Source organism: Haliotis asinina, chromosome 6 (assembly GCF_037392515.1).
Source record: "Haliotis asinina isolate JCU_RB_2024 chromosome 6, JCU_Hal_asi_v2, whole genome shotgun sequence".
Lineage (NCBI taxonomy): Eukaryota > Metazoa > Mollusca > Gastropoda > Lepetellida > Haliotidae > Haliotis > Haliotis asinina.
Genome location: NC_090285.1, coordinates 38,253,547 through 38,315,807, shown reverse-complemented (window position 1 = coordinate 38,315,807; position 62,261 = coordinate 38,253,547). Strand labels below are relative to the sequence as shown.

At 39.4% G+C, this 62,261-nt stretch overlaps 4 protein-coding genes across 7 annotated transcripts; all 4 read right to left on the bottom strand.

Moving 5' to 3' along the window:
• Positions 1 to 4,553: 4,553 nt before the first annotated feature.
• On the bottom strand, positions 4,554 to 17,453 carry LOC137287601 (putative per-hexamer repeat protein 5). Of its 3 annotated transcripts, XM_067819975.1 has the most exons (11): positions 16,625 to 17,453; positions 14,994 to 15,035; positions 14,183 to 14,536; positions 12,921 to 13,400; positions 11,963 to 12,025; positions 10,959 to 10,997; positions 9,521 to 10,420; positions 8,936 to 8,956; positions 8,396 to 8,788; positions 7,324 to 7,395; positions 4,554 to 5,544 (listed from the first exon to the last, which is right to left on the bottom strand). In XM_067819975.1, the coding sequence occupies exons 1-11, from the start codon at positions 16,683 to 16,685 to the stop codon at positions 5,354 to 5,356; spliced, it is 2,616 nt and encodes an 871-aa protein (XP_067676076.1). In that variant the 5' UTR covers positions 16,686 to 17,453; the 3' UTR covers positions 4,554 to 5,353. The 3 variants fall into 3 exon arrangements, with proteins under 3 accessions (XP_067676076.1, XP_067676074.1, XP_067676075.1); XM_067819973.1 differs by lacking the exons at positions 8,936 to 8,956; positions 9,521 to 10,420; positions 11,963 to 12,025 and having other exon boundaries at positions 8,396 to 8,896; positions 10,959 to 11,015; XM_067819974.1 differs by lacking the exons at positions 8,936 to 8,956; positions 9,521 to 10,420; positions 11,963 to 12,025 and having other exon boundaries at positions 8,396 to 8,812; positions 10,959 to 11,015.
• Positions 17,454 to 18,478: 1,025 nt separating this feature from the next.
• LOC137287618 (uncharacterized) lies at positions 18,479 to 22,147 on the bottom strand. The gene is made up of 4 exons (XM_067819998.1): positions 22,006 to 22,147; positions 20,805 to 21,266; positions 19,754 to 19,828; positions 18,479 to 18,928 (listed from the first exon to the last, which is right to left on the bottom strand). The coding sequence occupies exons 1-4, from the start codon at positions 22,055 to 22,057 to the stop codon at positions 18,825 to 18,827; spliced, it is 693 nt and encodes a 230-aa protein (XP_067676099.1). The 5' UTR covers positions 22,058 to 22,147; the 3' UTR covers positions 18,479 to 18,824.
• A 3,712-nt stretch (positions 22,148 to 25,859) lies between these two features.
• LOC137287605 (uncharacterized) lies at positions 25,860 to 31,455 on the bottom strand. Its single transcript, XM_067819982.1, has 7 exons — positions 31,318 to 31,455; positions 30,914 to 30,952; positions 29,810 to 30,187; positions 28,372 to 28,863; positions 27,658 to 27,780; positions 27,197 to 27,271; positions 25,860 to 26,590 (listed from the first exon to the last, which is right to left on the bottom strand). The coding sequence occupies exons 1-7, from the start codon at positions 31,361 to 31,363 to the stop codon at positions 26,403 to 26,405; spliced, it is 1,341 nt and encodes a 446-aa protein (XP_067676083.1). The 5' UTR covers positions 31,364 to 31,455; the 3' UTR covers positions 25,860 to 26,402.
• A 5,711-nt stretch (positions 31,456 to 37,166) lies between these two features.
• Positions 37,167 to 60,250, bottom strand: LOC137287610 (location of vulva defective 1-like). Of its 2 annotated transcripts, none has more exons than XM_067819988.1 (7): positions 60,161 to 60,250; positions 59,227 to 59,608; positions 51,430 to 51,459; positions 47,967 to 48,296; positions 47,100 to 47,372; positions 40,634 to 40,712; positions 37,167 to 39,954 (listed from the first exon to the last, which is right to left on the bottom strand). In XM_067819988.1, exons 2-7 carry the CDS (start codon positions 59,297 to 59,299, stop codon positions 39,921 to 39,923), a joined length of 819 nt encoding a protein of 272 aa, XP_067676089.1. In that variant the 5' UTR covers positions 59,300 to 59,608; positions 60,161 to 60,250; the 3' UTR covers positions 37,167 to 39,920. The 2 variants fall into 2 exon arrangements, with proteins under 2 accessions (XP_067676089.1, XP_067676088.1); XM_067819987.1 differs by having other exon boundaries at positions 37,167 to 39,871.
• Positions 60,251 to 62,261: the final 2,011 nt, after the last annotated feature.

Genomic DNA, 62,261 nt, shown 5'->3' with positions numbered 1-62,261 from the left:
TTCTTACTAACACTGTGCAGTGCCTCCCGTAACACTGAAAGTTTCGTGGATGTCAACATCTTTACTGTAGGGAACGCAACATTTCAAAATATATTCTTACTCCTTCATCAGTTTTGCTTTGTATGTTAATAAAATAAATATGTACTGTAATATCTCACTTAACCGAAACACAAAGTTTTCACTTTATGTCACATATATATATATCGTTATGTCATATGTTACGATTGTGTCGAGCGTGAGAAAGTCTTAATCTGTAGGATTCGTGAAGATCCGGTTAGGCTGTATTTCCAGGAGCCAATGCTTCTCATAGGAGGCGACTAAGGGGATCGGGTGGTCAGGTTTGGTTGATGCTGGTGATCATGTCCCAGTAACTGTTGTGTGGATTCATGCTCATGCTTGTCATAGGAGGCGACTAAGGGGATCGGGTGGTCAGGTTTGGTTGATGCTGGTGATCATGTCCCAGTAACTGTTGTGTGGATTCATGCTCATGCTTGTCATAGGAGGCGACTAAGGGGATCGGGTGGTCAGGTTTGGTTGATGCTGGTGATCATGTCCCAGTAACTGTTGTGTGGATCCATGCTCATGCTTGTCAAGGCGACTAAGGGGATCGGGTGGTCAGGTTTGGTTGATGCTGGTGATCATGTCCCAGTAACTGTTGTGTGGATTCATGCTCATGCTTGTCAAGGCGACTAAGGGGATCGGGTGGTCAGGTTTGGTTGACGCTGGTGATCATGCCCCAGTAACTGTTGTGTGGATCCATGCTCATGCTTGTCATAGGAGGCGACTAAGGGGATCGGGTGGTCAGGTTTGGTTGACGCTGGTGATCATGCCCCAGTAACTGTTGTGTGGATTCATGCTCATGCTTGTCATAGGAGGCGACTAAGGGGATCGGGTGGTCAGGTTTGGTTGATGCTGGTGATCATGTCCCAGTAACTGTTGTGTGGATTCATGCTCATGCTTGTCAAGGCGACTAAGGGGATCGGGTGGTCAGGTTTGGTTGACGCTGGTGATCATGCCCCAGTAACTGTTGTGTGGATTCATGCTCATGCTTGTCATAGGAGGCGACTAAGGGGATCGGGTGGTCAGGTTTGGTTGATGCTGGTGATCATGCCCCAGTAACTGTTGTGTGGATCCATGCTCATGCTTGTCATAGGAGGCGACTAAGGGGATCGGGTGGTCAGGTTTGGTTGACGCTGGTGATCATGCCCCAGTAACTGTTGTGTGGATCCATGCTCATGCTTGTCATAGGAGGCGACTAAGGGGATCGGGTGGTCAGGTTTGGTTGACGCTGGTGATCATGCCCCAGTAACTGTTGTGTGGATTCATGCTCATGCTTGTCATAGGAGGCGACTAAGGGGATCGGGTGGTCAGGTTTGGTTGATGCTGGTGATCATGTCCCAGTAACTGTTGTGTGGATTCATGCTCATGCTTGTCAAGGCGACTAAGGGGATCGGGTGGTCAGGTTTGGTTGACGCTGGTGATCATGCCCCAGTAACTGTTGTGTGGATTCATGCTCATGCTTGTCATAGGAGGCGACTAAGGGGATCGGGTGGTCAGGTTTGGTTGATGCTGGTGATCATGCCCCAGTAACTGTTGTGTGGATCCATGCTCATGCTTGTCAAGGCGACTAAGGGGATCGGGTGGTCAGGTTTGGTTGACGCTGGTGATCATGCCCCAGTAACTGTTGTGTGGATTCATGCTCATGCTTGTCATAGGAGGCGACTAAGGGGATCGGTTGGTCAGGTTTGGTTGACGCTGGTGATCATGCCCCAGTAACTGTTGTGTGGATCCATGCTCATGCTTGTCATAGGAGGCGACTAAGGGGATCGGGTGGTCAGGTTTGGTTGACGCTGGTGATCATGCCCCAGTAACTGTTGTGTGGATCCATGCTCATGCTTGTCAAGGCGACTAAGGGGATCGGGTGGTCAGGTTTGGTTGACGCTGGTGATCATGTCCCAGTAACTGTTGTGTGGATTCATGCTCATGCTTGTCATAGGAGGCGACTAAGGGGATCGGGTGGTCAGGTCTGGTTGACGCTGGTGATCATGCCCCAGTAACTGTTGTGTGGATTCATGCTCATGCTTGTCATAGGAGGCGACTAAGGGGATCGGGTGGTCAGGTTTGGTTGACGCTGGTGATCATGTCCCAGTAACTGTTGTGTGGATTCATGCTCATGCTTGTCAAGGCGACTAAGGGGATCGGGTGGTCAGGTTTGGTTGACGCTGGTGATCATGCCCCAGTAACTGTTGTGTGGATTCATGCTCATGCTTGTCATAGGAGGCGACTAAGGGGATCGGGTGGTCAGGTTTGGTTGACGCTGGTGATCATGCCCCAGTAACTGTTGTGTGGATCCATGCTCATGCTTGTCATAGGAGGCGACTAAGGGGATCGGGTGGTCAGGTTTGGTTGACGCTGGTGATCATGCCCCAGTAACTGTTGTGTGGATTCATGCTCATGCTTGTCATAGGAGGCGACTAAGGGGATCGGGTGGTCAGGTTTGGTTGACGCTGGTGATCATGCCCCAGTAACTGTTGTGTGGATCCATGCTCATGCTTGTCATAGGAGGCGACTAAGGGGATCGGGTGGTCAGGTTTGGTTGACGCTGGTGATCATGCCCCAGTAACTGTTGTGTGGATCCATGCTCATGCTTGTCAAGGCGACTAAGGGGATCGGGTGGTCAGGTTTGGTTGACGCTGGTGATCATGTCCCAGTAACTGTTGTGTGGATTCATGCTCATGCTTGTCATAGGAGGCGACTAAGGGGATCGGGTGGTCAGGTTTGGTTGACGCTGGTGATCATGTCCCAGTAACTGTTGTGTGGATCCATGCTCATGCTTGTCATAGGAGGCGACTAAGGGGATCGGGTGGTCAGGTTTGGTTGATGCTGGTGATCATGCCCCAGTAACTGTTGTGTGGATCCATGCTCATGCTGCTGCTATGTGGATTTTCTGGTCCAGACTCGCTTTTTGACAAACTGCTGCCATATATCTGGAATATTGCTGAGTGTGGCGTAAACCTCGCCCACTGATTCTGAAACTCTGGATGCCGGAAAGTTCCTGATTGGAGCTAATTCCTGAATCTTGAAAACATCTGATTTATTTCAACAAGTGCGTATCCTCCTTCCCCGACCTCTGATCCGTGGATGTGTTGATTTCACTACCTAACCTTAGTGAACTAATTTCTTCAGGTACTTACGACCGGTCACTAGTCTGTTATACCGTGGTAAAATATAACTCCTCTGTGATATGAGTAAGGTCGATATTGCTTTAAGAACTGGTAATCCTTTTGTTTGAACGGCCGCAATTTGTTGTGTTGAGTGGCGTCCCTGAGGTATAACAGCAACCTCTAATGAGCATTGTTTCTGGCAAAACAGGTCCGATACCTTTGCCAACACAATTACGCTATGTCTACATGTTAATCGACTCATCGATGTTCTAATCGTTAACATGTGTGTACATCCACCTCGTTTAATAGCTGCATTTTTGTACGTGTAAATTCTGTACGAGTCGTAATGATTATAATCTCTAATTAATCCCTGTTTTCAGATTACACTGACAGATTGTCACGAATGTTAATCCTCGTCTCTATAACATCCAGTCATTACAACCTTTACAAGGAACACGCATGCATACATGAGTAGATAAAGCGTTTCAGATAGTGGTCAAATGTACCAAACGTCACATACAGGATTGCAAATTCAGTCCGTTTTTAAAAAGATTTTGTTCTCAGAGAAATTCACGAAATCGTGATCTAACCAACTCTACTATCGAGTCTTACTAAAAAATGACAGTGCGTCAACTGATAATCTATATCCAGAACACCTAATTTGTGTGTCGGGGTGCCTCTCACAAGAGTAAAGTGCCATGAATGCCCGAAGCATTAGTAGACAATTCCCATTTGTGTGATCACATGACACTCTGAAATGTACTAAGCCTGTCCATATGAAACAAGAGTAATCCCACATATAATATTTTTTTCAAGCGTGCACTCCAGTCCTTGTCACGATGGGAAACTGAAATACAATGGAGATATATGTCATGGAATCATGACCATAGCGAAGCGTACTCACACAGTAAGTTCAGGCTGAGCTTGTACTAACCTACATATCCACGTTCGACAATCATCACCTCACGATGTGTGAGGTTTCCACTTGGTTTGTTGTTTGCTTGCTGCGTAATGCCACACTCAGCAATATCCCATTAATATGATGGCGATCTGTAAAAAATCGTGTCTGGACCAGACAATCGGGTGACATTGCATTGATGTACGCAACTGGGATGCCATGGCATGTTTTAACCAAGTCAGCGACCCTGACTACCCGATTTCGTTAAACGCCTCTTTTTAATGAATGCTTTCTGAAGTCATGAGCATCGATTTACGCGTTTAGGATAAGATGACGTGTGTCAACCAACTCAGCGACCCTGACCACCCGATCCCGTTAGTGGCTGCTGCTGTTTTGTAAAAGAAAAGGTGGACGATGTCAGTCACTGTACATGGTTTATATTACATTAATACATATATATGGATACATATTTAACCCATTCATTTAATAATGTACAAAACAAGCTCATAACAAAAATGTAGAATTGCAAATTTGAAAGTACTTCACAAAAAGTGTTATTTGTTTACCTGAGTATGAGGGTTCACACTAAAATATTAATAATCGGGATGGTCCGTGACTTTTTGTTGAGTATATATCGGCACAGTATTTTATTTATCAATGGCACATTGTACACATCATATCCTACTGGGGATTTGATATTTAATCAACCGCCCCGTGGCATATTATATCATAAACCGATCACAATAAGCTACGAGTTATTGAGTGTCTGATACACTTGATACATGCACTTAAACATAGATATCAGCATGGCATTACAAAGAAGGAAATAGTTGAATGTTCAGCTACGGTCCCTGATGTCTCGATAAATACATAGAATTTTAGAGAGTCTGACCAATCAATTCCGTTAGCTGCCTCTTGCTCAGAGCATGAGGTACTGAAAACCAATGCTAAGATCTTCAAGTGTCCTCCTGAACAAGTGAACTGATTTAAAAACTCTATGGTACACCTTATTTTCGTCTTTCCTCTAATGTACGTGAAAACCAAACAAAATAATTAATCTTCTTGGGACACCCGGAATCCAGGACACCCAGATACCAGGAACCTAGGACACCCAGACTTCATGGCAATGGAAACGACCTTTCATATGCATCATCATATATTCAGATGTCCCCAATTAATTTTTGGCACTAAGGGTTCTGGCACAGCATCAGCACATCAGTATCTTCAAGACAGTATATTCCAGAAGACCTTCCCCTCGAATATGGTCCAGTTGATAGGGTCAACATTTCATTCAGTAGACTTTATACGTAGGCAGGTAGTTGACGGGAGGGTACATGATCTCATGACTGGGTTTGTACATCAAGGTTGAAGCGTTACTTTTGAGTAGGAGAGTACTTCTGCTGAACAACGTTCTGTCCCAGCTCCCGTCAGATGTAGACAGAGTTGACGCGTCAGATTCTGGATCTCTAGTCTTATCACTTGCTATAATGGGAAAAATGAGAGGATGATCAAACTCTTATCAGCATAGCCTGGCAGTGTAGAAATTTACAAAAGATGAAGAACTGTCAGACACGAAGGGTGTTCTGCAGCCGTCAAGTCTTGAATGTCAAAGATGCCAATACAATATCAGAGTCAAAGAGCTACTTTCAAAGAGCTACATTGTGTAATTCATGAATCCCAGTAGCGTCTAGAACAGAGCAGGATATGCCTGCTTCTTTTAGGCACATGTAGTCCCTACTTCAGACTTCTTGGATCTGTTTTGTTTGTTCGCTTGTTGTTTAAGGCCGCACTCGGCAGTATTACAGCATTATGGTGACGGTCTGTAACGATCGAGGCTGAACCAAACACACCAGTGATCAACAACATGAGCATCTATCCAATTCCGATACAGTGGAATGCATAAACGACAAATGTGTGTTGCTGAGGCAAGTTCTAACCCGGATCGTCACGGATATAATCGTCTTGGAGGAGGTGAAGCAGATGACGCGATGGTAACGTGTATATTTGGATATGAAAATACTGGCCTTAAAATTGATCAAAACGCCAAGACAATTATGCAAATAATTGTAAACAAACGCACTCTGTTAATAACTTCAAACAAACAGGAAGTGTTATTTACTTTGCCAATTTCATTTGGCATCATCGACGGAAGACATATAATGTGCACAGACCAGTGACGTTAAAATGATATTCAAGCCATACTGACATTGGTACGTAATGTCAACGGTTACATCCCATTCTGCCTACAGTCCCAAGTTGCCTACATCTCACTGCAGGTTATGTTGTTGGGAATCACTGCAGATTATGTTGTTTTGAGTCACTGCAGGATGTGTTGTTTTGAGTCACTGCAGGTTATGTTGCTGGGAGTCACTGCAGATTATGTTGTTTTGAGTCACTGCAGGTTATGTTGCTGGGAGTCACTGCAGGTTATGTTGCTGGGAGTCACTGTAGGGTATGTCGTTAGGGCTTACTGCAGGGTAAGTTGTGAGTCACTGCAGATTATGTTGTTTGGAGTCAGTGCAGGGAATGTTGTTTGGAGTCACTGTAGATTATGTTGTTGGGAGTCACTGCAGTTTCCGTTTTTGGGTCTGGAGAAATGGGCCTCGAGTTTCGAAGCTCTTTTAGCGCTAAGATAGTCCTAAGTCAATGTTAAAGTATGGCACTTACAGCTATCTTAGCGCTAAGATAGCTTCGAAAATCTAAGCCCTGGTAATTAATGCAATTTCACTTAAATCTCTAAGATAACAGTGAAGAAGTTCTGAGATGCATTATCACGTCTCCGATGTTCAGCTTATGAAGACGTTCTGAGTTGCATTATCACGTCTCCGATGTTCAGCTTATGAAGACGTTCTGAGTTGCATTATCACGTCTCCGATGTTCAGATTATGATGTATTCATTGTAACTGGACGCTGTATTAGTATTAAAAGAGCGAATGGGGATAAACATATTGTGTCAGAAAACAGACATACAATGAAATTATTATAGCTCTTAAGTTAATATTTTAAATAAGAAAATAGAGATATTATAAGTTCGTTATACATTTCTTTCTCGATTGCCTAAAACTGACTTTTGGTCAAGTTCATTTTAACAAAGGTAGAATAGGTCAGCACATGAACCTTATTTCCAGGTCGCTTACGTATAGGTTGTTTTAACATGTAGGCAGAATGGGACTGTTGGCAGAATAGGAAGACACCATGTCAACAATTTACCATGCATGTTCATATGATATGGATGCGCCTCAGTGCGTATGAAACACTCACAGTGATAGTATCGACACACACCAACGACGGCTACAAGAAGGATAGCTCCAAGGATACACCCGACCACCAATCCTGAAACAAATAGTAGTAAATCAATACTACACACGCATTTACGGTTACCAGATCAAACAGTTAAGAGACAATTAATATACTTCATTTAATAGTAGTTTGTAGACGCCAAACAAAAAGTGTTAGTTTGTTCTTTACAATGTTGGTGTTTAAACATACTAGATGTAGTTCAGTTTGTAGCGATGACGAACCGTTTGCAGGGAAAGACGTAAAGGATAAGATACGACTCCACTGCGATATTGGTCAATGAGTTCTGCATCCAGTGCTAGAGAAAGCTTTAATCCCAAAAAAGAATAATTGCACGCATGTGATACGAAATTTTTTAATGATTTTCAGGTGTAAAAGTCTGGTTCAAGTTCAATATGCGTCGGTACATCACACGAACTTAGAGCGTGCTCTTAATGTCAACCATTAGGTGAAATTTAGCCTCAAATTTAGTCTGTTGCGTGTTGGCCATCAGGCTTACAATATTGCCATGAAATTGAAGTTAACATCGCGATACCAAGGCTAGTTGTAAAGGGCAACTTAGTTGAGGGTATGTCCTGGTTCAGGGACTTTTGATGCTCAAAATATCAAACACCTCCATGCCTGAGGTCGAGATATCTTTCTTTGTCTATGTGATCACACCTGGCTGAAACAAAATTTGAACGCTGATTTTGTTTTTAGTTTTGGGAGGTTTTTTTCTGTCTTTTTTTTTTTGTTTTTGTTTTTTTGTTTTGTTATTTGTTTGTTTGTTTTTGGGGGGTTTTTTTTGTTTGTTTGTTTTTTGGGGTTTTTTTATATTTTGTTTTTGTTTTAGATTGGGTTGGGGTGTTCTTGATGTTATTGACGCTGGTTGGTTGGTAAGTTAAATATTTAACCAAATGATATTCCAGCTACATCGGGGCTCTGTACATAACCTGAACCAAACAACCCATGGTATGGAAGCTGGGATATTACTGAGTGGACAATAACCATTATCACATTAAATATGATCAAGCAAATTGTTGATCACAGCACTTACCCACAAGCTCCCTGGTACCGGTGACGGAGGCTCGAGGTGATTTATCTGTGGTTCCTGTAACAGCACTTGTTGACTTAAAGGTTGAGGTGCTAGATGTATCGTTTCCAGTGCTCAAGGTGTTAGTTGTGTGTATAGTGGGCGACACTGTAGACACCCCAGGTACGAGGGAAGTTAGTGTACTTGAGGATATATTATTACTAGTGGATACATGTTGTGAGGTGAGTGTGGAAGATAGGGTATTGGTTATAGCAGAGGTGGAAGAATATGTGCTGTCTCCAGAACTGGAACTGGATGGTACGTTCGATGTTCCAGGTGTTGTAAATCCGGCTTTTGTCGTGGATCCAGGCAGGTTCATCGAACTGCTAGATGTGTCCCTCCCACTGTTACTTGTACCTGTTGCCATGCTGGACACGCCACCTGTGAGATCAGTTGCACCTGTAGCCATGCTGGATACGCTACCTGTGCTATCTGTTGCACCGGTCACTATGCTGGACACGCCACCTGTGAAATCAGTTGCACCTGTCACCATACTGGATCCACTACCTGTGTTACCTGTTGCACCTGTCACCAAGCTGGTAACACCACTTGTGCTATCTGTTGCACCTGTCCCCAAGCTGGTAACACCACCTGTGCTATCTGATGCAGCGGTCACTAAGGTGTACACGTCACCCGTCTTGCCTATTGCACCTGTCGCCAAGCTGGACATGCTACCTGTGCTATCTATTGCACCTGTCACTAAGCTAGTCACACCACCAGTGGTTGCTGTTGCACCTATCATTAAGGTGGACACACCACCTCTGCTAACTGTTGTGCCTTTCACTAATCTGGAAAAGTCCCCTGTGTGTCGTATTGCAGCTGTCACCAAGCTAGTAAAACTATATCTGTTAGCTGTTGCACCTGTCACAAAGCTGCTCACATCACCTGTGTTAGTTGTTGCAGCTGTCACCAAGCTGATCACATCACCTGTGTTAGTTGTAGCACCTGTCGCCATGCTGGATAGACTACCTGCCTTACCTGTTGTATCTGCCATCGTGGTAGGCGAGCCCCAAGTGTTATCCGTTGAACCTGTTACAATGGCTACATCCGTATTTGTGGCGTTAACACCACCTGTGTGATCTGTTACACCTGTAACGATGTCAGTAACTCCACCTGTGTTGTCCGTTGACCCTGAAACAGTGTTAGTAACACCACCTGTGTTGTCCGTTGACACTGTAGCAGTGCCAGTAACACCACCGGTATTGTCCGTTGACCCTGTATCTGTGTCAGTGATACCACCGGTGTGGTCCGTTGACCCTGTAGCAGTGTCAGTAACACCACCTGCATTATCCGTTGAACCTGTAGCACTGTCAGTGACACCACCTGTGGTGTCCGTTGACCCTGTAACAGTGTCAGTCTCACCACCTGTGTTATCCGTTGAACCTGTAGCAATGTCAGTAACACCATCTGTGTTATCCGTTGACCCTGTAATAATGTCAGTAACACCACCAGTATTGTCCGTCGGCCCTGTAGCAGTGTCAGTGATACCACCTGTGTTGTCTGTTGGCCCTGTAGCAGTGTCAGTAATGCCACCGGTATTGTCCGTTGACCCTGTAGCAGTGTCAGTGACACCACCTGTATTGTCCGTTGACCCTATTGCAGTGTCAGTGACACCACCTGTGTTTCCCGTTGACCCTGTAGCAGTGTCAGTGACACCTCCTGTGTTGTCTGTTGACCCTGTTGCAGTGTCAGTGACACCACCTGTGTTGTCCGTTGACCCACCTGTGTTGTCTGTTGACCCTGTAGCAGTGTCAGTGACACCACCTGCATTATTCGTTGACCCTGTAGCAGTGTCAGTGACACTACCTGTGTTATCCGTTGACACTGTAGCAGTGTTAGTGACACCACCTGTGTTATCCGTTGACTCTGTAGCAGTGTCAGTAACACCACCTGTGGTATCCGTTGACCCTGTACCAATGTCGGTAACACCACTTATGTTATCCGTTGCACCCGCAGAAGTGTCTGTAAGACCCATGTTATCTGTTGCACCTGTGAATATACCATCTGTACTATCAAATGCTGTTAAAGCCATCAGTGCTGACCAACGATCTCTGTACCGCTGTGGTTGATGTGTTCGTTTCTGGAGATGTTAGTGACAAAGAGTATAATGCACGTACTACATATATGCATATTTATAATGATAATTATTACTATCATATACGCATATCAATATCATGCAGTTAGAATATTACAAACCACAAATGCATAATGCTTGTGCAACCCTTCACCATTAGATCACATATAGTAATATTACACAGGTTAATTTATGCATACCATATACATTAGTGACTGTTAAGTGCTCAATAGATACAGTGAAAAATGATCTTCCTTGGAAATCCATACTTCTTAACTATCTCTTAATATTTCGAAATGGAACATTCCATCAACTTAAGAAAATAACTCTCTCAGAAACTCGTTAGCTTAGTATTTCAGTTTGACACAGTGAAAAAGTAACAATGTTGGCATAGGGTATAAATATGTGATAATTTGTGATTTTCGAAAGAAATCCCTCAGCTGACACCTTTACCTGAAGATGCTGGAGTTGATGTTGGGGCTGACGATGGAGCTGATGTTGCCCTGGTTCCTGGGGAAATGATACCATAGTGTCATCAGCTACCAGGTTCTACGAAATTTGAGTTCAAAGACACTAATACATACGTTGTTTCCTGTGTATTTGATATTGCAGGAGAATGTTCGAGTAAAACCCAACATTACGCATTCCTGTGGCAAAAACATTACTGGGATAGAGTAGGGAGAGTAGGAGCTATGTATTTGTGACATAAAAATGAAAAGAAATGAACAGAATAAATATACATTATATTGGTGAGAATCAGTGGGTTTCCAGGAGAACATCTTGGGATGTGCTCTGTGGAGACTATCTAATATTCAGGACCTTGTAGGTGGACCAGCTTGAGGTACTTCCTCGGACCAGACAAAACAGAGGTAACCATGCGCGGGATATTCTAACAAGCGTTCTTACACATCTCGTCCAACATGGTGTACTTACCAGATATTGAGCATGAGGCCTGAATTATTTGAAGGAAATTTATCGTCCTCCGCATGTACACATACACTTTTAATCAATTTCTCAGATCAGGGGAAACAGCAGTACAAAGATGTATCTATCGCCCATCATGGTGGACAGACCAGATCTACGAATCATTTACCATCACCTCACTTTCGTTTTCATTTAATCAGTTAGATTTGTTTGTGTTGTTGAGAACAACCCGTTTTAGCCCTCATTCCAAGGTCCCAAGCACCTCGTGAAATCAATCCAAAATTGTACAATCAAAGAATGTCTAAACCACTCCCATTCTACAGAAACCGGACAGAATCGCATGCAACTCATCTACATTTATTTTCGCAATTCATTGTATTCAATTAGACATCATGAAATAGCTGTACATTTTCAGAATAAACACTAACGTCACAACCGGTGTTGTATTTACACAAAGTTGCGCTCATCTGACCACTAGACTACAAGCATAAGCTCCAACAGAAACCCCTACACCAACACCATCCCTCCTGTACCTGTTGACACTTGTGGAGAGACAGGCAGTAATCTCCCCTCTATTTTCCTTGTGGTAGTGCCCGCTGTATTGGAATATGTGTATAACAAGGGATATGTAACAACAATCGGACGTGTCAAGCAAACAACAAACGGTCCAGTGTGATGCCCCATATCGCCGGTATTACATGTACACACTGATTTAGTTCCATCTCTGTGAGACTTGTGAAGGTCCGGGATAGAATAGGCCTTCACCAATCAATGCTTGCCATAAAAAGCGATTATGCTTGTCGTAAGAGGCGACTAACGGGATCGGGTGGTCAGACTCCCTGACTTGGTTAACACATGTCATCGGTTCCCAAGTGCGCAGATCGATGCTCATGTTGTTGATCACCGGATTGTCTAGTGCAGACTCGATTACTTACAGACTGCCGCTGGAATATTGCTGGGTGCGGCGTAAAACTAAACTCACTCACTCACTCCATCTCTATGATACTGCTAAACTCTGGGAGTACACTGAGGACACTTTGTCACTCTCCGGGAGAGCAATGGCTATGGTGACATTCAAAGCAATGTTGTTGCATTGGCACCAATCATAGCAAGTCAGATGAAATAAAACGCTTCGCAAGTCATATGCCCGTCTTTAGAGATACAATACAATTAAGAACATCTGCATATAAAGGCTCCATGCTTAAGTGTTTCTTTTTGGAATTTCCATACTCACTTGTTTATACTGGGTTATCTACTTGCGTTTTGTTATCAACAACCTAACGTGAACTACAACAATAATAACGGCATAAATTTGAAATAGTGTGAAATCAAACATTCGGAAAATATTATCGGTAACTTTTGCAGCATTTTAGGTAGTTAGTCTGATATGTTGTTGTCAAAAAATGTCACTCCTTCCTGTCATCATTGCTCTAAAATGCACATAGAAGACGCGTGTGTGTATACATAACAAACACGTAGAGCAATGTTTACCTGTAAAGGGAGGGAAGGGCAGGATGGCAATGGTGGCATTGTCCCGCCGGAACGTATTCCTCGGGGTGACGGACACAGGTGATATTGTATCTCTACTGGATGAGGCTGAGGATGCTGCTTGTGTTGCTGCATCTGTCGTGGATGAAGATGAGGAAGAGGATTCCGTTGGTGTAGTTGCTGTGGAACTACTTGATGACACGGAGTCAGATGTTGACGTTGTAACGTCAGACGTTGTTGTATCTTTTGGGGATGTTGATGGGGAAGCACTTTGTTCTGTGGATGTTGGAGTAATGAGCGATGTCGAATCTACAGCTGATGTTGATGTTGCTACTGTTGTTGTCACCGTTGTTGTCTCTGAGGTTGTGAACGGAGGTGTAACTGTAGTCCGACGTTTTAATGGAAACGTATCAATCGTTGTCATTGGCCTTCTAGTGATTGGTGGCGCTGTTTGTAGTAGTTCTCCGCATATGACATCAACCACTAAAATGTAAGAATTTATTCTCCAGATTGCACCGGTAAAATGAAAGACCATTGATAATGCAAACTGTCCTTCATTTGTTTCTCACGATACGTCCGTTTGAAGCAAGTGACAACCTCGGTATAATCTTGCTCTACCAAAAGGACGTAAAAATGGTGTTGACAAACACAAACATCGACATTTGGATTAAAACCCTAGATCATTTGTGTGAGGCGCGTTAGTTGCCACTGACGTGACATTACTGAACAGAATACCATCATCAGGGAAAATCTTGGATTCGAACAAACCATCGTGCCATGGCCAAGTCCAATGTTGGAAGTAAGAATTACTATTTGTATGACATTCGGTATAGATGTACATTGCATGCAAATGAAAGCGTATTTAAATACAACTCGTCTCGCGACAGTACATAGTCAGTCTGGATTGTCTGCTTAAACACGTGATGAAAACTACATAAAAGTGTGACTGAAAACAACGGCATAACAGCTGGTGTTGGCGCACGCACACACGCACACACGCACACACGCACGCACGCACATCAAATATATGATTTTGGTACATGAAGCTACTTGAAAAATAATACATACTTGACCGTAAGTCTATCATTTAGTGAGTGAGTTGGGTTTCAAGCTGCTTTTAGCAATAGTCCAGCACAATATCACAACGAAGGACAACAGCAATAGGCTTCTCACATGTACCCATATGGGGAATCGAACCCGGTTCTTCGTCGAGGCAGGCAAACACTTTAACCACTAGGCCACCCCACCGTTATATAAAGACTTACTGGTCTGTGCCGTAAGAAGTATGCAGTATCCAGGATCGGGGCTGTTCGACGTATCTGTCCTTTTGATGGTAAAACTGAGAGAGCCCTTGTTGTTCACGCGCTCATTTACCGTTGGAAATCCATTGGGGTTATCACAATTCCAGGTATAATTCACATTACTCAATCCAGCATTAAAAAACACATCTGTGAACTTGCAGGTTGTGGGGTTCAGAGTGCTGCTCGGTGTCACAGTAACATCGACGGGTGAAGAGGACACTACTCTGCAAGAACACTCCAGGTAGGCACTCGCCATGCCTCTTGAATCTAGGTATACTCCAGACACCGTTTGTGATTCTGCTGAACACATCTGTAGCACTGATGAAATGTTGGGGTGAAAAAAGACACATTTAGACTGTAAACATTTACAGAGGAGGTATACATGTACATTTATTTCAAAATCATGTTGAAATATCAGCTGAACATCAATATGATGGGTTTAATGAAAAGAATATAAGTATATAACTATGGTATGAAGTGTGTTGATGAAATGACTTAAAGTTTACTTTACCATGTAAATAATTCATTTCTCAAAACAAAACGCAGAGTATTCAAGACTTCTATTCGGAGACTTTAACAAGTATTCGACACATTTATGTTTGGGCGTTACAAAGTAAAACAATCATTAAAACATGAACAACAATATGTGTAAATTTGATAAGAGCATTTATAAATAGATAACCGAAATATATGAAAAATCATTAAATAACCTTCTATTAAATGATTAATGATAAATATATTTTCAATCCGATGTAGACTTCGTGTGGCGTCTTACCCGGTGTCCCGTTATCTGGGCAAGCAGCGTGGACAAAGCGGCCTGAGAAGAGTAGGGATGATCAAGACATCAAGGAACAAGAATCAAGGAATGCTCTCTGACTAAAACTTCCACTTCAATTAAGGAACAGCTATTCGAACTTGGACAAGTGAAGACTAAATACGTTTATTCAATCAGCTTTATCATATAAAAAACACAATAAAGTTAATACCGGAAACATCACAGGAACATTTAGTATAAGAAGTCGGTTTAAGTGCAGTCTAGCATTAACAATCGAAAGTAACCTTTGATCTAAGATTAATGAACAATAAAGCATTCGCCTGTCCCTTCTTTTTTCCCACTGTTATCGATATGTATTGGATGTTTTAGTGAGCAGAGAAGTCGGGATAACAGCAAGAGACGCGAGTACAAAGAACAGTAAGAACATCTCAGGGGTGGCATTTTAAATTAAAACAAGAAAACTATAGATGACCGATACAGGTAAACAACACAGTAAACTGTCAATATGTGTCGGTAAAATATCGCCAGCAAGATCTGTTGAACGAACCTTCAGAATATTAACGATGAACGTAGCTTCACAATATCAAAGTTGAAGTTACTCAGAGTGATAGATATATTAAGACATAAGGTAAACTGTTGCAAATGTTTAAATTATTTGTCATTCACATCGCATCATTTAAGACTACACTCACCAGCATGTTGTACAGTGCACCATCCGTCCCTCCCACACCCATGTACACACATTATTTGTCCCACACTGAGTAGATCAAACTGGCATGCGTCCCTCACACATCCATGTACACACAATATATGTCCCACACTTTGCCTCTCAAACATTGAACTTGTAATCATAGAGACTTTGATTCCCACGCCCCAACCACTGTATCTCTGACACTCTAAACACGTAGCCCTTCCCATGTTGTCTTTTATACACACCGCACAAATAGTCCGTTAAACAGTGTTTCTCTTACATACTAAACATGCACTCATTTACTGATGTACCACAGACACGCTGAACAAGTATTCATTACCACAACGTACCACTGACATGCTAAACAGGTATTTATTTCCACAATGTATCTATCGCAAACTGATCGTCAATATCACAATGCACCTCTGACACAACAAACGTGATGAAGTTGTGACCATGCTCCCCGAACTCTAACCACCATAACCACTAGTCATGTAATCTTTCCCATACCGTATTGTGATCATATAGTCCATTCCTCTCGTAAGATCGCAGTCATTTTCCAGATGTGTCTGTGACACACTAAATATACACATTGAGGAATAAGGTGGACATCCACATCTATAATCTACACTTTGAGAACTACGGTAAATATCCATACTCTGCACTTTACACACTAAGAGTTATTGTGGAAATCCAAATCATGTATAATATGAAGAATCAGTTCCACACTCCATACTTCAAAATTAAGAACTATTATGTAAATTGTATACAAAGCACACGACAATACACACTCTATTATTTACATATTGTGGATTGGAGTAAAAATTGACACTTTACACACTGGAGACCAAGGGTTGACACACACAGGGTACACAGTTCAGAAGAGCGAGAGAGCATACACCAGGTAGGTCAACGAATATCGTGGACAGCCAATACTCACCAACCAGGAAAAATGTATTCCCCAGCAGCACAACCAAGGCCAATCCATCACATGTACTCATCTTGAATGACCTCTTACAATACCACAATCAGACAAGTCAATACATTTCGATGAACTTCAGGAAACTTCCGAAAAGCATCAGGAAAAACCGTGACATCCATGGCAGATGACTTCACCCAGGATGTGAAATCCGCAGCTGGCTTCGAGTAGTTCAGACATGTAGTCAACAGGTTCCTCAGATATATGGCGTAACAAAACTTAACGCAATCTCCATTCAAATGCGTGAAAGTAACATTTCAAAGCCATTCAGACTGCAGAAGTCTACGACATCATTTCACCTTTCATCCATCTCAATTCATGCTCTCATGTTTTCATAGACCAACGGTGTTAAACCGTATAAAAGATGTTCTGGCTAACGCAAATACACCGGCGAAGATGAGTATTGCTACACAGTTTCAACGTCAATATAACGTTATATGTACAGCACCCAACGGAGGCCGCATATATTTAAGCAAACTGACAGTGAATTGACTACCGTGGTATGTTGTCAGAAAGGGTGGAGCATTATAGGACAAAGGCTGGAAGCAGTAGAGATAAGATGATCGGCATCCAGCTTAAAGGACGGCAGGATTGAGATATATGTTCCTCAATGTTTGATGTTAACTGGAACACGCCCTGTGTACAATACCCTTGTGGCGGATATTGGGTTGGTAATAACGGTGGTGATTAAAGGGGAATCATGCTCCAGACAATAAATATATTTGTGACTACCCCTTCACCAGTAAATGTTACGACATTAGGAGCTATATATTTACATCGCTTTGTATTGATGATTTGAAGTGGTGAAGATATATGAGTAAGCAAAAGCAAATGCTTGTTTTGTTTGACCATCATGACCAGTTACAGAATCATGTGATCATCATGAACAGTTACAGAATCATGTGATCATCATGAATGCAAACTCACTATATGTAAGCAAGCATATATCAAGATATTAAGTCTTTCCCGTTAAACTGTGTCTATTCGTCTTGTATTCCAAATTCCAAATTCAGCCATTCAAAGCACGTTTTACACCGAATACTAACATATAGTCCGGTTTAAAGAAACACATGGTTATATACCCTTAAGACTCTTAAATCCGCTAAATGTGGGCTCGAATCCAAAAACTCGTTGTTGATTTTTTCGACTAGCCGCCTCGTGCGTAACATAATGTTCGCCAAGAACTCATTCTAATGTTCATTTTTGATAAGAATACACTTGACCGACTAAATGCCATGCATCAGTTGTTGGTAAAATAGAGCCCATTTCATTGTTTATTGTCTTCTGTAATCAAAATATTTTAGATTTACATACTAATCTTATATTCATATATGTGATGTTCTTGCTGTTTTTACTGTCCTTTGCCGACAAGTTTCTACAATTTTACCTTTATTTGTTGTGAAATTAAAACTTGTGTTTAGTGATGATATGGCTAACATATTGCCAATATAACTTAAATTAATTACTCTCACACTTTGGTACGTCACTCTGCCTCCTCGTATTAGCTGAAAGACAACTAACGGTCAGTAAAGGGTGGTCATATTCAGGTTTATAAGTTAGCGTGGTTTGAACAGCATTGAACGGTTTGTCATCTTAAACCCTGTGTGATACAATTCCTGGTCGAAGTCTAAGTAAACATAGACTCTGTACTTTTACGCTGATTATTTTCGAGAAACTCACGGTCCCAGGCATGGATCTGACATACCCCAAAACATGACGAAGAACGTGGATTCGAACCCACGAGCATCATAGAGGACTGGAGCAATCCGGGCCCCTAAACGTTGTGTAGGGAGATACAGACAACTGCGTCAGAAGTGAGTGTTTATAGTTTTATGCCTTGTATAAAAAATACTCTAGCAATATGAAGACCGGGAGACTTGAAATTGGCTTCACAAATTGTACCCACGTGGTGAATCGAACTCGGGTATTCGGCCTGACCAGTGGACGCTTTATCCATTGGGCTACCCTCGTGCCAAAAGGTTTAGTTGTAAGCATTAAGAGTCTAAGCGGCTATTGATCATCCGTAAATTTTTTTTTTGAAATTGAGCTGAAAATGTGCCATCTGGTTTGCGTATTCCATCACTGCACTCGGAATCCCTGTCTACACACCCAGACGGATCAGTGTTCCCGTGAACATAAACAGTTGGCTTCCCTTGTGATATTAGAGCCTGTACACAATCGGTGGAGTTATTACATAATGGTTGACGTACAAACTGACATGGTCGTCGTCCAATCTCGCGTCATGTGCTGCATTTCCACGATGCCCTGAAATAATAATTTAACCGTCACCACTCACATGCTATCAGTTCATAATAATAAATATTATTTCACAACTAAAATGCTGAATAGAATGAACTGATGGCCATGTGTTAACTCTTCGCGGAGTACCTTTCTTTAGAGAACACATAGCCTCACCGCTGTCTGACAGTGATTTAAGAACACAATTGTTTCGTTGTTTAATACCGCATTCTGCAGCATTACAACTATATGGCGGCGATATGTAAATAATCAAGTCTGGGCCAAACCATCCAATAATCAACAGCGTGAGCATTGATCTACGAACTTGGGATATGTCAGTCAAATCAGTGGGTCTAACCACTCCATCCCATTAGTTGCCTCTTAGTATAGTTAAAGACCAATATCAGCCCGCGTTAAAAAGCAAGCAAACTCCCCAAAACTTTGTCTTCTCAAGGGACCGTCATGGATGTTGCTGTGTGTTCGGTTTAAAAACAAACAAGCCAGAAGCATGGATTTTTATGATTAACCTTTAAAGTTTGTATTTGAGTATTTGACAGGTACCAAAGGAAAAGTCGATTTACTATCTATATAGATTTATGTCTATTGATCTTGGGAGTGTTTTATTAGCATAACGGATTAACTGACCAAGAGCAATTATTTCTATTTAAAGAACATAAATTGTACTGATTTTAATACTAATACATTACCAGCGTATTTCATTAGAATTTTTTTTATGTAAATGAGGAATTTTATTAGTTTTGTTTATTGACAGGGGAACCATACATACTTCATGCTAATTCCAAAGAGGTATATATAGCGAGAATTGGTACCATCAATGTCACTCTTACTCACCAACAAATACATACACAGCTAAGCAGGCCAGCAGAAGAATGGATACTCCCACGACACATCCGGCTATAAGGCCACCTGCACATACATTTCAGGTCAGTCATACATTCTAGCAGTGATGTACATCTTGAGAAAATCGCGGCTACGGCATTGCATGCTTAAACTTTCCTGATAAGTTAAGCAACGTTAAAAAGGAATCGTTCGGATGAACTGGCATAGAAACATATCATGCTTGATAGTGTTTTATAAGTAGTGGAAACCTGATTTTCAAGAAAGTTTCAAGACACTCGCTACAATTGTTCATTTATGACCCATTTTACGTATCAAAACCTGTAAATGACAACCATATGAACATACAGCAGAGTAACAGACAACTATGACAAGAAACACGATCCTATTTGTAAGAAAAAACTGAGTTCAAGCACCATTCATTGAACATTTCTTTCTCCACAAAATACTGAATAACAAGACCAAGCACATTTACTCAAGGGGCAGAAAGTAGCCCAGAACTTTTTGTAAACAATATAGGAATGAATATATAAAGAAGTTGTGAATCCACTCCATCTATTGTTATCAGCCCAGACGTTTCGATTTGAGTCTTTCTGGAATGCAATAATGACTTCAAGACATTGACATAATATGAAAACTTGGCGTCCATTGAAACATTCTATTTCTACTATATTCCTGAGCTATTTCAATGTGGTATATTCATTCTCAAAGTCGGACTGCTGAAGGTCCCGGAGTAGAATAGGCTTCAGCAACCCATGCTTGCCATAAAAAGCCACTTTGCTTGTCATAAAAGGTGACTAACGGGATCGGGTGGTCATGCTCGCTGACTTGGTTGACACATGTCATCGGTTCCCAATCGCGCAGATCGATGCTCATGTTGTTGATCACTGGATTGTATGGTCGAGACTCGATTATTTACAGACCGCTGCCATATAGCTGGAATATTGCTGAGTGAGGCGTAAAACTCAACTAACTCACTCAAAGTCGATTATGGTGGGAAATGGCGTAACAAGGATAGTTAGATTAATACACATGTTTGCCTCACCCAGTGTATCAAGATTGTCTTCGTTGTAGTACTGTTGGTTCGATTTGGACGCGTTTTCCACAACTGTTGCTGATGAAGATGACCAACCGCTAGTCAAATTGCATGTGATGTTTCTTTCAAGTTTCAAAGATGTGTGAATCTGTTGGTCGAACTCAGTAGGGTTTGCACTTTGTGCTAAATGTTCCGTACTTGTTAGAGTCGACGTCGATGGGTTTGAGTAAGTCATCGGAGTTGTTGTAGATGTTGCGTTTGCTGTATTCGTTTTAGGAGTTGACGTCGTGGCATATATTGTCGATAATACAGGGTCGTCGCTGGTTATTTGTGTTCCGAATATCGGTGTTGGATACTCAGCTGCTGATGAGGATGCCGGCGCAGGTGTTGTTACCGTAGACGATGACGTCAAGTCAGGTGATCTTGACGGGCCATAGAACGCACTGAACAGAGTTCCGTGTGCAGAGATTCCTGAAATTCATAAATTCACACCTAGCACTAACTTAAACAGCATATACACATGAGATACGATCATACGGGCATTATTTATGTTGGTGGACAGAGGTTCTCTGACATATCTGACTAAAGGCAAACATTTAAGGGACATTTGTCAGTTAGTCCATATTAACAGTTCTTGTTGAACAGCGAAAATAAGAAATATCTAGACAAAACGAGATATCGTTATTACGGCGACCAGCTAAACGCGTACATCAAACCGATGTGAACATGAAAATAACATGAAAGTACAATTGTGGATAATACATTAAAATAGAAGTTCTGCTGCGACCATGTTCTTCTTGTAGATCTGCCTAAGAGGTATTAACCCTTCTGCCGTTAACTGTATGCATGGGACATGTAAAATACTAAATTTGCCCAGTTGGGGATGAACACGCAATTATTGGTTGAATGTTGTCTTTGTCTTTCGTGACATTTTCATAAAAGGTATTATCGATCAGAAGTGACCTGTGGACTCAAAAGTGTCTATTCATTGAACGCGACACTTCGTGGCTATAGATCACGACATCAAACTGGCCTTGGAACGAGTAACGAAAATTGGGGTACATGCACTCACTCTTCGTCTGTCACATGTCACGTGTGTTTTTAAACGAAGCTGAAGACGCGCGTATTAATCTGGCATTAACATGGAATCCTTGACATTCTTGAAGGTCACAACTCATACGAACAATAACGTAATCTTGGTGATACTCACCAGACACAAAGCACCAACAGATGAGAAGAACCCAATCCACCAGACCCTCCATTAGGATATGTGGCTGTTCTGCTCACATTCCACAAAATGCCAACGATGTGTTTTTCTAGAAACACTGGCTTGACAAAGCAGTTGAAAACATTTAATTCATATCACAAACAGTCATGTTTCTGTGTTGTTGATGTGTGATAAAACACCTTTCCTGTTGGGTCACTTTGTTCATGGTTGTACACATGCTGAATATCACGGATGTCATGTTGACGATTACTTTCTGGGGAGCATATGTACATTTGCATATGTACATAGTACGACATGTATTAAGGCATGACAGGTCTATGTATCGCAGATGTCCATTGCACCTGCCCAAGGTGTGGCAAACATTATTGCAACTGTATGCGTTTGGGTTTTTTTAAGGAGGAGCATTTCTCAACATTTCGTCTACACGTGTTCGCTTTGTATAAGGACAACTATCCGTCGTGTGTCCTTTTTTTCTGGCACGACGGTCAATTTCTGAATTTGTTTCGTTAATCCAAGCCTTGTGTCCATCTGCTGGTTTTCATTTTTATCATTAATAAGAAAACAGGTAAAGGATTAATCATCATTCCTAAATCTTATATATCACATGCCTTCCTTTGTTGTCCTGTAACATCTTATCTGACAGTGCAGTGATGAAGCCGTTGTCCCGTCAGGCCAGGGGGCGAGGGTAATGAGGAGTAGGTTAGTGTTTAACCCGTTCGTTTGTCACGCCGAAGACCCGGGTTCGATTGACCATGTGGGTACTATATGAGAAGCGAATTCCTGGTATGCCGACTTTGAGTGCTGGCGATTAGATGCCTGACACTGAGGGAATGGGTTCGAATCCCGGATGAGACTCAACTCAAAAAGTACTAGAATTTGCACTTTACTAAGAAAGTGTAATCCCAAATATAACATGTGTTACAACCAAGAGAAAGTGAAATGCGCAAAGAGAAAAGCAAAAGAATCACGATTGCTACCATTCTAATACCAGTAATATTCAGTTCGTTGTACGTGTTTCGAGGTGGGTATACAATGAGAAACAGGTCGTTATGTTCTTCGCTCATTATAAGCGTGTTCATCATGAAGGTAGTTAACTTTACAAAGGACTTCCCAGTGTGCACAATATGATTGTGCGAATAGCATTCCTTGGGTCTCACGGATCACTTGTCATATACATGTACACAAAGGGGTGAATTCCTGCACCTCGTTTTAAACAGTCCAGCTGTTTCGACTGTGGGGAAGGGCTTCGCAGGTGTCTGAAACATGACCAGGTACTAGACTTCATGCTTGTTCCCCGTCAAGCTGCGAAGTTAAACGTTTGTTTTTTCTACGTGTTATGCATTATGGTGGGTGTTGTTTGCATATTAGACAGGATTTGTCATAATATCTTTTCCTAAGCTGTGGAGATGAAATGTTTTCACGGTGCTCTGCGGTTTGATATCGTAGGACCAGTGCAAGTATTCATTACAAATTTATTCAACCATAACGCATTGAAAAGGATTAAGTTCAATGGGCGTTCTTTCTTTGGGTCACAGGTGCATTGTACATAGTACATCGTCAATAATATCTGAATACTATACTCCATCCTATACATCTCGTACGGAAATGTCACATGTGTTAGCGTACCCTTTCTGAAATGATGCAGTAGACTTCCAGTGTTACAATGGGGAAAACTCTGGTACAGGGGAGAAGAAGTGACCCAGTAGTTTTATCTTTTGCCGTCTCGCTAAGGCCCCGGGATTCCAAAAAAGGTACAATGAGTACCTGTTTGTGATCACTACCGTGATATTACGTTTTGTCCGCAGAATAAAACCATACTTGTTTATGCTCCATATCATTTGTAACATAATGGACTATAATATCGCATATGAGTACTCGCGTGTTTTTTGGCCAAATAAACAAATAGTTTAAAACGTCTTTCAAAGACCCTTAACTTCCTCGAGTCTTTCATTTATATTCGCTGTATATAAACGCAGTTCCATGTATGCCCCACCTGAGGTGGCTCGTACTTCGATAAAAGCGGCCTAAACTTCACCTCCTCTCTCACTAACTCAGTTAACAAAGGAACAGAGTTCTTTGGTCCTGAAGGGTCTGTAATATTTTGTAAAACATATCAGCATGCACATATAAATTTTAACTTCAACGTCTACGCTGAGAAGGCTGCCATTATTGCTGGGGTAGTGGTGTAGCCCAGCGGTTGTCACGTTCGCTTGTGATGTCGAAACCCTGAGTTCGATTCCCAACATAAGTAGAATGTGTGAAGTCCACTTGCGTGTCCATTGCTGTATTAATTCTGGAGCATTGCTGAAAACTAAAAGAAAGTTGCTCATTTACTCACTCACAAAGCTCGAAAGTCGTAAGAAAATATTACTCTGTGGAGTGGCTCAGCAATATTTCAGCCATATGGCGACGGTCTGTAAATAATCGAGTCTCGACCAGACAATCCAGTGACCAACAACATGAGCATCGATCTGCGCAACTGGGAAACAATGACATGTGTCAACCAAGTCAGCGAGCCTGACCACCCGATCGCGTTTGTCGCCTCTTACGACAAGCATAGTCGCTTTCTATGGCAAGCACGGGCTGCTGAATTCCTGTTCTACCCCTGGACCTTCACGGGTCATTAATCTATGGCACTACGACTGTCTTAGCGCTAAGTGATCTTCGAAAATCTAGGCCATGCATGATATGAGCATCATGCTCTACTCATTAAACCCTTTGTACCAACTGATACAAAGATACACTCTTGACGAGGAATGCACAACAGCAGGCTCTTGACCTTTTCTGGATCAGACGAGAGATGTTGCCGTCCTTGCTCTATGCTTTAGGTCACATTTGCTTCCACACTCAGAAAAAGAAATTTCATATTTAGCTGAGAGGTATTTGGCTTTATATATAGCTGCTGAGAGTTATTTTGTTTTACATATAGCTGCTTAGAGTTATTTCGTTATATATGTAGCTGTTGAGATTTATTTTGTTTAAAATATAGCTGAGAGTTATTTAGTTGTATATATATGAGAGTTATTTTGTTTTATATATAGCTGTAGGATTTTTATATCTAAACGAGAGTTATTAATAAACATAGATTTTTGTATTATCGAATATAATATTCTTGCCACCACAAATCTCCTTTACACACGTGCACCATATGACTACTCTTTGTAAATGAGAAAATACCAGAGTGCAAAAATATCATAATTATACTTCTAACATTTCCTTCCATTGACAAATTTGATGCAATATGTCAAACAAAAACCAAACAACACACACGATTAGTTTTTTTAAAATATTTTAAAATATGGGATAGCCACAATTCTGAAATACATATGCAGTATGTAATAATCGTGTTTCATATGTGCCTGGTACCTAAAGTTCTCGTTGTCCATTTAATCTGATTTAACCTTAATGCCACTGACTTGTGATAAATGTAGAATAGGCATAGGTCCAGGCCAGACTGACACGTCTTACACGCACACGCACACGCACACGCACACGCACACACGCATGAATCAGGAGGTACAGTAAAGTTATGAGGAGACAGTTGAGCATGTGTGTAGGCGTGATGATGCACTTCCTATTACTGTCAGTCTACGCTGTCCCGTGATAAGCACTGACAATATATCCACGGCGGTGAGTCTCACCTGTGGGTTGGAAGACAATGCGTCTCTTTATGTGACGTACAACACCATACATTCCACGTTAACTCACTGTCATTCTAAAGCAGTTGTACAGGTAGAACCTCTCACCGACCACACACTGACACGCTGGCACAAAGTGTTATACACAACAACATACACGTGTCCTTGATGAATAAATAAAAATAAATTAGAAGTATGACGGGCTGAGTCTATTTATAGAGGATAGGTCTTGAAACATTGCATACCGATGTCTAAGAAACAATTTCATTCACGGTCCAGTGACCAGCACCCAGTTACATCTAAAAGGCATCCCATATATATATTGCTACTGTGATCGTATGCCATCTCCTGGAAGTATACTATTAGAGTGAGTGAGTGAGTGAGTGAGAGAGTGAGTGAGTGAGTTTAGTTTCACGTCTTATTCTGCAATTTTCCAGCTATATGGCGGCAGTCTGTAAAAAATCGAGTCTGACCAGATATTCCAGTGATCAACAGCATGAGCATCGATCTGCGCAGTTAGGAACCGATGACATTTGTCAACCAAGTCAGGGAGCCTGAGCACACGATCCCGTTAGTCACTTCTGACGACAAGCATAGTCCTCTTTTGTGGAAAGCATGGATTGGTGAAGACCTATTCTACACGTGATCTTCATGGGTTATCCTGAGTCTCGATACTCCCTCCTTCCCAGTTCATCCTGCCGCCGACCACCATGCTATAATAACATCAAACGGTAACGTCAACTATTGCCTACTGTCATCTCCGGATGTTTCGAAGTCGGATATAGAGATAACAGTTGTCATACTGCATTTTCGGTGTGTAGTCTGATAAGGGTCCGAGAAACGGGAAATGTTGAAGTGTCCATATATATTGTCTGTAACGTACATCATGTTCTCCTCGTCCTTCTTGTAGGTCTTACATCTCCTGCAGCCTTAAAAAGAATAAAACATAACGTTATATTCAATGGAATAATCTCTGTCACTGATTCATACTATGAACGATTGATGTACATAAATGCTACCACGTGTACTACAGTTTGAATCTCAAGTTAGCTATAGCTGCAGCTTTTCTGGACAATTGTCCAATAACCCGAGATAACCGTTTAAGCGAATTCTTAAGTGGTAGTACGTAAAGTCGAATAACAGGGTACTGAATACAATGAGCCTCAGTACACATCGTTGTATATGTATAATGTCTCCGACAGGTTCATTGACGAATCTTACAACAAAGACCTGATCCATGTACACAATGTTCAGAATCATATTGGCTACAATGCTGTTAACATTGATTGTCAGCAGGTATAAACCAACGGGGCAAGTAGAATCATACTGGTTACAGAGTAGTAAACATTGACTGTATGCAGGTATACACCAACAGGGCAAGTAAAATGATACTGGTTACAATGTATTGAGCACCAATTGCCTACACGTAGTCTCCATCAAGGCAGATGCCGTTGATGCCCGGTAGTCAAACACACTAAAACACCACCACTAGTGTGACTGCTACATTACATACCCGTGCTTACTACACTACTTACCGATGTATATACATAGAGTTACCAGCAGGATTAACAGAATAAAGCCAAATAGAGATGCACCAATCGCAATACTGTCTGCAATAAAATTACAGCGTTTTAATTTCAACATGTGTGGGAATAAAGTGATAATATCATAGGGAGATAGATAAAATATTAAGAAATAAGAAACAGAAAATTACTGTTTTAGCACCAAATGCTATTTGAACCAAGTGAATAAAAGGATTGTGCAGTAGTAAGCAGTCATACAAGAAAGACAAGATTATGTCGAGTTTTTGCGAGTTGTTCACCCAAAGTGTACACTTCAGTGTTCAATAAGGTTTAACACCTTTGCAAGATAGCCAGTTTGGACAATTTACAATTGCATCTTTAAAACTGTGTCACTCTTACTATATTGTTACTAAGTTTGCGAAGCTTTTGTGTCGGAGATGCTGACGAATTTGGTGCTCTTGGTATTTCTTTACCCAATGTGTTGTCCACGTCTTCATGTGATGCTGGTCTAGTCAGGGTTGTTGGTGTGGATGCGGATGACGTCGATGGAGCTGCTGTTGTCCATGTGTTCGGAGCAGTGTATACTGAGTCGCTGCCTGAAGCAGAGAGGCGAAGTATTTGAAACAGACAATTCTTTCAGAGATATGATAGACACTTATTAATGTCCACACTCCCTATGACCTGTAAACTCTTTGTGTGCGATAATGTGAAAAAGATCGAGTTAATGGGTTTTTAATAAGACTATATACACCAAGGCGTTTACCCAGAAAGTATCATCTAGGTTTCGTCTGACATCGTTCATCATGAGTCAAGATGTCAACCTTGATGACATATCTCTACGAACATGAGTGTTGCAACTTTCTAAACTCAACAATTCCACTTGAGCTTTTGAATAGTATTAACTAGGGGAGACAAAGAGTTGATTCTTTTGGAGGGTCAGGGTTGGGTAAGACGGGGATGGGAGTGAGAGGGCTGTCTTCAAAGCTGCAGCAGCACTTCGGTAAGGCTAGAGTATTGTCAAAGTTGAATCCAACTACACTTTGCGCGACTTTGATTCTAGATAGAATAAACTGTTTACCCTTATCAAGCATGGGTACTGTTTAAATCCCACCCGGTCACTATTTACTTTGTTAAATTACACGTTCTCAGTCGTTGAGGTATAGGGGATATTCATTATTACGACTGACCGTTAATATGGCTGGACGTTGCAGTATTTGTAGGAGATGTTGCAGTTGATGTTAATGTCACAGCAGCTGACGTTGATGTTGTAGCAGTTGACGTTGATGTTGTAACAGTTGTTGTTTTAGCAGCTGACGTTGTTACAGAAGATAACGTTGATGTTGTAGCAGTTGACGTTGATGTTGTAACAGTTGACGTTGTTGTTGCAGCAGCTGACGTTGTTGTTGCAGCAGCTGACGGTGATGTAGCAGTTGACGTTAATGTTGCAGCAGTTGACGTTGATGTTGTAGCAGTTGACGTTGATATTACAGCATCTGACGTTGATGATGTAGGAGTTAACATGGATTCTGTAGCGGCTGATAGTGAAACAATTGATGTGGACGTTGCTGTAGTTGATGTTGACGCTAGATCAGTGGATGTGGGTGTTGTTGTAGTTGACGACGTCTCTACTACCGTAGAAGTAGTTGCATCAGAAGTGTTCCCACAATTGACGAAGAAAGCTAAATGGAAAGAAATCAAATTAGAATCACTAAATCTGTTTTCTTCTACTAATGCCATAATGGATTCACTGGTAACAATTACCTACTAGGTAATGTCGAACATATCGAGGGTCATATCTTTCATACGATGACTTAGGACAAAATATCACTTTGTGACGTCATGGACAATGTCATGAGGTCACGGTTCTTCTGTGTCACTGTGTTCTATATGCGGCGACGATGGGTAGCTAGCCCAGGTTTGAAAGTACATTTGGGTTTACTTTCCTCTATTCAACGATTTCGGTAATAAACAGATTATTATATTCGTGCCCATAACATACTACGTTTACGACACTCGTGTCTAAATATCGATATATCCCTCTCTCTCTCTCGCTCGGGAAATATCAACATTTAGGCATGGGTGTTGTAAACATAGTATGACTTTTGCACTCATATAATGTCCTCTGTGCATTTCGATGTTACCAAATGTGCAGCATTGTGAGTGAGTGAGTGAGTGAGTGAGTGAGTGAGTGAGTGAGTGAGTGAGTGAGTGAGTGAGTGAGTGAGTGAGTGGCAAACGCCTAAACTTATTTAAAGGTAACCGTAATACAAGGGGTTAGTCTTTAACAACACATGCATGTCATCAGAAGCAACTAACGGATTCTGGTGGTCAGGTTCGCTGACCTGGTTGACACATGTCAAAGTCTCTCATTTGGAAAGATCGATTCATTCTGTTTACAGATCGCCTATATATACCTGGAACATTGCTCACTGCGAGGTTGAACAACAACCAAACCAAACAACCATTTAAAGCGTTCCTTACGATTATATTTAGTTTTAGAAACAAACACGTATTATTAATGAAATGTATATATTGAAATTAAGGTCACTGCAATTATGTCCATTACTGTGCGTTAAATATCTTGACACGACACTGTGATATTATAACAATATCTCTAATGCCTACCGGTTTTATCGCCGCTGAAAACGTGCATACAGACACCCGGGTCTCCCTCCCCTCCCCGAGGCGGCCCGTCCCCCCGCCTTGTGATGGAGATGGACCATGGAATGGAGCTATATGTCACATGACCCCACACACGAGGAAAGACACACGACCCGTTTTGGTATTCGTGAGTAAACGTGTCCAAATCCTGACCAAAGGAGACTGTAGCGTTATACCAGTAAGACCTGCAGGAAGTGGTTGTGGTCACCTCAACCATCTGTATACTGTTGGGTTCATTCGTCGACAAGGTGCAGCTGCACTGGTGATGACCCTCAGCCATTCTGGCGGAGTCGATGAAGAAGTTGTTCCCACCAAAGACGTTTGTGTCACACAGGTCAATAACTGAAAACAATAATATCTTACTCAAAAGTGGATATGGGTTGCTGCTTCTTTTTAACTATATTCCAGCGATATCACGGTGGGGAATTATAGAAATGGAGTTCAAAAACTGAACCAATGAGGGGAATATAACCCGTGTCTAACGCGTGACAAGCGAACGCGAACCACATGGCCACCACTGCCCTCTACGACTACATAAACCCAAGATAAGTATTGAGTGAGCTATGAGCAATATATTTGTCATACATATATTTGCCACGTACACTTATTGTGATTCGGGGTGGTGGGGTAGTCTAGTGGTTAAAGCGTTCGCTCGTCAAGCCGAAGACCCGGGTTCGATTCCCCACATGGGTACAACGTGTGAGGCCCATTTACTGGTGTACCCCGCCGTGATATCGCTGGAATATTGCTAAAAGCGGCGTAAAACCAAACTCACTCACTCACTCACTCACTATTGTGATTCAGTGTAAAATTAACGATGTTTGTGAACCCTGTTCTCAACAAACCAGGAATATTTAACGTCAGCGTGAACGTTGGGTTCGAACTCACATTCATCGGAGTCAGGCACAACCAATAAACACCAACAGTTGTAAATCTTGATGATGACCAGGTATACGGACAAATAAGTATGTTATTTCTTTCAGACATACTTGTTTTGAGAATTTCTGTCCTGGGAAACGCGATGAAAACCTTTCATAAACATAGTGAATGAGTAAAGTTTTCACTGACCTGTCGACTTAATGGAACATGCTGCGTCTGCTGATACAGCTGAAACATAACTTTCATATGTAGGTTATGTTTTGTATTTTCGTGTGTCTGGTGGTTCAGAAGTCAGTTGATTTCTGTCCTCAATATTTTAAATGCAAAATAACGTTAAATCATTGTTGGCGTCTGTAATCGTTTCGTAGGATATTTTGTGGAAAATCAATGGTAATATGTACTATGAAAAATTCATTTGCAATTGTTCTAATTAAAAAAACTCTTACTGTAACCTAATAGAAACGTATCTTCTTATTATACAATTTCATGAAATACACACACAGCACGCATGCACAAGGACACATTGCACAGCACAGTACAGTACAGTACAAAACAGCACACAACACAGAACTACAAAACACAGCACCACTTACCTATTAGGGACGCAACATTGATATAGCGCCAGATGAGACCTGACATGTTGATAGCACTACAAATATGTTCTAACGTGTTCCATTAAAACGGGTATCTCGTTTTCAGAAAATATGGTGCTTTCAATGGAATCCCTTGAGGCAAAGTTCCTCCTCCAACCGCATGTCCCGGGGGCGAAGGATGACGGCTGTCGTTGAGACAGGGCATGTCTAGAAGTGAATGTGTCATATGGGATACTGTTTTAGTCTCCAAACGTCTGGCTGAGACAAAAACAGCTTATGCCTTCTCTCGCTATCATTTTAGGTGGGCTTGTTGTGTGATGTGACGTCAAGCGTCAAGAAGGAGGGACGACTATTTTTGAGACAATCACAAAAAAGTTAAGTCATTTTTTCATAATGCATAATGTACACTTCATTTATTAGACGATCTGCATAAAAATAAGGCATCATAAACCTGAGTGGTGGCTCATAAATTCTCAGTCATTGCAGGATGACATGAAGCCTTACATACGTCACTTTTGTTTGCCTCTTACATGAATATGAAACAGAATTAATGACCTTTGTCAAGACTAGGTCAACGGTTCACAGAGGGTTCTTGTTGCCACGTCAAAATCTAGACCGGGAAGTTTAACAGTGTAAAAATGAGTTAAATATGACGGACAGTGGTGACGACATTTACATATGTATAACATGAGTCGAGTTAACACTGAAGCCTTTTGGCATACATAACATTCAACGTAATTGTGTTCGATTGTTGCAACTTGTTAACCGGCTGCACCTGGTCCCTGAATCACATTACATTCCCCACTGCTTACCCTCCCTGAAATACTGAATGAAGCAAATCTGAATCTCTAGGACCCCCGAGGCTCCTTTTCAATCGGTTAGTTTGTTAAATTCAAAATTATGTGTATTTAGAGACTATAAACATTAGTCTAGCTGACGGTAAGCTTATGTCAACCAGGGCATGTACAGCAGTATGATGTTATAGCTCAGAAACACAGTGACGACGACCAGTATGTCGTGGATGTAGAGAGGGGTAACCATGTGGATAAAGCGTTCGTTCGCCATGTCGATGACCTGGGTTCGAATCCCCAGATGGGTGCAATGCCCTAAATGCTGCTAGTCTAGATTCATTGAGGTCCAATCTGAACCTCCAAACTCACCCGTGGTTCTTTATCAATATAATTTTTTTGCAGTCAAAATGATATATTCAGAGATTCAGCATTGGTCTAGGGTGAAGATCTCATTATTACCCATGTTTCTCCTGCTCACATAAACTGTTCCTCTAGTTGTTGAGAATCGATTGTCGATCTTTAACAACATTTTTGACTGACAATTAATGGGAGATGTATACAGTAACACAGACAGCTTATTCACAAATATGTGCAGTTTTGAAATTCCGAAGATATGGGTCTGTATAACCCGTGTATGTGATGTATTCACGAGTAGAATATGTCAAGCAGAGACCTCCTTACAAATATTTTCATTAATGCTAACGTACACAAAATGCGAAAATGTTCTTATTCATGATTTGTTTTTCAGTATTGTTCTACATAACTTCAAATGTGCCTCATCCCGTGAAGATCAGGGCTAGAATTGATCTTCAGTACCCCATGCTTGTGGAAAGAGACAACTAAAGGGGCAGGATGGTCAGGCTCGCTGACTTGTTTGACACATGTTATTGTATCCCTATTGTGTAGATCAATGATCTTGTTGTCGATCAATGGATTGTCTGGTCCAGATCCGAATATTTACAGACTGCATCATATAGCTGGAATATTGCCAAGCTCATTCACTCACTAACTCTAACAGGCCCCTGAAAAGAGATATAGGTAGAGATAATCAGTTATTATGTCGGAAAAGGCTCAAGGATAAAGCAACACCTATACTTAAAGAATATATTCCACGGTATGTTTTTCTTGCCGAGGTTTGAGATGGGTTAAATCTCTTCCGTCACCTTTTTTAATTGCATGTTTGCTTGTTTTTTCATCTCTGAAAAACTCTTGTTAAAAAAACGTTGCCAAACACCTCTTTCATGGCTACTGAATGTCGTTTCTCCTGATACAGTCACAGGGTACACCTGACGGGTCGTGTAGGGTCGATGGGACGATGAGTAGGTAACACACATCGGTATCATGCACCGCTCAAGTGTATGCAGTCTGTCACTCCTAGATCATTTGGGGTACAGCTATACATGGGTGATCGTGATAGCTTGAATTGTTACGACAGAGGTGGGGTAGGGGTGAGGAGGGGGCGGCAGGCATTTCTTGAAGTCAAACCCGTGAAGACCCTGGTTAGATTTGATCTTCCGTACCCCATCAGTCAGACTCAGTGACTTGGTTGACACAAGACATCTATCCCGATTGCGTAGATAGATGCTCATACTCATTTTTGAATTGGCTGGTCCACATTCGATTATTTAAGGATAGCCATCGTCTAGCTGGAATACTGCTGAGTCATGCGTAAAGCTAAACTCGCTTGCTCTTCAAGTCAGACAAGTCTTCTTCGTTTTAATAAATATTTATATATAAATATCTAAATATATATTTATCAGTGTAACCTCATTCCTCTCCACATGGATAGTTGGGTCAGCTTGTAAAATCGTTAAGTGAGACAAATGTGTCTCAAAAGACGACATTTACCTCTCATGTGTCGCGTTGTGTCTTCCAGCGAATACACAAGATTGACAGTTTCGTCAATATATCCCTGGATAAATGGGCCATATATTAAACCACCACGTGATGGTAGGCTATTAGGATTAGGATTAACTCGGGATACACAATAATCAGTTTGTAGCTAATGCTCGTTACAAGCAGTCTTAGAATAGGTCGTTGAACGCGTTACAAGAACTCTTGTTTGTCCTCTTCAAGATATGTATTGAAGTTTTGGAGGGAGGTGTCACTGTCTAAATAGTCCCACACAACATAGGGAACAAGGTCACCCGTCGGGTCTTACCGAAGCAGGCCGAGTTACGGCCCCGCCTTTATTGAAAGAAACATTCCGCGTGCCTATTTACAACGCCGATGATACACACTGTATGGTGAATGTATAAGATAAGCACGGCGACCTGTAACAGGAGTTGAATAATGGGATAATAATTTGCACTGTATTCAGTTTCTCGGTGTTAAACACAGTAACCGCAACATGTCCTATCAAAGCCGCTTAGAGCAAGAGGGAGTAAATACACGCTTTGTTAACACAAGTGCAATCATTTTACATGTACCATCAGTTGTACGTGGTGGTGTATGTTGTACTGCAATATATACTGGACAGCAAAAGAAACGTAGCTCTTGTCAAGTTTAAATAGAAGACATAAACATGAACGCTTACTTTTATGGTATTTCACATTTTGGAAACTTGCATTTCTTTTGCTGTTAGTCTATATGTCAGTCTGGTGTATTACACTGAATAGCTGTGCGCATGTAGCAGGGCGTGCAGTCATCCCACACATGCCATACCGACGTGGTGATGGGGTTTAGCCTTTCGGTCATGTGTGTCCAGCCTAGGGTCAGAAATATGTCATTTATGGGCTGACCCCAAGCCCTTATGCTTGAACCTAGTTTATATCCATCGTGAACGTGTAGGTAAAATACTGTATATGGAGGAACCATATGTTGTTATGACTGTATGGTAACATTGTTGTACCGACTATACAGGTGTCAACTGTTGTACACAATGTATAGGTGTCAGGGCTACTGATGAACATATAATAATAGTAATAACATCACCGGTAATATAGCGGGGACGTGCCCTTAGCCCATACAGCATGGTGGACTGAGATTGATTGATAGTTTACGTCTGTTTCATCAATATTCCTGGAACATCACAGCGCAGAGCACCAGAAATGGGCTTCCAACAATGTACCCATATTGGGAATCGACCCCGTGTATTCAGCGTGACGAGCGAACGCTTAAACCACTAGGCCACTCCATCGCCCTCAACATGACGGATATTTACCTGTAGGTGTCATGTGTACAGAATGTATATGTGTCGTGTTTTGTGCAGAATGCATGTGAGTCACATTTGCCCCTGAATAAATCAAGGTTGTACTACCAGGTTGTAAGGGATGTATACGGATGTGTCGTACTGAAAGTATATGAGTTACAAGTTGTGCTGAATGGCAATAGGTAGCATCTTAATGCTTACTGTATACAATTACCATTATACTATGTCATTGTATTGACTATACATATTTACCACAGATGGAGTGACTGTATACATGTAACATATGGGTGCACTGAAGATATATAGGTAATATGTGGATGTACTGAATGTGGGTAGGTACCATATGGGTGTACTGAAGATATATAGGTAATATGTGGATGTACTGAATGTGGATAGGTACCACATGGCTGTACTGAAGATATATAGGTAATATGTGGATGTACTGAATGTGGGTAGGTACCACATGGGTGTACTGAAGATATATAGGTAATATGTGGATGTACTGAATGTGGGTAGGTACCATATGGGTGTACTGAAGATATATAGGTAATATGTGGATGTACTGAATGTGGATAGGTACCACATGGGTGTACTGAAGATATATAGGTAATATGTGGATGTACTGAATGTGGGTAGGTACCATATGGGTGTACCGAAGATATATAAGTAACATATGGATGTACTGACATAGGTATATAATATGTGGCTGTACTAAATATAGGGCCGTGGGGTAGTGGCTAAAGCGTTCGCTCGTCACGCCGAAGAACCATGTTCGATCCCCACGTGGGAAGAATTTGTCAAACCCATTTCTGGTATTCCCCGCCGTGATATTGCTGAAATATTGCTGAAAGCGGCGTAAGAATAAAAACTCACTCACTCACCTTCTGAATGCGATAACGCATCAATGTAATGTATGTAGAAAGGTGCCATGTTTCAAACGACAAGACGGTTGTACTATAACGGACAAGATTATTAATGCCCCATGTCTTAGTGGGGAAAGTAAATAATTAACAAAGACAAGTTTTCTGGTTTTGTGGCAAAACCTCTCTATGACAACACGTCCGGGGATGTTTATCTCTGATATGACAAGTAAATAACAAGCAGAATATGGAGAATTTCAAAGGCGCAGGGATTGTTTGTGCCCTGTTAATATTCCCTTGCGTATGACAAGAACCACAACGTGATTGCTTCGAATCGCGATTCTATTTGACAATACATCCTGGTTTGTCGGAGCTAGTGTTTACTGAAATGGTGCAGGCGTGTGATCACTTCAGGATATCCCACCGCACCAACTTGGCACAACCGAACTTCAGCTCAGAATGGTGTAAACCCGCCGAACTCATCAGCAAGGAAACTGAAGTGTACTTGAACAGCAATGTTTGTTGAAAAGATAAATGAAATCTAAACACAAAACAAAACAAAAAAAAAACGAACAAACAAACCAAACACACAAAAAACATACACTTATACTCACTGGTGACAGAACCAGAATAAATAGGAACTAATAAAATGCGTGAAACTGGAATAAATATTTCCGAGTCTGTCAAGGAACCTAATAACTATCACGGTTCCACATCCACAGTTCGCTTTTTCCCGAATATACAATTTGTAAATCACCCGATAGTTTTGCGATTTGTAAATTGGTAGGAAATCCGTAAACGGAAACAAAGTGTTATTCTCAGAACTCAACTGTGATAATTTTTCCGCACTGGAAGATCCACCTGAGATTTTTGTTGCAAATGAGTGACATTGTAGCACGCGCAAGAGGAGGAAATCATCAAGGAAGTCAGGAATAGCTTTATTGGTGTCGAATGAAAGACTTCAAGCTGTTTCGAAAAAGGTATATTTTACAGACGCTTCGGATAATATAATAACCAATTTTCATTGAATAACAAAAACACATGTTGAACGTTTTAAAAGCAAGTTTAATTTCTTAAATCATTAAAACACATTTTGACTATTGACTCAAAAGTATGGTTACATATATCTGTTTCTCAATGTAATATATATATTTTTAGCACGTTACATTTTTATTGAATGCTTTTTGTAAAAAGCCCACATCCCAGCTATATAAGTGAAATATTATGCATAATATTTAATACTTTAAATATAACATTGGCACCTCTCCCCTACTTAATGTGAAATATATGTTGTTTAAATTGGAGAATACAAATGTAGAAAGCCTGCTACTCATACTTGTTAAGCTAATACTATATCTAGTATAGTTGTTTAGTGTTTCACATATGTCCTGGTGTTGGTTCAGTTTTATTTGTACACATCTTGAACAAATGCAATTTCAGAAAATGTTCAATGATCTTTTGACAAAGTTGTTCAATGATATCTGTCTTTCAGCAGTAGTTGCATCAAGCTATTTTTGGAAATATTTACAGCTCTTCACAGAGTACATATTGTAAAACATCCCAAAACTGAGTCCCAAAACCTTTTGGGAAGGGATATTGGCCAGCTCATTGATAGCTTTACTTCAGCCATCAAATAAACCAACATGTGTAGTCCAAACTCTTGAATACAATCAAATATGGTATGACACATTAAAACTTCATATTTTCATTTTGTAACTCAACCTTCTGTTCAATGTTAATAGGTACCCCGGACATAGTTCAAATAAGTGTAAGCAAAGCATAAGTGGAAGAGTGTTCAGTTTGTTCCAACATTGTTAATTTTAAAGTCATGAGGCATTTAAAGAATATATAACCCTAATTTCCTTATTGGTTTCATCTCTACTAGTCGGGTTCCAATTAATTGGAATAATCAAAGATTGGTGGCAGTGACCAAACAACAGAGCAATTAATCACATTTTCTCATAACTAAACACACACGATTTGGAAACTACTGTTTGAATGTTTGAAACCCTTGAAGATAAAGTATATCTTACAGATTGTCAGGGTCTGAAAACATGCCTAATTCTCAGAAAACACACTTCACTTACAGAAACGTCATGAGTGCATATTTCTTGAAGATTCCTTGAAGTTTCTGTTAATGATATGTTAGCCATCACTTTAATGTATCAAGTTGTATCATTTTACATTTGATGTACAATCTGTAAAAACAGTTTATGTAGTTTCTGAATGAAACAAATAAATAAAAGAGATCCATGTGTCATTCTTTTGTACTTTTTTAACTTTTCAGGGGTTAAGAAATCCCATCACCCGATGCCTGGGACAAGTCAGTTTTCATTTTGGGCAATGAAATAATGGTATCTTATTAGTCTGTGAGCCAGTAGATAATTTCCACTTATGGCTCAAAACGTAGATATCAAATTTCACACTTATAAAAAAGTAGAAATATATTTCTTTCCAATTTATCACTTCCTAGTAAATGGTCCACTACACATTACCATCAAATACCATGCTTATATGTTCTTTCATAATTACAATATCATGATTATGTCTTAAAAATCAGGGCAGCTGGAAAAAAATGTGGCAAGTGGCCTTGAAACCCCTGCTTTTCTGCATTAACAATCTGAACAGGAAAATCTGAAACATGACTATAACCTATGTTTTTGATGCTTGCTTGTTGGTAAAGAACCAATCATCAGTTGTGAGATTTCAACCAATTCCCAATACTAAATATCACAGCAATGAATATAAGTCAGATTGCAAAATGAAAAAGTGACGCCTTTTCCTAGCTATAATGTATTAGAAAAAATATTAGTCTAAAAACTCTAAACTGCAGATGTATTCCAGTGTTGACCTTTCAACATTGACAGCTTCCCTAACATGCATATGCTAAAAGAAGTTTAAAGGTTAAGATTTAATTTCATCTGAATATTTGACTAATGGCTTAAATAACATTAGTATGCCATATTGCATCAAGCAAATATAGATAATGCTGATAAGGATGATTATAAGAATGTCACAAAATGATAATCTCGGACATACAACCCTGTCAACCCCAAAATACATGACAATATATATAAATGCATTTACTTGCATTGCAGTCAAAAATGTATTAAGCTACATATAGTTTGAAGCATTTGGCTTGAATGTCGAAAACACAAAAAGAAATTGTATATGTATGTGAGAAAATATTATAAGCACACATGAAAAAATATTTAATTTTGAGCATGAAGCCAAACTAAATTAATTATTAAAAGTTAATTCACAATTCATAGAACATTGCAAAGATTATGATTGTGTTACTATTTTGTAATATTTCTAAACAAACTGTTAGAGTTGTTTAAAGACTGAGGGCAAAACTTGAAATGTTCAGTTGTCATGAGCTGGTCTAAATAGGTAGTTTTGAAATAAAAATTTATTCATGATGATAATGTTTTCATTTTGATTAGTGTTTCAATGACAAAACTCTTTTAAGATACAACAAATGTGCTTCTTACAATCGTTCGCTGACAACAAGTGTGCTGAAATTGCGAGAATGTTCATAATTGTCATATCCCTTGTTATCGTACACTCTGTTGAGAGACGGGTGTTTCTTGTGACTTGAGGTAACTGCACGATGTAAAAAATCTTCACTTCTTTCATCAAAACCGTTGTTTATACGTTTGTGTCCAAGGTAACTGTTGCTGCCGTTGTCCAAATTACTATTTGCAGCTACACTGAAACGATTTTTGTTTGCATTCCGTCTTGGTTGTCTCCTGAAAAAAATATCTGGTTCAAACTGGTGCAATTTGCCGTTAACGTTGATCACACAACATCCTTCTTTTCAGTTTGGTCATCCCTGGAAAAATTATAAGGGTGGCAGGTAACTCATCAAGGGAGATAACTCTTAAATCCCTCTCACCAGTGTGAAGCTTGAAGCACTTAACAAAGCAGTTATTTTCTGGCTGTAGTTGCAACATTTTGAGTCGTTATACATACATATGAGTTTGAATGTAATGATCATGTTTGCAGTTGAACCAGGGGGAGACAACTGGAAGGGAACTTTGGGATGACTATAGCATTATTATTGAGGAGAATTACCAAAAATTCAAAAGGTAATACTTTTGTGAGCTGTATAAAATCGATCGTAATTTCTGAAAGGTCATGTCAAACTATTCTTTTAGTTTCCATATCATGGAAAAGGGTTTGGAACAAATTGAAAAAAAGCATTTTCAGGCTTTCTGCACATTAAAGGACATATCTTGGATATATTCATGGAAAACTTGTTTTAATATTGTCAAGATAATTACAGTTGTCCCCCTAATAAGACCATTTGCATATGGTAGTTGCTACCAAAAAGCCCAATTAATAGTGATTTAATCAACCAATCAACATACTTTCATGTAGCAATGGAATTCCTCATGCATTAATTTGTAAAGCTGTCACATCTATAACTTCAATATTAATGGTTGAAGAATATATTAAAACTTATGCTACTTTCTTAATGTATCTTTAAGTGTTAAAGTGATTCCACGTACCGTTTTCCCATGATGGCAGCAACTGCAATGATGATTCCGACTAGAAGACCAGCGCCAACAATAGAGCAAATGATAATAACTGCAAGGACAAATCACATGTGTGAGCTGTGCAGTTCACTTGAGCATCTAGAAATAGCAGGACTTATCTATGACTTGTTTATAGAGAAAGACTGGTTTCAGATGACTTCCTAGCTTGCTTATAGATAATGAGACTTGACATTGTCTGGAAAGTTATCAGCTCATATGAAAAAGGAAGAACAAAAAATCTTATAATTGCAGATTAAAGTGACATGGTTCAAACTTTTTTTCTGTCAATATTTTAATGATCATTTAGCATAATGTTTCTGAGGTACACGATTATGTCTAAACTTCAGTTGTATCATCTAATATCTCATGTCGTATTGAGCATTCTATACAGATTGTGGCACGTATATGCACAGAGAAGGTATACACAATAGCGAACACCACAAACCAATAAAACTACCCTGACAAAGTACATGCTGTTGCCAGTGCCATCCTGAAAGTTATTATCTTCAAAATATCTGTGTAGTTAGTTAATATTAACATTGAAGGATATGGTCAAGGCAGTTAAACACATTTAGAGTCAGAAACGGTATTCTATTTATTCACATTCTAGGAAAATGTTCCTATGGAACGCCTTTGAATATTTTAACATTTTTACAGAGCTCCAGATAAGCATTTGGCCACGTGGGTATGATACCCATATGTTTGAAACTAATTGGGTATTTCCAATTTCAAGTGGGTATCTAGACTTTTAGTACCCACCATCTTTTTCAAGTACTTATTTCAAATAAGTATAACAGATGCGACATTTTTTACTCAATAACAAAATGAGACAAAATCCTCCCAGCAATGTTCTGTTATAGCTAGTAGCTAATACCGCTTTATCTACTTGTAGCTGCAAAAGAAATAATATGTGGGTTATATTAGTCTAGTTTTGTTTTGGTGTAAGACAAGATAGAAAGATGGCTTTTAGATGATATAACTGCCATGTCTTCACTCTAACAGTTTTTTTCTGCCAAGCCTTGTTCCCATCTTGTTGTTTCCCTTTCATAAAAATGTTTTAATCATGGATATATAGAGATGGAAAAGTTTGAGTTCAGTTGGCTCGAACTGACATGATACTTACATGATCTTGATGTATTGGGTAAGTGCACATTGTCATTTTGACATAGCATAAACATGAATATTTTGTGTTTTTTCATATGCTGACATTTAGTTTTCTTGCACATTTCAACTTTTCTATTGCGTATTTTATGCATATACACAGCTTATCGGAAGCTCTGCTTTTAGAATGTCTCTAAAATTAGTGTGGTTGTTTGAACAGTTTCACATCTTGTATGTCAAAATACCAGTGGCCAGATGAGTTGCTGTTAAGTGAAGAAACTGATTTTTCACAGTTCTTTTACACTCTTCATTTAAAAGTACAGATGGCTTCATCAGAGACTCAGTAACTTGTAGAAATATTGTAGACCAGCATGTACCATGTCTGACTATTTCTGCATACCTGCATGCACTCACACACAGACATACACACAGACACTCACACAGACATGCACAGATAACTTCATCAATATACACAGATTATTAGTAGATTATTAGTAGGCTATCAATTGCATTTATGCTTGTTAGAAATCATTAGTTTTTGATAAAGTACCAAAAGTATGGCAGCCAAAATGTGCTGTGCAAAGCAGGCCATTTTGTGTTCTTTATGTATTGATTGTGTATGATAATGCTTATCAGAAGTTAAGTTATCCCATCGCCCGACACCGAAGACAAGTCACTTTTCATTTCAGGGAATTAAATAATGGTATCATACTTGTCTGTGGGCTACTAGATAATTTCACCTTATGGTTTCAAACCGCAAATAAACTTGGATTTCATTTCATATCTGCTCAAAATGTCATTATTAAATTTCACAATGATAATAATCAGTAGAGTGATCTTTCATTACTATTTATCACTTCTCAGTATATACATGTAGTCCACCAAACATTTACATCAGATACCATTTTGATTTATTCTTTCATCATGGTTATGCATAAAAACACGGCAAATGGAAAATTAGTCAGGTGAAGTTACTTTCTTAAAGTACGTGCTCTGTGGCAAGTGTCTTTTACAAAAATGAACCCCTACTTATGGTAACAATCAGTGGGCCAGTTTGGAGGATATTTTGTCACAGGCCCATCCTGAGATATGTACTGATCACCTTTTGCTACTACTAGTACAGCATGGGATAGACAAACACCTGATGTGTACATCCTGCATAGGAAGAAGTGTGTGCATATGCAGTCCAGTCCATTTGCATTAGCTGTTATCTATACAGCTTGCAATCCATAGTCAGGTCAGAAAACGTCTATCATTGTCATGTGTTTAAACCCCAGATTGTGTCTGTTAGAACCATATCTGTCCTTCTTCCAAACTTTCCTTCAACCCCAAACTGATATGAAGTCATATGATGAAATATGCATTCAAAATGAAGTTAAACCAGATTGAGCCACTCACAGAAGATGTGAAGATGCCAGCTGCCCCAAAGCTGTTCACATTAACTAAACTCTCTCAGTACATTTCAGACCCATGTATAATACACACCCATCTCTAAGGGTTTATATACTTTGGAGAAAAAACATTATTTGAGTTTAAAGATAATATTCCGCTTCAGCCTGCACTCTTATGTCTCTCTCTCAATTTCTCTGCCTGGGTATAATGCGTGGAACTTATTTCTGGTGTCCCTTACCGTGATATTTCTGTAATATTGCTAAAGTCAACCTAAAATAAAACTCACTCAGGACATATTTTTGTAACTGCAGTGCTCACACAAGCCTAGGACAAAGCCTTGTTATAAATGGTTTTTAACTTATTTTCCTGCGGGGGTTATCTCCATAGTCAATATCCCCAGTTGTTAACCTAGATTGTAATTTGACACAAAATATTTGCTTTAGCTTGAATGCTTGAATAGTGATTAAAGTCACGTATCTATCTTAATTTAATATCCTTTCATAGCATTTCCCAAATAGTTCATAGCTATGAAAACATCAATAGCCTATACAAAAATGCCTTTGCCAATGATTTCCAATAATCTATCTGCATCACATTGTAAAAAAGATATCTCATTTTTTCACCTGTAACCACTTGGTTCAAGATAAGAGAAAATACAGTAATTCTGTTTCCATTCCAGATGATGGGAATGTTTTGAGACGTGATGATGAATATGAGTAATTAGGGCATGTGTCTTAGAATGACAAGACTGAGTTGGTAATTAAAAAATAGTAACAAATACTACTTGTACTTTAAGAATTATCTTGTATTGTTATTGATGAGTTTGAAAAAATCATTACAAAAAACACAGTCTGAAATTGATAGAGATGATCAAAACACATCTACACAAATGTGTAGTTACTTTTACACCATGTTTGGACTCAAAACATTTCTTAAAAACCATCCTGACATCTCCCATTGTTGGGATCAGTTGTAGTGTCAGTGAGCGGGTTTAGTTTTACACCATTGTTAGCACTATTCATTCAACATCATTGTTTTAGAACACCAGAAATGGGCTGCACACATTTTACTCAAATGCGGAATCAACCCTGGTCTTCAGCATGATGAGCAATTGCTTTATCCACTAGGCCTACCACCCCAGGGACAGTTAATTATACAACTAGCGATAAATACAACTTAGTATTTGTCAAAAATGTTTCTGAATAACAGGATTTAAGATGTTTGTTGTTTTCAGATACAGTTGGTATAAAATAACTCCCCCGCCGTAATGCATATTCAGAATGAAGATACAGTCGAACCCTGTTTACCCGGACCCCACATATCCAGAAACCCCGCCTTCCGGACGATTTTAATGTGAAACGAAACTTACATTCATTAATTGTACTTGCTTAACCGGACCCTGTGCTTCTGGACCTGGGTGGCGAATTTTCCAACTAGTCCCATACATTTCCATTGAAAAATGATCCAGTTATCTGGATGGAGAGATTTGTGCAACGTGCCTGTGTATGTGTCACGTCAATACCATTTACCGCACGACTATGTGATTTCTTAATCTATCAGAAGGCTAATGGAAACTTTGTGTCATCGATTTATGTTTTTCATCTAACTTACCATCTGAAGGTCCACACACTACATGATTATGTCCGCGACAACTCCACAAATGGTAACCTACGTTCAGCCTTCCGTGTATTATCGGTACTCATATATGTTATCATGATTCACTGTTATTACTACTGACTGTTGATTTATTGATATACGTACGTGAATATTTTTTGCTTTCACTTCATTTTCACGTTTTGGATGTTTAATCCAGTTTACTATCCGGACGATTTTCGAGTGAAACCAAAACGTCCGGGTAAACGGGTTTTCGACTGTATTTCCATCCTGATCTTTGATCTTGGAGAAACTGACGTCTTTGACTTTTCACTGTTCAAGCCTACCAAAAATTCAGGGTGACAGTACTATTTTCAAACTGTAGGAAACATTTGCACAGAGGACAATCTGAATATTTCAGTTTCAAATTAACCTGGTGGCAGACAGGTGGAAATCAGCCTACAGTCACAACAAGTTGCTAGTGGGCCTGTAGTCCTGAACTTTGACTGAATTCCACCATGTTTTCACTTGAAAAGCCTGAGCTGAAGGACAGGAGAGGCTTCTTATTTTTGCAATACAGTCTTTCATGTGTTTTACTCAGTTGCATATGTACTAAAATAATTTTTATCATGTTTAATAAGCTGTAGTGCTTGGAATGGTTTGAAATCTAACAATTGATGATTGTTTCAATACCAACCAACAATCATCGATAAAAATTGGTTAGCTTCATTTTTCAGATTTTCCTATCCAGGTTGTTGTTGCAGATATGTATAAAATGATGCAACTTGCTACTTTAAAGTGCTGACTAATATATCATGAACATAAACTTGTGTGAGGCTCATTTTCTGGTGTTCCCCGCCGTGATATCGCTGGAATGTTGCTAAAAGTATAACCAAACTCACTCACTCACTCACTTCAAGAAATATTCAGTCATGACTTTTCAGTTAATAAAGTCAGTTATCTAAGAATTAAACATGTTTTCAGGCCCTGACAAGTTTAAAGATGTGTTCCATCATCCAGTGTTTGAAGTCTAGACTAGTAGTTACAAAATGATATGTGATTGATTGTGAGAAAATGTGATTGACTGCTTCGCTGTCTGGTCTCTGTCTCCAGTCTTTAATTATTTCAACTGGTCGGAACACCACTAATAAGCTGTTGTTAACAGCTGCTTGTGCAGTGTAAAAGTCCATGATAAAAAACATTAGAGGGTATTGTAACAGTTTGAAGAGACATCTCTTTATAGAATTGAAGGGTCTTTATTCATGGGCATGTCTTTTTTGTAAGAAATGTTTTGTTAACTCTGAGTTATTGATTGGCATTAGATATCTGATAAAATCATATTTCTACCAATCAGATAGGCAGTGGTCTGGTAGCTTAATGGCTAAAGTGTTTACATGTCAGTCTGAAGACCGGGGTTCAATTATCCACATGGGTACAATGTGTGAACCCCATTTTTAGTGTCCCCCAGTTATGGAGAAAATCTAAAGAGACTCACTCACTCACTATTTTGGCTTAGCGTTTTCTTATTGACTTCAGGGACACTGTGATGTTGATACAGACATGTCATGGGTGAGATACAGACATGTCATAGGTGAGATACAGACATGTCATGGGTGAGATACAGACATGTCATGGGTGAGATACAGACATGTCACCTGAGGGACAAGTTTAATATCTATTTCGTGAATTTTTCATAACAAGATATGAACTCAAATTCTTGTCACAGGAACAAATATGCAGATTATGTGCATCGGTAAATCCTTGAAATCAACATTCTAGGTGTGGTAACCATGGGAATCATGAAGTTGGCCCATTAACCTGAAGAATGGGTTCAGTTCATGCATACGTAATCCACTGTTTCACTTCTACTGTCACAGGACAGATACAGTAGTGTTATGTCTGTGAACTCTGTGTATGCAAACTCACATATTATGATTGAAATTGTGTTATGTAACACTTCGTCTGGAAAGTAAATGGTCCAGAACAAGGACTATGTCATATCCTTGAATTTAATGTAAATCAGCCTTGATGATGTTGCTTTTTAGGAAATATCAGTATGTTTTCCTGCATAAACCTGATTTTTGTATACTTGTTTTACCAATGCTTAGGCCATGATGAGAAGATGCGGGGGGAATATTAGATGATGATTATTAAAATGTGTCATGTAAAAAATTAAACCTAAAATTATTTCATCTCATCTGTAAAAGTAAGCCAATTTCCTCTTATGTGTGAAGCAAGAAAGCCCTGCCCTTATTGTTAATGAGTGCAGATGGTTACTTACTCCGCAGCCAAGCACCAAGCAAGTTATGCAGAACAATAATGACAACAACATTTACTTTAAACATCGGCTCACTTGCTGTCTGACTGACACTGTTGAATGGAAAGCCAGTGTAAGTGTACACCGTTGTAGTACGTGTCGACCGGGTGGTTGGACCGTAGGTCCCCCACCATGTTGTTACTGCTGGGGTGTAGGTCAGTCTGGACGTGGTTGGGTTATAGGGAGTGCTGGTGAAAATGGGTCTTGGGGTGGTGGTAGTGGTGGTGGTAGTTGTTGATGTTGTCGTAGTTGGTGTTGTCGTTGTCAGGGTGGAAGGGCGGCATATCAGTTGGACTGTTGTTAAGGTTCCTAGAAAATGGAAAAATAGCTAGGGAATATTTTATGCTTGTTCATATTCTTATTTTAGAATTGGTTGCCCAAATGACATCTTATCACAGCCTAAGGAGGGAGGTGTCTTTTTGTCAATACTCTAGTCTTCCACTAAGATATGATGACTAACCATAGAGGATTAAGATTCCTTGATGCCATACGCTAGTCTTCCACTAAGATATGATGACTAACCATAGAGGATTAAGATTCCTTGATGCCATACGCTAGTCTTCCACTAAGATATGATGACTAACCATAGAGGAATAAGATTCCTTGATGTCATACGCTTGTCTTGCACTATGATATGATCACACACTACATAGGAAGGCGATGCATTTTTGTCAATCCACTAGCCTGTCAATCAGATATAATCAGTAACAATACAGGATTAACACTGCAAAAATTACTTGGTTTCCAGAAACCTGGAAACGATCCATAATGTGGGTAATTGTAGAATTGCATTGCATTTCTTGACGCCATACTCTTATCTTCCACTAAGATATGATCACACACCCAAGGAAGCAAATGTCCTTATGCCATACACTAGAAAGTCAGAAAGTTATCATCACTCACCTCCAGGTAAAGGATTTGCTTTGATGTCCACGCAGTAGTTATTACTAGCATTCGGCACATCTTTCAGGAAGTTGATGTCAAGACTCTTTCTTGTGGAAACATCAACGGTTCCCGCAGAAAACAGGCATTGAAACGTCACAAGATCAGTTGCCCTAAATTCAAGCCTTGACAGGCAATTTTGGTAGTTAGGAGCAGAGATGAGGATAACACTCAGAGAATCTGCTGTTGTTTGAAGAAAACAAGAGCAGTTAAGACTCCCTAGAGGAGCTCTGGATGTGTCGATAAATGTTCTGGCTCCACTGACAGAATCCCCAGAACACATGTCTGCAACTGTAGGAAACATGGCATAGGAATTAGTCTAGACTGTGAGGGAACTTAACACCATATTGGGCAATAAATGTATTTCAGTGTATTTCAGAAACATGTTTGAACTGGAATATTGCAATGACATTCTCTCTATGTACCAATACTTATACTTACATTAAAAAAATATATTTAGGGTTCATTCATAATGTGTAACAATGGGGATGATAATGATTTTTGTGGAGAAGTTTCATCAATGTGAATGAACCTCCCTTGCCCCAGCAATATTCCCTTCCCCCAGCAGTCTGTAAGCAATTGAGTGTGGACCGTACAATCCAGTGATCAACAGCATGAACATTGATCCACACAACTGGCATACTGTGCCAACCCAGTGAGCAAGCCTTACCAGCGAATCCCATTACCAATCTTTTACTACAAACAAGAACTGCTGTAGAGCCATCTATCCCTCTGACAGCTGAGAACTGAGAGCTGTAAGCTGTGTAGATTAGTGTTCCACTATCAACTATGTAACCCTTAGACAGCTGAGAGCTGTGTGAGCTGTGTAGATTAGTGTTCCACTATCAACTATGTAATCCTTAGACAGCTGAGAGCTGTGTAAGCTGTGTAGATTAGTGTTCCACCATCAACTATGTAACCCTTAGGCAGCTGAGAGCTGTGTAAGCTGTGTAGATTAGTGTTCCACCATCAACTATGTAACCCTTAGACAGCTGAGAGCTATGTAAGCTGTGTAGATTAGTGTTCCAATATCAACTATGTAATCCTTAGACAGCTGAGAGCTGTGTAAGCTGTGTAGATTAGTGTTCCACTATGAACTGTGTAACCCTTAGCCAGCAGTCTAAGGAAACTTATCCTCTGTACTTTTCGTTACACTCCACCACTGAGTCTAACAAAACCTTATGGGAGGTCGCATCAGGTAACCTTTGAGATTGACCAATCAGAACGCAGCTTACCAAATCACGAAAGTGGACATTCGCACATCCCTTATAAACTTTTTATCTCGAAAAAGTTCGTACCTGAACGATTCCAAGTGCTATTTAACGTACAATCGCTTCTGGGTGATGCACACGGCGTACGTACTGCCATGACAACGGTGAGTAAACAGTCGCTGAAAATAGTGCTTTTGACAATATTCAAGGATGTTATCTTGCGGAAATATTAACTAATGGTAACCATGTCAACAGAAACCCCAAAGCGTATATACTGCAGGTCAAATTACTGTGTTCTATGCTGATCTTTGTTTGTGGAGAGATCTGTGTTGGTGACCTGAATATTTTTAAAGTAACTCCATTCCCTAAGCAGTAACCGTTGTCTGATTGGTTAAATCTATTTAACTGTCTCGCATTTGATTGAACTGTCATTGCTTGCTCAAAGGTTTCCTGACGCGACCTTCTACTGGGTTTTTTTAGACTCAGTGGTGTAGTGTAACGAAATACACTGAGATGAAGTTTACGTAGAATGCCTTAGCCAGCTGAGAACTGAGAGCTGTCTAAGCTGTGTAGATTAGTGTTCCACCATCAACTATGTAACCCTTAGACAGCTGAGAGGTTAGAGCTGTATAAGTTGTGTAGATTAGTGCTCCACGATCAACTTTGTAACCCTTATACAGCTGAGAACTGAGAGCTGTGTAAGGTGTGGAGATTAGTATTCCACTGTCAACTATCAATGATTTGCTGATGTGGGACAGATTGAGATTCCCAGCATCAAAACGTACTTCATATCATCAATATGTGATCAATACACCTGTATGCCCTTATTATAAAGAAAACGACCTGTATCTGAAATTTCTATTAACAAAATGATAATTATTGAATATTAATGGCCATACAATCTGCTATCATGTACATTGCGTTATATTGTTTAATCAAAGTAAATATCATCTGTAAATATTATAACACTGATGTAGTGCTATTAATGTCATATTCTGACATGTCTGTAGTGTTCTAGACAGTGTTTTCTATCTGTTTCTTGAACATGTAGAGATGTGACAATAGGATCTGATTACCAAGGGCTGAGTAGATAAAGCATTCTGGAAACAATGTTGAAATTGATAGGTTGTTTTAGCTGAAAGATAGCCATAAACGATTTTAAGACAAGTGCTTTTTATCAATTTAGGGGTGCCTTTAACATTCTCTGTGCAAGTAAAAAGAATTTCAGATTTTTTCAACTATATTGATAACAGCCAAATTTTGGTATGCGATTAAAGTTGCATGTGGATATTTAGTTAAACCAGATATGATTATTATTATTATTGTGGGAAAATTGTTGTTTGTGTTTATTTATGTATTCAGACAGTAAGTGTAAAATGTATTTTCACATTTATTTTGTGATTAATTGTGAGTGCTGTTGTTACACAATAAGTGGCAGAAATTCTGCAATTCTGAGCATCTTTAGACTGGAGTTATTCAAATGAGGAGGTGTGTTGCCCAATAGATAAATGATTACATTATCCAAATAAAGAAAGATTCTGGTGTGTTTGTTATACAAACTTAGAGACTGTTCAGTGTATTTGTTTTCATATTACCTGTATGCAGCTGTAGTTCACATGTTGAATGTACATTGGTAGGATTGTATGTGGTGTAAGTTTATAAGATTTCATGATTACATTGGTAGGATTGTACGTGGTGTACTTGTATAAGATTTGATTACATTGGTAGGATTGTATGTAGTGTACTTGTATAAGATTTCATGATTACATTGGTAGGATTGTACATGGTGTACTTGTATAAGATTTGATTACATTGGTAGGATTGTATGTAGTGTACTTGTATAAGATTTCATGATTACATTGGTAGGATTGACTGGTAGGATTTGAAAAGTGAACATTGTGCGAGAATTGCATTCACATGGTCCTGAATCTGCATACATCTATGAAATTATACAGAAATACAGAATATTAACTTTCCTATCCATAGGTATAAACAATAAATAATAATAAGCGCAACTACTTTAGCGAGTTGAGGAATAGACATTGCTCAACATGGAATTTCCCAAAGATTTCAAAACTGTGAATTATATTTCTGTGCATGAGATATTTAGAATTTTATTCAAATTTAAAGTGAGGTTTGATGAGGAAAGACATACATGTCCAGGTGGCATCCAGGGTGGGTTAAGTGTGGTGCAGATGCCTGTGTGTACATACCTGGTGATGCTGCTGTTGGACAGCCTTGACCTGCAACAGGAGGTGGAGGCATCAGTGCACATATTTGAGGATAAACATCTTTAATACTCAAACAGGAGGCTTCATCTCTACAGATTTTTGCCAGCTCTGTGTGGGCTTTGGGGTAGCCTAGTGGATAAAGAATTTGCTCTCAATGATGAAGACCCTGGTTCCATTCCCCACATGGGTACTACATGTGAAGTCCATTTCAGGTGTCCCTCATCATGATATTGCTGGAATATTTTTACTAAAAACCATACTCACTCACTCACTCACTCACTCACTCACACACTCACTCACTCACTCACTCACTCACTCACTCACTCACTCACTCACTCACTCACTCACACATTCAAACAACTAGCACCATAGCTATGATAGCTAAGCAAAGTCAGAGACTCTAATACACTGTTGTATCTCTATTAATTAGAGTTCACTCTCAACCCTGGCATCACACCAGTCATGACCTTAGTTGAGGCAAGAACAAAACAGCATGAGCATTGTACTGAAGTTTATGAGAAATTTAATGATGACAGTGTGTTGCTTTTTGCGTGTTTTAACTTGTTAATCTGTTGTATGTAAGCTTGATGTGATTCCCTGGAAGCATGTGGACTGAGTATGAGTATACCGATGTGTCAAAGTTCAAGGGATCAGCATAAACACATCCAGTTTTCTGGGATACAACACAGTGTATCTGTGCAAGGTATTCATGCTTAACTGCGACATGGTATCTCATTGAGCTTGAACTATAAAACCAGCTTAAGTCTGGGCTAGTGCAAGCAGCCACACATACACATGTAACATAATAACAAACATACACATGCAAGCACATCTTAATATTAGTGAAATAGTTTTATGTACGATGTTAAACACCACTTCACCTCACACATCAATGTCAGAAAGCTTGATAGTCTACTCTGTTAATTGCCTCTTACGACAGGCATGGACTGCTGTAGATAAAAAAATCAATGATCCATTAATGTTTGATCGTGAATGAGAATAGAAACATTGGACCACTGAAGCATTCTTTTTACTGTAGCCTTCCTGTCATGAACAATAGATGAAAGTGATGAGTATGATTATTATAATAACACCTAAATGTAGGTTTTGATGGCTTCAGAGTTTGAAACTTAAGATTTTCATGTGTTAATGCCCACGATGTTTGTCTCCGTTGAATTCATTAAAATAACTAATTTGATAAAAGAAAATCAGAAGCGATTGATTCATTCAAACTGAAAGCAAAAAATCAATTTCCTAACTGAACCTCTGAAAGAATAAACCTAGAATGTCAGCTAGATCCAGTCAGTGGGAGGATCTGATAACTGGTGTGATACAATGTGATGTATGTAAAATGTGAAAAAGAAAGTTTAATTAGAATGTCTCCTCTAAGCAGTGACTGATCTTGCTTGCCTGTTGCTCTCTGTTGGCATAAAAACTCATGCTGGACATATTTTAGCTCTCTTGTTGATCGCAATTTATTATTTGCTGTAATTGCAAGTCAGCAGCACAAAACAATGATTGACCCAAAGGATCATAAAATAATTTTCACCCCTGAAAAATTTTTAGGACAGTAATAATGTCATTTCTTTACAGCAAAAATGAAACAAAATTGGATGTTGGATTTTACTGAAAATATGCATATTAGTAAGCAGTTTGTCAGTAGTGATAATTTATTAAATGAGTGATTTTGAGAACTGAATATTGTTCATTTATTAAGGTGTACAATTTGTAATGTAAGTCCTTCAGACATGACAACTGTGAGTCATAATATCTGTCATATACTTAGTCAAAAGAAGATCTTTTGTTCAATATGTTGATTAACTATTTACAAAGTTATTATCAAGACTACAGGCATTGGCTCTGCTCTGCTGGCTTTACATTGTCCCAGACTAGCAGTAGGGAATGGTAGCACTGGTTTCAAGTATTTGTGATGTGTACACAGTCCTCAACATGAAGGAGTCAGTTAATGTTTAATGCTGTCTGTTTTGTAGGTGGTATTCATGATCTGCTTTACACTCCATATCTTAGCAGCAACTTTCAACATATTTGTTGCATCCATTTCTGGTGGTTAGTGTGTCTGTTTATAGTTCAAAGTCAAGTCAAAGTCAAAGTAGTTTATTTGTAATGAGGCCAAGGGACCCATATACAAGATAAACCATATATACAGTTGACAAGAGAATACAGGTGAAGTCTGGAGTGTTCCTAAATACATATTTCTTTTCATATATGCATGGTAAATATACTGAACATCATTGAAAACGCACCACCCCTAAAATTGTGGATTTCTAAGAGCAGAAGTGAGCAATCTATGTAAATTTTACATATTTGTGTAGACCAATGTTTGATAAAGAAAAGAAGCAAAAAACAATCAAGCAAAACAGTGAAGATTTAATGCAGCTGACAATGAAATAAAGATGGGGTCAAAATGGAAAGTCAGTAGCGTGTATGACCCCCGTTAGCAGCAACACAAGCTGTGCAACGTCTTCTCATTGAACGGATAAGTCTCTGAATAAAGTCCTGAGGCACTGCATTCCACTCTTGCTGCAAGGCATTGTCGAGTTCCCCAATGTTGTTGATCTGCGGACGACGTGCGAGGCGTTGGCCGATGTAATCCCACAAGTGTTCGATGGGTGACATGGCCTGGTGACAATGCAGGCCAATGAAGTAGAGGAATGTTGTTGTTAGCCAGTTACTGTATCGAAACACGTGCAGTGTGGGCTCGTGCATTGTCATGTTGAAATGTGTGCAGATCTTGATGCTGGTGAAAGAACGACGTTGTTCTGAAGAATGTTGTCATGGTAGTAAACGGCATTCACTCTGCCACGACAAACAATCAGAGCGGTTCTGTGGTGATAACTTATCCCTCCCCACACCATAATGCTGCCTCCACCCCACCGATCGGTTTGCACAACACAATCCTGATGATAACGTTCACCCCGTCGACGCCATACCCGTAGAAGCCCGTCAGCATTTCGCAAGTGAAAACGCGACTCGTCGGAGAACACCACACCATGCCAATGTCGTAACAACCACACACGATGCTGTTCAGCCCATTGTCGGCGTTCACGGCGATGCCTGTCAGTCAAGATGGGTCCAACGTAAGGGCGTCGACAACGTAACCCTGCCGCACGGAGACGGCGTCGGACGGTGGAAGCGCTGATCAAACCACGTCGACCCTGGACAGCGTTGGCGGTTCTGGCAGCGAGCAAGGTTCGATCCCGAATATGGCGCCGTACAATGTCTCGATCTTGACGAGGGGTGGTAACACGTGCCTGACCTGGGCGTTGCCGGTCCCTGCTGGATCCTGTTTGTTGGTATCTGTTAGCAAGCCTCAGAATGGTCGAATGATGACACCCAAATCGTCGTGCAATGTTTCTGCTTGAAGCGCCGACCTGCAACATACCCAAGGCCTGTTCTCGTTCCTCTGGGGACAATCTTGGCATGGCGAAAAAACTTTACTTACGAAAGTACTGCGAAAATGAGAACGGTTTTGTGCCGAAGGTCATTTATACCCCTGAACAGCATGCTTTCTGCATGCAATTTGTGCCCTTCGTGTGTGATGTGCATGAATTTTGTTGTTTTCATGTGATGTGTTCGATGATGTGTTCGAACGATCCGTTTTTTACTGTAGAGCGTTATTTACAATCTAGTGTGTTATTATCAAAATTCCCACCATTAATTTTCCATTTCCAAAAGATTCTATTGCCTTATTTCAAAATTTACAGGTGGTGCGTTTTCAATGATGTTCAGTATATAATACTGTACATGCACGTTTGGAACAGAGACGTAAACCCTTTTCGATTGATTGCCACCTACCTTTGTTATAAGATAATGTCAAGACATTGCATTTGAATTTGATGTAAGTAGAGCGCATGTTTTTTTCTGATATGATATGCAGGTATCTTTCTGGTTCAAATAGGAATTTATATTCTGTGTACATCACATATTTAGAGCTGTTATTCAAAGTGGAAGTCCAGCTTTGAGAAAATTCATTTATCAATGCTTTTTTAAACATCACATAAACACATTAAACATTTTTTCATCACCAACAGTTTGGCTAATCCAGATATAGCCAAAGCCATGAGAAAACAGAGTATATTTTAAGAATGATACCCAGCTCTTTTTTCCAATGTCATCAAAATATCTTAACATTTCCTGGGCAGTCTACAATTCTTAACAATTTTAGCCAATAGCGTAAAAGCTGTATGTAAGTGTTTATATGTATTGGATAGCGACCACATTCGCCATATACAATAGCATTGGGAGTTTGTTGTCTTACCCTTAAATATCATTTGTAGTCTAGAAGGTGTATCCTTTCCAATAATTGGTATTGCTTTACTCCCCAAACCTCACAGCCTTATAATAATATCAGCATTACCTGAGAATCAAAGATTTTGAAATATGTTTTTATGTCAGTCACTCCAATCTTGTTAAGTTTGACAATGATTTCCATCAATGCTCTCTTCCCCCGGCTTGCTAGGTCTGAGATGCATTTAGTCATATTTAAGTTACTTGAAAACCAGACACCTAAATATTTGTAACTATTTACAGTGGCAATATGGCTTCCTTTATAAAACCATTTATCCTTATTTGAAAGAATGCCCCCTTTTCTGAACACAATAATTCGTGATTTCTCAGGATTAACAGTTAACCCCCTATTGTCTGAAAATGTTTCAAGAATATTCAATTGATTTTGAAGGCTGATAATTGATTCGGATACAATGATGACATCATCTGCTAATAAAAGTAGAAACAGTGTATATAAATCAGGGAGAAATTGTACATTCATTTACAGTGTTTGACAGTTCACCAATGAATAATGAAAATAATAAAGGACTTAGGATGCATCATTGGAGCACTCCATTTGGGCAATTAAATAAGTGGGTAGTGACTGAAGAATGGCATTTGACTTGTACAGACCTGTAGATTGCTTTGAGTGCTGACAGCATTTTCCCCCCTAGCCCATTCTGTTTAAGACAAAACCAAAGTTTATTTCTTTTCACGTAATCAAACACCTTTCTGAAATCAATGAAATCAACATAAAGCTTTTTTCATTTTTTTCATGAAGCATTTTTCGACAATAGAATATTGAGTGAATATGTGATCTGTGGTTGTTTGATCACAGTTACTACATTCAAAGATACTGTAAGCTTTCCAGGTAGCCTAATGCTTAAAATGTATGCTTGGCATGCTGAAGACCTGGGTTTGATTCCCTGCTTGGGTACAATGTGTGAAGCCCTTTTCTGGTGTCGATGGAACATACCTAAAAGAGACCTAAAACTCACTCACTGTAGAGCTTTAAAAAAATTCTATACTAGATACGGAGGATGTTTCCCGATTTGACACATCTCTGACAAAAATTGTACTTCAATATTAATTTGTACCGTATGATCACATGTGTTTCCTGAGAAACTGTTGCCTGTGCCTGTATTTGTGATGAGTGCAAATGGTAGGGAGTGGATGTCGTTTCTTAACATAATTGTAGCTGTCACGGACAGATTCCAGATTAGGGTGGGATGAAGGAGATTTCAGGGATGAAGAGCCCATGTTTTGTCCTGCTGCTGGGAGATAAACTTTGATACGCTGTATGAGAACAGATACACCTTCTGTTCACTGTTAGTACAGCGGAGTGAAGTTGACAACTTTATTACAGTTCTTTACATATTCCATGCTCCTGGATTGTTGGGATTATGAAATCGGGCATTTGTGACTGTTATGAATAAAAATTAAAAAGTCAATTTAGATACTGTTTGCAATTATTCATTCTGTAGAAATATTACATAGCAGATATGCATATATAAAGTACACCACTCTCTAGTATACTTAGGAAAAGGAAATTATGTGTTTTGTCCGAGAAATACAGTTATCTCTTTTTGCAAAAATGTAAATAAAATCCAAGACAGGCTAAACTAGTTGCTTATTTTAGGTGAGGTGCTCTAGACATGCCCAAGCTATTGTCGTCTTGACTTAAGCTCCGATTTTTAATTAAATCATATAATCTTTTCAATGTTCAGTAAAAAGTATCAGCTGGTGAATTATTCAGAATATAAAATGAGTATAATTATATGATCTGACCATTGTTTGATTCTTTCACAACATGATCAAGAGCATGAATAGTTCCATATTTTCATGAGCTTTAATGTTTCCTTTTGTAATATTTGTGGGTAGGACACCTTGGGCCAACTGATTTAGTGAATATGGTTAAACACATCTTGTAATATTCAAGTGGTCTTCAGTCAAATATGTTAACATTTTAATCATTTGGCTATCCCACCATCCCCATTGTCAGACTAAACAAACCAAATGTAATATGCCTTTGATTCCACATCCTGATACAAACACAAGAATGAAGTTTCTTTTCCCTGTACTAGAAACACATTTTTCTGTTTTCATAACTAATGACAATGAATTTTGATGTTCTTGGTATCACCATGAGAAGCCATATGTGACCATGCTGAAATTCAGTAATTTCCTGTTATGTGTGCAAGCATGAAATATATATGATCAGAAAACACAGCATGAATCAGACAATGTTGTTAAATGTCATATGCATATTTCATTCACATCTATTGTTAAACCTTAAAGAATCATCTTAACTGAACATATTTCCATGACAAGTGTATTCTCACAGTCCCTGAACCACATTAGTTTCCCTTTGTGACAGGTTTTTCTGCAATGCCAATGCCCCAAAATGATGAGTCTAGATTTTCCTTAATCTCACTGGGACTTCCTTCTATTTAAATGGATTTATTTGTTTCCATTAAAACTATTCAGGGACAGAGGCTGTATATGGTCATGAAGGTGGAATATCCTTGCTATCTACCCTGGAGTAAAGCACAATGGCAGTGGAGTCTTATTGCTGATTAGGTGCATGAATAAAACATGATGTTCTGATTAGACAAACATGTTTACTGTTCTGCAGACTAACCGATTTAGTAATATCTCTTGCTGCTAATCTTTGACTTACCTATAGACTTCAGTCGCATGTCAAAATATTTCTGTGAATGTATATCTGTGTAGTTGAAAAAGAATCTTTCTGTTCCCTTTCAATATACAACTGTTTATCATGATCACCACTGTTAAAAGTCCAGCAGCTGAGGTTTAACAACTATCACTTTTTGATCATGGGATTTGAAATCTTTACTATTTCACTTAAGCTTTTGACCTTCCTTCAACATTTTGATTTGAGCTCAGGCATGGATGTCAGAATTATATAATATCTAACAATTTGTATAAGCATGTTGGGTATTTTACATTTCACAATACAGTCTTATCACACAGACATAGGTAATGAGTAATGTAGTCATACAGTGTTATTTATGACTGAAACATCAAACATAACTGTTGTGTTTTGGGTAGAGTGTCTACCTGGTGAGCACCGATTGATGTTAGATTCTTGTTTTCATCATAACCAAAACTATGGCAAAGTGTATAAAATAATATAAATCTATGTAGACACTGTACCAAATGACAGTACTATATAACAAATGCTTTACAAATTTTGAATCTCCTGTATAATGTATTTTACATTCACATTGAAGTATAGGTGATGTGTACTTGTGTGTGCAAATTTCATTTATGTCATACTTTTTATGGCTTAAGGTTCAAATCAGTCCGGCACACCTCCATGAATTGACATTATTTGTGGAAGAGATTCATCAGTTTTAAAGAATAAACCAATTAATTATCAACTAAATGAGAAATAAATCTGACGGAAGATTCACCTTCCAATAAGTTGTCCACTGAATAAGAAATAATTCTAAGAGAACATTCACTTACCATCAACTTGCCTTGTGCAGGTAATCAACAGCACTAGAAACATCAGACTCTGTGTACTGCATCGCGAAGTCATTTTTCTAACAAGTGAAGGGCTTCTTTTGTTTCAGAAAGTATATCTCCAGTTGGTGTCAGATGGTGAAGTAAGCACTATATATCCTCGTCCCTGAACGGCGTAGTGCTCAAGAGCAATAATGAGGCAACACTGTCAGATGTCACTGGTGTCTTCAAATCAGTCTCTACCCTCAGATGCTGAAGACCTCTACAACATCGGCACCACCTTATCTGGAGGCTGGTGCAGGATGGAGTAGGGTGGGATGTTATGCAAACTGCTGTGATGTGATGATGAGGCACGCCATTAATCCACTTGACCGATCACAAGGGTCTGGGAGACAAAAAAACTTCCAATTACGATAGCCAATTATTGTAAATTGGGGTGTGGTGTGAATCAAGCCATGCAGGAAATTTAACAATAGGCGTTTGTTAATATTTTGAAAGAATGTAATTTACATGCATCAAATTTGAAAATTAGCATGTGTGGGTTAGAATATGATTTATGTAACTGTGAGATGACAGGATAGCATCTACCACTGACTACAATGTCCTCTCTTATGTTTAAAATTTCATTCTGAAGAATTTTTAAATTGCTTTTTTTGTATTTTATGGGTTTGCTGCAATTTTCTATTTTATCAGAGCTGATTTTTTTATGTAAGAGGACAGAACAAAATAACTAATTAAAGCTTTTCTCATATTTGTTCAAATTTACCAATTTGGCTACTTTTTCAAAAGTAAACCTCAAAAAGAAATGCTGTTGAAAGCTTTTCCCATATTTCCTCAGACTTACCAATTGCGTTACCTTTTTCAAAACTTAATTTCTAAAAGAAATGCTTTTGAAAACTTAGGTGTGACCATGTTGCATTCTGAACCAATTACTCACATTTGACAAATCCAGAAAATCATGTACAGTAGAAGGGCTGTAAGAGTAACAAGCCCAGGCCTTGGGTATATAATGATCCAGTAGTCGTTTATTCACAATGAGGCCTTGTATGTTCCAAGTTATTGTATCAAATTAGAGGTAGAAAACACATTCCCACAGAAACACAAATGATCATTTTTTCGTGAGTGCAATATTTCCTGAAGATAATTGATAAAACAGTTGTCACTCTATATCCTGAGGGCGTATGCTGGTGTCACCATGAGAAGTCATACACTGGTTGATGTACATTTTATTCCATTGTGATATATACACCTGTCAGTTGAAGGATAAAGCTGTCAGTCATTACGTTGTTTCAGTCTGTTTACTCTTCAGTCATGATGCCTATGATATTTGTTTTCAATCATGACTGACGCAACAGTTACGTTCCTTTACGATGTCTATGTTTAACAGTGTCAGTTTGGATCAGGTTTCTGGTCCTGTGACGAGAACATTGTCATAATCAGCTGAACAAAATTCTGCTTTCTCAGACTGTTAATCCATACCCTGTTACCAAAACATCAGTTCTTGTCACTATATTTCTTCATACAAAACCAGTATCGTGAATCAATAATATTGCACTTGAATGCTCTTTCCTTTAAAGCTCACAAGCTGATGGGGACACAATACAATCTTTTAAATATACAGTGTGTTTGATTTTCTAAAAGTTATTTTAAAACAAAATGACATATTTGAGTAAGAAGAAAGTATTGATTAAAACTCTGTCAATCCATTTGCAATAATTCTAGATTTGTTTGTATGAAATTATAACAAAGGATGTCTGTATTATATTATCTCTGTGAGAGACAGTGTGTTTGATTTTCTAAAAGTTATTTTAAAACAAAATGACATATTTGAGTAAGAAGAAAGTATTGACTAAAACTCTGTCAATCCATTTGCAATAATTCTAGATTTGTTTGTATGAAATTATAACAAAGGATGTCTGTATTATATTATCTCTGTGAGAGACCAGGTTTTCTTGAATATAGACATTTCTTAATCTAGACAGTTTCCCCGCAAGATCTAGTCTAGATTAAATTTAAGTTTTCAGACCACTTAACATGATTTCCTGTTTTTTAGTACATTCCTTCTGTAAATTTTACAAATTTGCAGATGATGATGCTTTTAATACCACATGGGGACATCTCTTCCGAGGATGGATCCATTGAATGTGAATGAATATGTTTGTCTAAACCTCACACACAATATTAAACTTAACCATGAGAGGTGTACTGGCAGAAGTGACATCAGTTATTTATTGATTTTTTTTCATGTTTTATGAAATATGCAGTTTACATGTTTGCCTGGAGTAGCTCCCAATACATGAATGCTAAAGAAAACTGACAACAAAAGTGGAACAAAGAATACATCACCAGAGCTAGATGACAAGTTGGCAGTGAGAGTGATGAGAATTTCATTGACATTTCTTATAATGACATATACGTTTTGCTCCTAAGATTCATATGATTTATGTATTTTAGCTAACACAAACCCCTGTAAATAGCTACGTATGAATTCAGATTCATTACAGAAGTGGATCAGGTTTCAGTGAGTGAGTTAAAATTTAAGGTCACATTGGCAATATTTCAACCATTTTGTGACTTAAAAAGTTACACATTCTTAATATAGGCATGTACATTATAACAACCTGTCAACAAAGGACAGAAAAAACAACAAGAATATCACAATATTTAGGGTTAAAACTAGCATCTCCTTCTAAATTTGCATTACGAATTAAAACAATACCATATAAAAATGGGCTATAAGTCAAAACAGCTGACATCAGTTTGTAAAATGTATGCAATTTTTTTTATTTTCAGTTAGTAAAGAAAGGTGAATGGTTTGTTTCTCAGGCATGTTTTTGAGTACCAGTATACTTTTGTTTTTAGTGTTAAATTAATGAATATAACTAGCCAAGAGTATCTTGACCTGTGTGATCCTGGTGATGTGCAAATTCTTTAACCCAGAAGATATGCCACCTGGGTAATTGGTGAAATTTCACCTGTCATTATTTAAAGAGATGTTACCTGATTAAATTCATGTGTGATGTGACACGTTTATTTAA

Bases quoted from the DNA above. Each gene is read 5' to 3' on its own strand.
- LOC137287601 (XM_067819975.1), bottom strand. From the start codon at position 16,685: ATGAGTACATGTGATGGATTGGCCTTGGTTGTGCTGCTGGGGAATACA. The intron at 13,401-14,182 runs GTAAGTCTTTAT...CTTACATTTTAG, and splicing joins ACTTCTTACGGCACAGACCA to TGGTTGATGTCATATGCGGA. The intron at 7,396-8,395 runs GTAAGTGCTGTG...TATTTGTTTCAG, and splicing joins CGGTACCAGGGAGCTTGTGG to GATTGGTGGTCGGGTGTATC.
- LOC137287618 (XM_067819998.1), bottom strand. From the start codon at position 22,057: ATGGAGGGTCTGGTGGATTGGGTTCTTCTCATCTGTTGGTGCTTTGTG. The intron at 21,267-22,005 runs GTGAGTATCACC...TATGAATTTCAG, and splicing joins CTGTTGGTGCTTTGTGTCTG to GAATCTCTGCACACGGAACT. The intron at 19,829-20,804 runs GTGAGGCAAACA...ATGTATGTGCAG, and splicing joins AGACAATCTTGATACACTGG to GTGGCCTTATAGCCGGATGT.
- LOC137287605 (XM_067819982.1), bottom strand. From the start codon at position 31,363: ATGTCAGGTCTCATCTGGCGCTATATCAATGTTGCGTCCCTAATAG. The intron at 30,188-30,913 runs GTCAGTGAAAAC...TATTGTTTTCAG, and splicing joins ATGTTCCATTAAGTCGACAG to TTATTGACCTGTGTGACACA. The intron at 26,591-27,196 runs GTAAGTAGTGTA...ATTCTTTTTAAG, and splicing joins AACTCTATGTATATACATCG to GCTGCAGGAGATGTAAGACC.
- LOC137287610 (XM_067819987.1), bottom strand. From the start codon at position 59,299: ATGACTTCGCGATGCAGTACACAGAGTCTGATGTTTCTAGTGCTGTTG. The intron at 51,460-59,226 runs GTAAGTGAATGT...CTCCTGTTGCAG, and splicing joins CTGCACAAGGCAAGTTGATG to GTCAAGGCTGTCCAACAGCA. The intron at 48,297-51,429 runs GTATGTACACAC...TGTTTCCTACAG, and splicing joins TCCAACAGCAGCATCACCAG to TTGCAGACATGTGTTCTGGG.